The 72,089-nt window shown below is 34.0% G+C and overlaps 1 protein-coding gene across 2 annotated transcripts; it reads right to left on the bottom strand.

Moving 5' to 3' along the window:
* Positions 1–45,692: 45,692 nt before the first annotated feature.
* LOC131039609 (F-box protein At2g02240) lies at positions 45,693–61,473 on the bottom strand. Of its 2 annotated transcripts, none has more exons than XM_057972401.2 (3): positions 61,038–61,473; positions 46,588–46,706; positions 45,693–46,484 (listed from the first exon to the last, which is right to left on the bottom strand). In XM_057972401.2, the coding sequence occupies exons 1-3, from the start codon at positions 61,317–61,319 to the stop codon at positions 46,058–46,060; spliced, it is 828 nt and encodes a 275-aa protein (XP_057828384.2). In that variant the 5' UTR covers positions 61,320–61,473; the 3' UTR covers positions 45,693–46,057. The 2 variants fall into 2 exon arrangements, with proteins under 2 accessions (XP_057828384.2, XP_057828385.2); XM_057972402.2 differs by having other exon boundaries at positions 45,693–46,481; positions 61,038–61,472.
* Between the last annotated feature and the right edge of the window lie 10,616 nt (positions 61,474–72,089).

Here is a 72,089-nt window from a genome sequence, read left to right as displayed (position 1 = left end):
TTACGACACTACAATGCATAATTGCTTCAATATCCATACATTTACCTTAATTTCAGCATCTTTAATTAAATCAATTCAATTTAAAGGGAAGGAAGAGGCACACCTAAAACCCCTGGAATCATATTAGAATCTAGATCTATCAGATTCCATCTTTTCCTAATATATTAGTCCCTAATAAAAAATTAGTGGTTTTACTAAATTAAGGGTGAAACCCTAGTTTTTCACCAAAACAATTCCATCTATCATATACCTACCTATTAGGGAACCACTCTATTCTTCCAAAATTATCTTGCTATAATCATTCAATTTTTCTTGTTATAGGTTTAGTTACAATTTTAAAGATTAAGTTGTGCATATAAGTTGGCCAAAAGATATCAAAGTAAGAGATTAGTGAATTTTAGAATAAGCACCAAAGATATGTTGTCCTAACTTTTTAACATCGGTTTCCTTTTCCTACATTCCTTTGTTACCTCCCACACATCCTTAGATACAATATGCCAAAAATTTGAAAAATTATAGCTTGGACACCTTCTTAGTGTATAAGGAGAAATTTGTGATCTTAATTTCTTCCATTGAATATTTTCTCATCAAAACCTCCCTTTCTTAGTCACTAATCAATCTAGGGATATTTTAAAGAATGTTTTCTTTATCTCTGGCTATAATATCTAAACTATCATACAATATATTATTAAAAAGATGTTTCATTTGTTCCGATTGCCCTAACATAATCTATTACATTATCTAATGGTAGTTTTATTTGCACAGTTTTGTTGTATTGACTTCTAACATTAGTCAAGAGATGGTTTTTTTGCGTGTTGTAACCACCTTTCAACCATTTTACCCTTGACGTCTACAACCTAAATATTGCCTCTATTTTTAGCAATGCATTATCTTAGTTAAGTAGGACATATTTTTTGGATCTTGATTTCTCTATTATTCCTTATTTGGCTATATTGTATTCTAAATTTGAGAGGTTTCCCTCCACCTTGATGATCCTTTCAAAAATATTCCCATCCTATCCTTATGTTGGCACCCCATTATGATGTTTCTCTTTCTTTGTTTCTTTTGCTCCCATGTTGTTCATCTGACCCTATTTAGACAATACCAATAATTGACATGAGACGATTCCTAATTATTCTTTCTGTTGGTATTTTGGTTATGTTGATATGGTTTTGTCATTGATGTCAACACCTATTAACACTTATCAACTTTGGCACTTTGGAGAATTGGCAATGTTCACCAGCAAGCAAGTGACTTATGCACAGTCACCGGTATCCGGTTCACCGACAAGATATAATGTTCACCAGCACTTGAAATGACATGGAAAACACTTGGTTATGTTGAAGACATCGTTTGGACACTTTGTCTTGGAGATTTGTTCATTGGTATATTTGTATTCGTATATTTGCTATTACTGACAAATAGGTCCAGAATAAGCACTGATAGGTTTATCTATTCTAGATCAGCACGACACACTTTGGAGATGATTTATCAATGTTGTAAATGCATTAAGATGACATGTTGAATCAGATATTGCATCGGTTATTTATTTACTTGTAATTGATTTTATTGTAATATCTTTTAGAGCCGACCTACTAAAATTGGTCTTAGGTTATGGTATATATGTAAGATCTTATTTGTAAGATCGGTATGCTATTGGGAAAAGGAATTGTAAGAAGGTATATGTAAGAATAAGCAGAGCTATACATGTAGACATCATTTGAAGGTGAAGCAATGTTTTTGTGAAGACATATCAGAACTACACCTATACTGAATCCAACATATGAAGATGCTATTTTGATCAGTACATCATTATTGGATTTAACCATCCAATTATAGTCAGTGTGACTCCTATTTGTGATTGAGTAGTGAGCTCTAGACGCTTGGCCTTTCTACATGTGCAGACCCCATTTGTATACACACACTATCTGCAGTAGTATCATCTGATTGTGGGTAAGGTTTCCCACCGTGGTTTTTCCCCTTACAGGGTTTCTACATACAAACATTGGTGTTATGTGTTGTGGATGTTATTGTCTTTCTGTTTCATGGATTGATCTTTACCGGTACTACAATTAACTGATAAACTGTCTATCGGCATAAAGTTTCAATTACAGGTATTAAGAATTAAGTTTAGCTAAGTTGCTTTTGGTTTGAATTTATTAGACAACTGATTCACCCCCCCTCTTAGTTGTCTCTGGGACCTAACAATTGGTATCAGAGCTTAGTCCTCTTTTTGCAGAAGTTTAACAACTTGAGGAGATCCAATGTCTACTAACTATTTCAGGAAGGACAGTCCTAAACTTGATGGAACCAACTATGGCATATGGAAGATCAGGATAGAGACACATCTGAATTTCATTGGAAAGGACATCTGGGAAGTTACAAAGAATGGCTATACTGCTCCTACTCCCGGTCAGCCTAATCTACCTATGTTAGGAAAAGATGAAGAAAATGATTGCAAAGCAAGGGAAGCACTTTTGAGTGCATTATCAGATCAACAAATCATGGGATTATCAGATAGGTCTACTGATAAAGCTATTTGGGGTCATTTGGAAACATTGAATGAAGGAGATTCCATAGTCAAAATTGCAAAACTTGAAAGCTTCTAGGTCAGGTATGAAAATCTAAAAATGGAAGAAGAAGAAAAGATTTCTGCTTTTATGGAAAGAGTTAATGAAATTGTTTTGGGTATTAAATGTTGTGGAGGAGCCTTAAGTGAAGATGAAATTATTTCAAAAGTTCTAAGAGGATTACTACCGGCATACAAAATGAAAGTTACTGCTATAAATGAGTTAAGAACTATGCCTAATACATCAATAACTAGGGACACATTGATTGGAAAACTTTCAGCTTTTGAAATTGAGGAGTTTGGTCCTATTGCTACTATAAAGACAAATTTAGCTTTTAAGGCATCAACATCATCTGCACCATCATTTGACAAATCTGATTGGAAAGCCTTTTATGCAAGAGAACTTGAAGAAAGCAGGAGAGAAAATGAAGAACTTGAAGAACTTGAAGCACTATTTGCAAGAAAAATGCCTAAAGGTCCAGTTGGAAGTAAGTATGAAGGTAAAGCACCCTTTAAATGTTTTAAATATAATAAGATTGGTCATATGGCTTCAAGATGCCCTGATAGACATGCTAGACTAAGAGAAGAAGCTAGAAGAACATACAAGCCTAACCTTGAATATCAGAGATACAAATTTAAGGAGAATAAAGATAAATCTTGTTATCTTGCTGATGAAGGAGTCACAGATGATTCTGATGAGGATCCGACAAACAATGGATGGGTTTTTGTTACTATAATAGAAGATCAACTGACACCTATTGTTCAACCAGTAGAGTAGGCCATGGTAGCTAAAGTTGAAGTTAAGGATGAATGGATCATTGATTCAAGATGTTCACATCATATGACTGGTGATAAAGGTAAATTCTTGACCTTTCAAGAATATAATGGAGGTCTAGTAAGATTTGGAGATGATAAAGCTTGTTTGATCAAAGGAAAAGGTACTATATCTCTTGATGGTAAGCATAATACTGACAATGTTTACTATGTAGAAGGTTTGAAGCATAATCTTTTGAGTGTTGGTCAATTAGTTGAAAAAGGATTTCAGTTACAATTCAAGAATGGAAAATACAAAATTATGAACAAAACTAGTTTGGAAATTGCAACCGGTAATCAAACTAGAGGTAAAATCTTTCATTTGAATAACAATTAAAAGACATGCTTGATTGCACATATTGATGAAAGTTGGCTATGGCATAAGAGACTTTGTCATGTAAATTTTGATTGCATGGTGAAAATCAGTACTACTAAGGTAGTTAGAGATTTGCCTAAGATTGTCAAACCTCACAATCCGGTATGTAAGGAATGTCAATTTGGAAAACAAGTTAGAGCATCTTTTAAAAGTATTCCAGAAAAATTCAATAATGCTCTTGGCTTAATTCACATTGATTTATGTGGTCCAGCTAGAACTAAAAGCTTACAAGGTGATAGATATTTCATGCTAATCATTGATGACTATTCTAGAATGTGTTGGGTTACTTTTCTCAGAGAAAAATCAGAAGCACTTGGGAAGTTCAAACTATTCAAGATAATGGTAGAAAATGAAACCGGTAAGAAAATCAAATGTCTGAGATCAAATCAAGGGGGTGAATTTACATCTAAGGAATTTAATGCATTCTATGAAGTGAATGGAATCAAAAGACAATTATTAGCACCCCGGACACCACAACAAAATGGAGTTGTAGAAAGGAAAAATAGAACTATCTTGGATGCAGCTAGAAGTATGCTATCAGAAGCAAATCTACCACATGTATATTGGAGAGAAGCAGTGAGTAAAACAATCTATACATTCAACAAATTTCATATCAAAGGTGAAACCGGTAAGACCCCTCATGAACTATGGTTTGGTATTACTCCTACTCTTAAATATTTGAGAATATTTGGAAGTAAATGCTATATTAGAAGAGATGAGTATATTGTCAAATTTGATGCTAGAAGTGATGAAGGAATATTTCTTGGTTATTCATCTAAGAGAAAGGCATATAGATGTTTTAACAAGAGATTGTAGAAAATTGTTGAGAGTACAAATGTGAAGATTGATGAACAGTTTAGAGGAACTTCAAGGGATATAGACTCTGAACCGGCAACAAAGATACTAACAAATGAACCTACATTGAACCCACCGATACAGTATGAAGATCCAGTTACACCAATATCATCTGAAAAATTCCATTGTAACTGAGGAACAATACCAAATGAAGACACCCCGATATGTAAGACTGAATCACTCTGAAAATCAGATAATTGGGAACAAGTATCAAGGAGTTATGACAAGAGGAAGAATGGAAAATGAAGAGGTATGTCTTATTTCTCAAATTGAACCATCATCAATTAATGAGGCGTGTGAAGATAAGCACTGGAATAAAGCTATGGAAGAGGAACTAGAACAAATTGAGAACAACAACACATGGACATTAGTTCCCCGACCTAAAGACAAAAATGTGATTGGAACAAAATGGATATTCAGAAACAAACTTAATGAAGATGGTAAGGTAATAAAAAATAAAGCAAGACTAGTGTGTAAGGGATATTCTCAGAAAGAAGGAATTGATTATAATGAAACCTTTGCATCGGTAGCTAGAATTGAGGCATACAGATTATTCTTGGCTTTTGTAGCACACAAGAACTACAAAGTATATCAAATGGATATTAAATGTGCATTACTGAATGGAGATCTTGAAGAAGAAGTTTACATTGAGCAACCTGATGGATTCTCTTTGACATATAACAAAGATATGTTTGCAGGTTAAGGAAAGCTTTGTATGGGTTGAAGCAAGCTCCAAGAGCTTGGTATGCTAGATTGGATAAATATCTTTTGAAGATTGGTTTTTCTAAAGGTAATGTTGACAACAACTTATACTATAAAGTGACTAATGATGACATCTTGGTTATAGAATTTTTTGTTGACATAATCTTTGGAGGAGAAGATGGATTATGTAAAGAGTTTTCTATTGAAATGCAACAAGAATTTGAAATGTCTATGATTGGAGAGATAAAATTCTTTTTAGGATTGCAGATTTCATAGACTGATAAAGGTATATTCTTGAGTCAATCCAAGTACTTGAAGGAGTTACTAAAGAAATTTGGAATGGAAAACTCTAAACCGATAAGCACACCTATGACTACAAATGACAAATTATCACTAAGGGATGAATCTACACCTATTAAACCAACTAGGTACAAATCTATGATAGGAGGCCTACTGTATTTAACACAAACAACACCTGATATTATGAATGCGGTATGTATTGTTTCAATATTTTAGAGTATTCCTAAAGAAAATCATGAATCAACAATAAAAAGGATTTTCTGGTCCTTGCAAGGCACTACAAATCTTGGTTTATGGTATCCTAGAGATGAAAAGTTTGAATTATGTGCATACACAGATGCAAATTGGGCAGGAGATGTGGATGATAGAAAAAGAACCACCGGTGGAGCATTTTTTCTTGGAAGCAGATTAATTTCTTGGTTGAGTAAGAAACAAAGTTGCACATCTTTATCAACAACAGAATCAGAATATGTTGCAGCAACAACTAACTGTACACAGGTATTATGGCTTAAGCAAATGTTGAAGGACATAAAGATCAAATGGAAGGAACCTATAACTATCTATTGTGATAACACTGCAACAATTGATATATCTAAGAATCCGGTACTACATTCCAAAACTAAACATGTTTCTATCAAATTGAATTTTCTGAAAGAGAATGTTGAAGCAAAAGAAATAAAACTAAAAAGCAGATTGCAGATATTTTCACTAAGCCTTTGCCTAAGGAGACTTTTGAATATCTCAAAGATCAGCTTGGGGTCATACCCCCACTGATAGAGACTTAGACAGTTGATGTTTGTCATCAACCAACAGAATTAACAGAGAAATCTTTTACTCTGGCTTTGATGATGAGAGCTACTTCTCAGGGGGAGTAATTGGTATACTGAATTGGTTGGTATTTTGTATTTGAATTTGGTTTTGTAGTAACTTTGGCATTTGATGTCAAAGGGGGAGAGATTGATATGGAATAAAAAAAGGAAAGACTTGGGGAGTGATTGTTACTTTGGGGAGAGATTGATTCCTCTTTGTATCTAAATTTTAATTTCTGGTTATGATCTCTTTTGGGAGATTGTTGGTTTTTGGTATGTGGCATTTCTGTTTTGGCACTTTGATGGTTTTTCCATCTTGTGTTGCCATCAATGCCAAAGGGGGAGATTATTGGTATTTTGGTTATGTTGATATGGTTTTGTCATTGATGTCAACACCTATTAACATGTATCAACTCAATGTTCACCGGCAAGCAAGTGACTTATGCACAGTCACCGGTATCTGGTTCACTGATAGGATATAATGTTCACCAGCACTTGGAATAACATGGAAAACACTTGGTTATGTTGAATACATCATTTGGACACTTTGTCTTGGATCTTTTTTCATTGGTATATTTGTATTTGCATATTTGTTGTTACCGGCAAATAGGTCCAGAATAAGCATTGACAGGCTTATCTATTCCAAATCAGCACGACACGCTTTGGAGATTATTTATCAATGTTGTAAATGCATTAAGCCGACATGTTGAATTGGATATTGCATCAGTTATTGATTTACTTGTAATTGATTTTATTGTTATATCTTTTAGAGTCGACCTACTAAAATTGGTCTTAGGTTATGATATATATTTAAGATCCTATTTGTAAGATCGGTATGCGATTGGGAAAAGAAATTGTAAGAAGGTATATGCAAGAATAAGCAGATCTATACACATAGACATCATTTGAAGGTGAAGAAAGGTTTTTGTGAAGACATATCAAAACTACACCGGTACTGAATCCAACATATGAAGATGCTATTTTGAGCAGTACATCATTATTGGATTTAACCATCCAATTGTAGTCAATGTGACTCCTATTTGTGATTGAGTAGTGAGCTCTAGGCGCTTGGCCTTTCTGCATGTGGAGACCCCATTTGTATACACATACTATTTGTAGTAGTATCATTTGATTGTGGGTAAGGTTTCCCACCGTGGTTTTTCCCCTTATAGGGTTTCCACATACAAACATTGGTGTTATGTGTTGTGGATGTTATTGTCTTTCTATTTCATGCATTAATCTTTATCGGTACTACAATTAATTGATAAATTGTCTACCGACATAAAGTTTGGTTTACCGGTATTAGGCATTAAGTTTAGTTAAGTTGTTTTTTGTTTGAATTTATTAGACAACTGATTCACCGCCCCCCTCTCAGTTGTCTCCGGGACCTAACACTTTCTTGATCAAAGTTTATATATGTGTTGTTTTTCATCTCCTTACATTCCTACTAATGTGATAAAATTTGCAATAACCCCAAAAAATAATCTAGTGTAAGGGTTTTGTGTTTAAATTACCAGGGAACTTTCTTGTGTCAAATTTTCAAAGTTCGCCATTTTGGTATGTCTTTCCTCCCAAATCTACCTTTCCCCTTATTTCTATTAGGGTTTCAAACTTTCCCATCCCAGTGTACCCTTCACCTATTCTCCATCTTCACCCTTAGTTCATATAGAGATGTCAAAATTCTCCTTCTTGTCATCCCTTTCTATTGACCTATACTTTCCATTACTTTTATTAGGTTGTCAAGTTTTCTCTTACCATCATGTTTCTCATCAAAACCCCCACGATCCTCATATTGAGTTCCCTTCATGCTATATTTTTGGTCATCCCATTACCTGAGTACCATTTCCTTGATCCTCTCGAACTTGATCCTCAATAATTTTCACTATGTTATCTCATCAAGATCATGAGTTTGGATGTGTCTCTATTTGGGTACCTACAAAGAGGTATCTGTAGTGATTGTACTCCATTAATTAATGAGTCCAATGTCACACTCTCATAGAACTCATATTAATTTTACCATTCCTCTAAGCATTTTAGGATTTTTTTGCCTTGAATTAATTCTCAATTCAAGGTTGAGTCCTATTTTACTTTAATAAAAACACTTTCCTATTTGTGCCCTTGTTTTAAGTGTGACCTTTATCTTATATCATTTTAAGCTTATATGAGTCCTATCTCATTTTAAATTGTAATCCACCTTTTTCCTCACTTAAATATTGCCATTTTTTGTATAAATTACATATATGGTATCAAAACCCTTATAGTGTCACAAACTACACCTTGTGCATTTATGACACTTACACATTGAGCATGGTGCATTTAGGACAAAATTCATGATCAGGATTTCATCATTTTGATTTTATGGATTCAACAAATAAAGCATTACTAGCCCATGTACTAAAAAGATTCCATATTCAAATGAGTATATTTTGCATCAAGCCTCTTTTGACGCATGTCCCTTTCACATGAGTGCATTTGAAACAATCATTCTCACCTATTCGAAGAAACAAAACCATCTTTTTCCCTCATTTTAATAATTTTGGCTATACTTCTCTCATTGTGAAGCTTCATCGAAATCTACTCACAATCTCACTATAGCCAAGTCTTCTCTTGCTTACAATCATGCTATCATCTTAAGGGAGGGGTCTTCTCTACATAACGCTCTCTTATCTCTCATCTCATTTAATAAATCTTGCTTATCAATCTCTAAGTGCATTTAATTTATTATCTTTTTGCATTTAATAACGTATCATTTAATCTACAGTAATAGGGGTTTTCTTCCATTAAGTGGGGATTCTTTCTATTACACAATTTATTTATTTATATCCAATCTATCTAATTGGCTATTTGCAGAGATGGAAACATCGAAATGGGGGTTTGACCAAGGAAAAACCTATACAACTCCAACAATTTTCCCTGTCTTAGTGTGTCTGAGTGACAAACATGTCCAAAGAGCATTATGACATTTTTGGCACATTTTCTTATGCTTTTTGTTCTCTTTATATACAAACTACAATGTGGCATGTAGACATCCTTGTAGCACACTGGCATTAGAGGTTAAAGCTTCACCGACTTAGAGGTAAAAAGATCACATCCTCAACTTCTCAAATCTATAGTTAGTATATTTTTACCACTTTGTATGTTCTAGTTATTCAGCTTTTTCTATTTATATACAAACTACAATGTGGCTTTTTGTTCTCTTTATATACAAACTACAATGTGGCATGTAGACATCCTTGTAGCACACTAGCATTAGAGGTTAAAGCTTCACTGACTTAGAGGTAAAAAGATCACATCCTCAACTTCTCAAATCTATAGTTAGTATAATTTTACCACTTTGTATGTTCTAGTTATTCAACTTTTTCTATTTATAATCATAGTTATCATGGTTGAGTTTATTTCTTCTATATCGATCTTCCTATCTCACCGGAGCTCTAGTAAAGTGAGGTAGATGAGGGCTATTTTCTCCTTGAGACCTTGGTGTCTTGAGGGTAGTGAATCCCTTCCTTTACATTTTGATGAACTTGACGTGAATGCCTTATGTCAAATCTCTTCCTTCAAAGTTTTGATGCACTCGATAAGGCGTTCTTGAAGGATGACTTTGATATGTTGAATGATGCCCCAAATAATTTCCCAGAGGTGTCTCCTACTCATAAGTTCACTAAGTACAAATGTACAACCCACATTTAAATTATTCTTCCTTGAGGGATGAAAAGTTTTTGAATGTTTTCACTGTCTCTGCTATCCCTAAATAGCCTAAGAGATCAATCATTTACGTGAATGTGGCTAGTCCTTCTCCAAACAAAGTTAGGTCTATTTGTGGAAGACCTTTTGAAAGTAACTCTCATGACTTGTTCACGAGATTTAATCAGTCTATAAATGCTTTTTACAATGTTTTTGGTCACATATAATACATGAAAAAATGAGAAATATATTGATCAACCTAGCATTCTTTTACCACCTTCTCAATTTGACCTTCCTCAAGCTCCTAAAACTCCAACTAAGCAACTTAGTGAGTATGATCTTATTGAGTAAATTCATTTTACTCTTGAAAAGATACCACTATAAAATTTTCTTCAAACTACTTTGATTTATCAAAGTACTCTTCAAATGATTATGTCACCTTGTTTTGCTAGGCTTGTGGATGTAAATGAGCCGATGGATCATATTCGTGCAGATTTGTCGAATATTACATTATATCCTCATGAATTAGCACCTCCAGAAGTAAAGAACTTGGTATATCCATTAATGACAATAGTTTATATTAATGGTGTTGGTATTAAGTGGACTCTCATTGTGGCCTCTCCAAATAGTCTTCTATATTTCTTTACTTTCTTCTTTGGTTTCATCATTTCAGACCTTCCAAGAATCTCTTCCTTTGTTCAGAACCTCTCTATACTTTGATCCTTCAACATCTTCATATGTTTTTCTGCTAGTCTCATACATTCATCTTCAGATACTTTATAGGGTAATAGAGTTATCCAAGAAACACTTTGAACCATAGCCTCTAAAAACAATTATCTTTATCTACCAAAACATACAATGTCATCCTCATACCATTCTAAAACCTTAGGAGGAATATGGATCCTCAATATCAAAACACTTATGAGCTTCTCAAAGAAATTTCTTCACATTTTAGAGCTATCATGTAATCCATCTAAGTAACCCTTAATCTGTGACCCAACGGTCATATCGTTTCTGCATGCAGTATTTTCAAACCTATGCAAAGTATTTAGAAAAAAAGGAAACTAATCAGAAAATTAAAGAACTATACCGAAATGGATACATTTCACTCTTTGTCATCTTGATATTGTGTAACAACTACCACTGCATAATTTCACACAGGTCATACTTGGAATTTTCCCTAACCATCCTGTAAGCAACATATACTCTAGTAGAGGCACAAGAACCTTCTCTATTCCTATAATAGACTTTGTAAGATATTACCATTGTTGTATACTTGATGTCTACATGTCTGATAGTATCAATTATTAAGGCTCTTCCGTCTGATATTACTCTGGTCAATCAATTAACTTCGACATTATTTATATATTTCAATGTCAACACTTATTAGGTCACGCATAACCCTATCACAATCTGTAGCATTTTTTGAAATCAAGTATGGTTTATCAAGCTAGGTATATTCACCATGAATTCTGATAAGAACGATTCTAATATTTTTTTCATCTTCAAATATCAGAAAACAATTCGGAAAACAATTCCAAGTGTCCAAACCCATGTGCCAAGATTACTAAATTCATTCTTCAACCATTGCGAACTGTCGGCCAAATTATTCTACCTGAAAGCTCTAATCTTCTCATGATCATACTCTTCTAGAACAACATGAATATACTACAAAATATCTTCCTTATGGATATCACAATCATTGTTTCAAGAGAAATCTCCAATAAGGTATATATCCAATGGAATGAAAGATTTCAACTCATACTCAGTTTTGGATTCATCATTGATGCTTACAATTTTTGCCATTTTGCCAAATCACTACTTTACAATCCTTTCACTCACACTTTTGCTTGAATTCACTCCTTCACTCTCCTTTGCTTCACAAATCATAAGTGCATAAATTATTATAATTACCAATATAAATAATCATAAGTTAGGTTTTCAAAAAGTTGATACATTGTTTGTCGAACCTACAAAAAATACACCCAGACGACAAGATATTCTCAAATGGAAAATCATCACAAACATCTACCATGCTAAGAGGAAACTCAACATCAAACCAAGAGGGGACGAAATATTTTCTTATTAAAGCTACCCCACAGGCCCTACAATCTGAGTCAATTACCAGAAGAGGGAATTGCATCCACAACAGATGCCAAACCACCTTCAACATTTCCTTCTTTCTTCTCTTTTGTTTTCTTTTCCCACAATATCTTTCCTTTTCTTTTAGAGTCCACCACATTTTCTAGACCAGCATGCCTTCCTTTACTACTTTTACAAAATTTTGCAATATGTCAAACAACATTACAATTATAGCATATCAGACTGTTTTGCATCATGCTCCCATTTATATTCCTTCTGAAATTCTTATTCATCCCCAACAACTTTGTGCCCGTATCCATTGCAACTATAGAAACATCCATTGAAAGATCTATTGATATTTATTCCACTTCTACATTCACTAGCCTTGAGTCCAAAGTTGTTGCAATAATGACAATTTCTATCGAAAGAATAGTTCCTTATTTGATTTCTACATCCACTTGCTTTGTGTCCTACTTGATTACATGAAAAAAAAAAATCTTTGAAAGATAATTACCTAGAAGAAACAGGAGGAGGTCTTTGGTCCATCATAGACTTCCAAAATCTTTTTATTAGGCATGAAAATCTTGTTATCTTCAATAGAATTCTTCATTCCTTTGTCCTTTTCTTCATTGATCTTCGAGCATTCACCAAACATTCCTTTATTCTAAAACTGCAAGACAAATTCTCATATCTTTTTTCCACCTTCAAACTTAAGCCATTACTAATTTGATCTTTAACATCTTTGAGTTTCTTTTTCAGATTTGTCACTTTTTTTTCTAAGTTTGAACATTTAGTAATCTCATCTAGCTTTGTTTCATATTCATCAATGGCCTTCTTTCCTTTGTCCAATAAACCCCTTAAGAAAGTAATCTTCTCAACTAACTTCTTATACTTGTCTCTACACTCATCCAGATCAGCCAATGCAGATCTCATATCTCCTTCCATATCAACCACTCCTCGAACATCATCCCAATCACCTTGATCTAAAGCATCCATATCATTCAACTCTTCTTCAAACATAGTATTCAAGACTCGGAATCTACCTCAAGCAGTTAAGTTTACTCAAGAGGAACCTTTCTCTAATACAAATTGTTGAACACAATGAATGTTGAGAGGGGGGGGTGAACTAACATAATCTAAATTTCAAACCTCAATATCACAATTAACAACTTTATTCCAGACAAGCATATTATAAAGTATTGAATAATAACAACAACATAAACACTGACACAAAAACACCGATCCATAGTGAGTGCCAACTCATAGAAATGATCCGCTATACTGAAATGATTTACAAAAGATAAAGCTCACTCCTCTAGACTTGTAGACCAAGTCTAACTACTCTTGGGGCAAGATACAAACGAGGACTTCCAAAACCTGAAGCTAACTACAATAGGGCAAGATATAGATTGATGACTTTCAAGAAAAGAACTATATGAATAGAAGCATCTCAATATGTTGATTACAGTCATTGTTAAAGCACAATCTCTGACCTTATTGAAACATCCAAACCACTGGATCTTTCAGATCACTACTTCTACATCAACTATCACTTTTGCATTGCAATTCCTTCATAATAACATCCTTGTATCAAATCACACACTCATTCACCATCAACTTATACTTGCATCTCCATCATATGTTCTTTTCAACAAATCATCATATATTTATATACCAAACCAAAACAAAATATCCTCACTAAGTCAATTAAAAGATAGATTTTAATGTGTACGCACATTTCTGACCCAAGATATACAACTAGACCAAACCTAAAACAACATCCAACATGCAACACCGGATCAAAAGAATATTCCATATGCAATCACTGAACCAAAAAAATATGTTACATCCAACTCTGATCTCATGACCTGACACATGTACCACTCATATTATTACATAAATGAAAGATTCCTAACCAAAACAAGCAATACGCATACCAAATAGGGTGATCCCATAATAGTGGGTTGCACTTTTTGGTCGACTTTGACACTTAGATGAACATTTTGAAAAAAAATCTTCACATTTCGACACTTATAACTTTTAAACCACTAAGAATTTGAAGATGATTTAAACTAGTCGTTTGTAACAACTTGTCTATATATTCGAAATATATTTTTTTCTTTTTTTTTGAATAAATTTGTATTCAATTTTCCATCTCCTTTAAAAAGTAGTTTTTAATAGCAAACAACATTTTTTAAGAGTGATGTGCATCGTGAAATGCATAATTTTTTTCCTACAAATGATAAAAACTTGATTCTTTCGAATTTTGGTTTATAATATCAATACCTAGGGCATGGAGTCGGTTGCATAGTGATATGTTGAATATTTTTCATTTTATCAATTTTTGAAGTCAAACTAATTATAATTTAGACATAGGTGTATGTTTGAACACATAACTTGTTCTTTATATATATATTAATTTTTTTTTTGTGTTAGAAATAAGACATCAATACCTAGGGGATAGATATTTTTCAGAATTTTTTGAATTAGTTTACTATTTTTTCCAATGCGTTGAATAGAGAAGGTCATGTTCGGTGAAAAACTTATATTTGGTAAAATTTTAAAAACAAGATCATAATAAACTCAATATGTAATAAAATTATAGTCGTTGGAAAGCTTGCTTCGAGGACTAGCATCTTACATTTTGAGTTGTCAAGATTGTCTCATTTGAGCCTTCAACCAAAGGTTTGAAGGCCAAAATTTCTCAATTTTTGAAGAGTTTGGGGGAGAGATGCATAGGAAGGGGGTTTGAATTAACACCCCTTCAAGTGAAGGAGGTTCGAACGAAGGTCCCCCAAGGTTCATTTGAACCCCTGTTCATATGAATATGCAAATCACAAACAACTATGTAACGAACATGGCTTTTTTTAACTGCCAATGTTTGTACGAACATGGGCTGACATAAATTTTTTTATTTAATAATTTCATATAAATATAGATGTTTTCTTTCATTTTTAAGAATAGAAAATAACAAAGCAATTTGCATTTTTTGTGAAAGAAGGCATTTGAAGGTCATTTTAAGGGCGATAATTTTAAAGGAAGAACATGGGGAATAAGAAAACAAGGGTAAATAAGACTTCAAGGAATTATTTACCCAACACAGAACAAAGATATCAAGAACTAAGAATGCAAAGATATCATGCACATATGTATCTTTACTTAATTCCTATTTAATTTTTTATGTATTATGTACCTAAGATTGTGCTTATTTGATTAAATAAATATTTCTATTTAATAATTTTATCTTAATTATTTTAAATTATCCCAATTTGATTAAATTAATCTTATTTCATATTTTTATCTTAATTATTTCAAAATTATCTTATTTTGATTAAATAAAAGTGTGTTTGTGCTATTTTAAATTATCAAACATTTTGAATAAATGCACATTAAAAATAATATAATTTGAAATTAGTCTATCATACTCTACTTAAATCTTTTTAGAATCCCTCTCTCTCTACTTAAGTCTTTTTAGAATCTCTCTCTTTCCTTTTTTTACTAGGACCTTCCTCTCTCTCTCTTTAGAACCTCTCTTTTTCTAGGATCTCTTTAAATTCGGACCTCTAGATCTAGAGTAACAAACTTTCGGAAATGATTGGATTATAAATAATCTTGTTTTAATTTAGTCTCTCTCTCCCCCCTTAAGTTCTTTTAGGATCTTAGTTTAGGACCCCCTCTCTCTCTCCTTACTTTAAGACCTCTCTCTCTCTCTCTCTCAAATTTTTTTATGACCTCTCTTTTTTAGGCTCTCTTTTTAGGACCTCTCTCTAGATTAGGAAACTATACTTGGAATTGGTGCATTAAAAATAATCTCATTTTAATATAACAAGAATCTTTCACTCTCTCTCTTTCTCCATCCCCTTAAGTCTTTTTAGAACCTCTCTCTCTCTCTTCATTCTTTTTAGGACCCCTCTCTCTCCCCTTAAGACTTATCTCTATTGACATATGTGCAGAGTTTGATGACATGATGATAATGTATGTTGTCATTGATGTCAATATGCTGAAGTGTGAACCGGTATGATGGTGTAAACCTGTATGATGTTGTGAACCGGTATGTTGAAGTAAGTAAATTGACAAGTGAACCAGTATGATGAAGTGTGAACTGGTATGTTGAAGGAAGTAGACTGGCAAGTGAACCGGTATATGTAAAGTTTGTATCAAGGTTTCATTTGATATGACTACCAGCTGGTAGTCTCAGCTTCAGGGTTTCCGGCTGATGCATTCCAAGTCTATGCGATTCGATCGACGACATCCTGTGATGAGTTAACATAGAAATGAAGATTAGATCGCATTACCACAATAGCCTTGTGCACGTGAAGGATTTTCTTGAGGATATTGCATGAGAAGATTGATTCTATCTACCTTGGGAATGTGTAAAATATTAGTAAACGGTGGAGAGCACGTGACGGGTTATCAGCTTCTAGAAGCGGTGAAGAACGAATGATGCAAAACATCTTGAGATTTGTTCAAGATTGTTTTACCCTATGCAATGTGATTAAATGGTCAGGATTGGACCGACTATATTGTTAACCTAGATGCTTAGGGTTTTAGGTTTTGGCCACCGACCTAATTGTTGTCTATAAGGTCAATGATGATTTTCATTTGAAGTTGTTGGCAAATGAATGTATGTGAGGTGATTCTTGCCAGACCGGAGAAGTGAGTAGAGAACTGTTGAGTGTGATTGCAGATGAAGAGGAACTAAAGTTGATCTGCCTTGGCATTGAGTGTTGTTATCAGATCAGTGTATTACCTATTGACTTCTAACCATTTCAGCAGTTGGAAAATCCCTTTACCAGGTAGCTTTAACAGGCTTTTTGTAAATCCTTTAACAAGGTGACTCAAAATCATTGAGTTCTTCAAATCCTCTTGTGAGGTAACCTTTAACCGGGTTTTAACCTCTAACTGGGTATTTAGCCATCCCTTAACCGGGTGATCCCTGGCAGGATCGGTTCCTAGCAAAACCTGTTATAAAGTCTTTAACCAGACTAGGCTCCTAATAAAGCAAACTTCAGAAGAGTTCAAGAACAACTTGTGGGTATTCATCCCCACCGTGGTTTTTCCCATATGGGTTTCCACATGAAAAATCAGTGTGTTATGTGTGTTGATTTTTCATGTGATGATTTAGTGTTTTATGTTAAGTGGTAATGCATGTTGATCTAATGGTCATTGTATTTCTGATGCATTACTTGCTTAAGCATATGGGTGAAGTTGAGATGAGATATTAGGTTTTGAGAAGTTCTAAGTGTTACCGGTTTGTCTTTTACAGTCTTACCGTATTTTACCGATAGTGTCTTGGTTTAGGTTGATGATGTTGTTTGCCAGTTAGTGCATTCTTTGAAGTTTAAGTTGTCAGAGAAACTTTTTATTTATACTGATTCACCCTTTCCCCCCTTCTCAATACCTGTTGGGTATGTATTGTTCATCATTGTTCATCAATTGGTATCAGAGTGTCCTCTAGGTCCTCGGTGCTATAAGATTAACCGCTTGAGGAAAAGATCCTATTCCAATGATGAAGAGGGAAGGTCCTAAGTTCAACAGAGATAACTTTAAGATATGGAAGAACATAATGAATATCTACATTAAAAGAATGGGTGCTCAACACTGGAACCATGTTGAGAATACTTGTTGTCCCTATCGGTACTCTCACTGATGATCAAAGAAGAGAGATTCAGGAGAATGGGCAAGTCATGGAAGCTCTTATCAGCAGTCTATCTGATATTGAGTTTATAGATGTCCAGGATAAAGACAATCCCAAAGATGTATGGGATACTCTGGAGACTATCTATGGCAGTGATGAGCATGTGAAGCAAGCTAAGGAAGAGGGTCGTAGGGGAAAATTTGAATACATGTGGATGGTTGAAGGAGAGACCATTCAACAATATGGGATAAGAATTAAAACTATTGTTGGAGATATCAAGAGTACAGGAGGTACAATGGATGATCCCACCGTTGTTATCAAATTTTGACATCCTTGTTATCGGTCTATGCAATAAGGGTTGCCGCTATTCAGGAGTTGAGATCTATTGACAAGACAAAGGTATCCCTAGACTCCATCATTGCTAAGTTGACCGTATATGAGCTAAATAGTTATGATGGCAGTGTTCAGAACACTGAATCAGCCTTTAGAGCATCTGATGCACTATCTAGAAAGGGAAAAGAACTTGGTACCTTCTATGAACCTAGATAAAGTGAAGATGTGGATGATGAGGAGATCCTAATGGAGTTTGAAGCTCTTCTTGCCAAGAGACTTCCTAAGGGAACTAGAAAATACAAAGGTAAGCTCCCTTTGAAATGTTTTTCTTGCAATAGGATAGGACACATTGTTGTCAACTGTCCTAATACTGATAATAAGGACAAACCAGAGAAGTTTAAAAAGTTCAAAGGAGGAAATAGGAGAAATTGTCTTGTTGCAATTGATGAAGGTGTCACTGATGATGAATCAAAAGATGAAGAAAGAGAAGACATGGTGTTTGTATTCGTTAAGGAAGATGTGTTAGATAAGAAGGGCTCTTGTCTCCCTGTTTGATAATTATAATGAGTGAATTATTGATAGTGGATGTTCTCACCACATGATTGGTGACCGAAAAAAGTTTCTTTCTCTGGAAGAGTACGATGGAGGTGTAGTCCGATTTAGTAATGATGCACCATGTATGGTAAAAGGAAAAGGGTCCATCTCTCTAAATGGAAAAAGGAGTGTTGATAATGTGTATTGGGTAGAAGGTCTCAGGCATAACCTTTTGAGTGTTGCCTAGCTGAATGATAAAGGACTCACTCTGGAATTCAAAGGTGGAGTTTGCAAAATAAAAGGAAAGAGTGGTAAACTGATGGCCACCGGTATGCAGACAAGAGGTAACTTATTTCAGTTAAATACAAATATCAGTTAATGTCTAATGGCTAAGTTTCATGACAGTTGGATATAGCATAAGAGACTCTGCCATGTAAATTTTGATAATACTGTGAAGGCTAGTAAGATCAAGGTAGTTAGAGAATTGTTTGTGCTGAACAAACTGGAGAATCCTTTGTGCAGAGAATGTCAACTAAGGAAAATGTCTTCCTCATCCTTCAAAGGTAAATCTTTCACAACAGATAATTTACTTGATCTTGTGCATACTAATTTGTGTGGTCCTATGAAAACTAGGAGTGTTCAGGGAGATAGGTACTTTATGATTCTCACTGATGATTTCTCAAGAATGATGTGGGTCACATTCTTGAAAGACGAGTCTGAAGCTTTTGGAAAGTTTAAAGACTTCAGAGCACTAGTTAAAAAGGAAAGTGGTAAGAGGATTAAATGCCTTAGAATCGACCAAGGAGGTGAGTTCACTTCTGGTGAATTCAATAAGTACTGTGAAGAGAATGGCATCAAGAGACAACTGTCTACCCGCCGAACTCCATAGCAGAATAACCTAGCAGAAAGGAACAGTCGGACTGTAGTTGAAGCAACCAGAATGATGTTGAGTCAAGGGAAGGATGCTCACACTTTTTGGAGAGAAGCAGTGAGCACTACAGTCTACACTATGAACCGGGTACTCATCAAGAGAGGTAAGGATAAAATTCCTTATCAGTATTGGACCGGTAAGACTCCAGTAGTAAGCTACTTTAGAGTATTTGGTAGCAAGTGTTATATCAAGAGAAGTGAACACAAGAGAAAGTTTGATGCAAAATGTGATGAGGGAATATTCCTAGGGTATTCCACTAAGAGAAAAGCTCTCAAGTGTTTTAACAATAGGACTCAAAGAATTGTTGAAAGTATCAATGTTAGAGTTGATGAAACCTCTGAGAAAGCCGAGGAAACCAGCTACGAGCGAGCGGTAGATGAACCGGGTGTAACCTTCTGGGAACCGGTTGCAAAACAACCAAGCACAATTAACAATGCTCCTACACTGGTAGATGTAGATGAAGAGGAAAAGAAAGAGGAATCAACTAAGATCATTCCTAGGTATGTAAAGTTGCATCATGATCTAAAGCAAATCATAGGGGATAAGGATGCAGGAATACTTACAAGAAGAAAGGTCGCAAAATTTTTTTGCATAATTTATGAATTTGAGCACAAAACATTTAAAGAGGCACACAAAGATGAAGATTGGATTAAGGCTATGGAAGAGGAACTTGAAAAGATAGAAAAGAATGGTACATGGTCTTTGGTACCCAGAGCTGAGCACAAAATTGTTATTGGCACCAAATGGGTTTTTAGAAACAAGTTGAATAAAGATGGTACAGTGGCAAGAAACAAAGCAAGATTGGTATGTAAGGGATATGCTCAAGAAGAAGGAGAAGACTATAGAGAAACCTTTGCTCTAGTAGCTAGATTGGAAGGAGTTCGAATGCTACTTGCATATGCAGCCTTCAAGAGATTTAAAGTGTATCAGATGGATGCAAAATCTGCATTCCTAAATGGAACACTTGAAGAAGAAGTGTATATAGAGCAACCAGATGGGTTTGCCCTATCAAAAGACAGTGATATGGTGTGTAGGCTACATAAAGCCTTGTATGGATTGAAGCAAGCACCTAGAGAATGGTATGAACATTTACACTCCCATCTTGTGAAGATTGGATTTGAAAGAACAAGTGAAGATAGAAATATCTATCTCAAGTCAGAAGGAGATCAGATTCTGATCTGTGAAGTGTTTATTGATGACATAATTTTTGGTGGAGATGATAAGATGGGCCATGCATTTGCAGATGAAATGAAGAAGGAATTCGAGATGTCACTAATCGGAGAGATTAAGTTCTTCATTGGACTACAGATTCAACAAATGAAAGATGGTATCTTTATCACTCAGTCCAAGTATGTCAAAGAGGTGTTGAAGGCCTTTGGCATGGAAGACAGCAAACCGGTTGGTACACCGATGATGACCGGTTGTAAATTGTCAAAATAAGATGATTCAACGTTGGTGAATGAGAAGGAATATCGGTCAATGATTGGTAAATTGCACTATGTATTACACAGCAAACCGGGCATTGCACATGTAGTGAGCATTGTTGCACATTTTTAGAAAAGTCCAAGAGAATCCCACTTGGTAGCAGTCAAGTGGATTCTTAGATATCCGAAGGGAACTATAGATTATGGATTGTGGTATCCATACAATAATGATTCCAATCTCAAAGTGTTTACCGATGCTGATTGGGCTAGTAATGTGGACGACCGGAAGAGCACAACCGGTGGTGCATTCTTTCTCGGTGGTAGACTAGTTTCATGGATGAGCAAGAAGTGGAGTTGTATCTCTTAGTCCACAACAGAAGCAGAATATGTAGCAGCATTTATGAATAGTACTCAGACAATTTGGATGAAGCATGTATTAAGTGGTTTCAAAGTCCTTGTATCTAAACCAGTGAATATATTTTGTGATAACACAAGTGCAATCAATATTTTCAAGAATCTAGTATTGCATGCTAGAACCAAGCACTTTGAACTCAAGTATCATTTCTTGAGGGAGAAAGTTCAAAACAAAGAGGTTGTATTGGAACATGTTTCTAGTAAGGAGCATTTAGTAGATATATTCACCAAGCTTCTACCGAAGGCTACACTTACCTATTTAAGAGATGAATTAGGGGTGTTGCCCCTTCACGAGGTGAACTAAAGGTATGTGCTCCACATCAGTCAGGTATTGTATTGTCAAATCTTTTCAGGATTGATGTGTTGAAGGATGCTACTCCTTAGGGGGAGCAACATAGTGGAACATGGAAGCTTGTGCCTCCACTTTGGCATTATTGTCAAATGGGGAGAAGATGTGAAGCAGAGAAGATATCTGCAGTATTGAAAACATATAATATGGAAGAAGATGTAGATATATCTTTGTGTATTGACATCAATGCCAAAGGGGGAGAGTGTTGGCATATGTGCAGAGTTTGATGACATGATGATAATGTATGTTGTCATTGATGTCAATATGTTGAAGTGTGAACCGGTATGATGGTGTGAAACGGTATGTTGAAGTAAGTAAACTGGAAAGTGAACCAGTATGATGAAGTGTGAACTGGTATGTTGAAGGAAGTAAACTAGCAAGTGAACCGGTATATGCAAAGTTTGTATTGAGGTTTCATTTGATATGACTACCGGTTGGTAGTCTCAGCTTCAGGGTTTTCAGCTGATGCATTCCAAGTCTGTTTGATTCGACCAACGACATCCTGTGATGAGTTAGCATTGAAATGAAGATCAGATCATGTTGCCACAATAGCCTTGTGTGCGTGAAGGATTTTCTTGAGGATCTTGCATGAGAAGATTGATTTTATCTACCTCGAGAATGTGCAAAATCTTAGTAAACAGTGGAGAGTGCGTGATGGGTTATCAACGTCCAGAAGCGGTGAAGAACGGACGATGCAGAATGTCTTGAGATTTGTTCAAGATAGTTTTACCCTATGTAATGTGATTAAACGGTCAAGATTGGACCGACTGTATTATTAACCTAGATGCTTAGGGTTTTAGGTTTTGGCCACCGACCTAATTGTTGTCTATAAGGTCGATGATGATTTTCATTTGAAGTTGTTGGCAAATAAATGTATGTGAGGTGATTATTGCCAAATCAGAGCAGTGAGTAGAGATCTGTTGAGTGTGATTGCATATGTAGAGGAACTGAAGTGGATCTGCCTTGGCATTGAGTGATGTTATCAGATCAGTGTATTACCTATTGACTTCTAACCATTTCAGCAGTTGGAAAATCCCTTTACCGGGTAGCTTTAACAGGATTTTTGTAAATCCTTTAACAGGGTGACTCAAAATCATTGAGTTCTTCAAATCCTCTTGCGAGGTAACCTTTAACAAGGTTTTAACCTCTAACAGGGTATTTAGCCATCCCTTAACCAGGTGATCCCTAGCAGGATCGGTTCCTAGCAGAACCTGTTGTAAAGTCTTTAACTAGACTAGGCTCCTGACAAAGCGAACTTCAGAAGAGTTCAAGAACAATTTGTGGGTATTCATCCCCACCATTGTTTTTCACAGTTGGGTTTCCATGTGAAAAATCAGTGTGTTATGTGTGTTGATTTTTCATGTGATGATTTAGTGTTTTATGTTAAGTGGTAATGCATGTTGATTTTTCATGTTGTAATGGTCATTGTATTTCTGATCCATTACTTGCTTAAGCATATGGTTGAAGTTGAGATTAGATATTAGGTTTTGAAAAGTTCTAAGTGTTACCAATTTATGTCTTTTACAATCTTACTATGTTTTACTGGTAGTGTCTTGGTTTAAATTGATGATGTTGTTTGCTAGTTAGTGCATTCTTTGCAGTTTAAGTTGTCGGAGAAAGTTTTTGTCTGTATTGATTTACCCCCCCCTCTCAGTACCTGTTGGGTATGTATTGTTCATCATTGTTCATCATTGTTCATCATTGTTCATCATTTTTCATCAATCTCTCTCTCTCTCTCTCTCTCACTCTTTCCCCTTAAACTTGTCTTTGAATAGGACCTCTCTCTCTAGAGTAGTAAATATTTGGAAAATTGGTGCATTTAAAATAGTGTTGCTTTAATTTAGGACCTCTCTCTCTCTCTCTAGATATCTTTCTCTTACTATACACACACACACTCACACGCACAAAGTGTGTGTGTGTGTGTGTGTGTGTGTGTGTAGAACGAGCTCAACAAGAAGGAAGTTCTCAAGCAGGAGTTGGGGCAAAGGAGGCTGAAGAACACATAGTTCAAGAACTTAGGGAGGAGGCCCAAGTTGAATCAATGGAAGTTGAAGAGGGGTTAGGCTCATTACCTTCTATCAGTATGGATGATCATATTGTGGATCTAGCTAAAAAGGTGAAGATAAATATTTCATATTAAAATTTAGATCATTTACTTGAAATGGAGGTCGTTGAATTGAAACATCTCAGGGAACAACCTAGACATACTAAAAGGAGGTCAATGAATAAAAGTGCAAAACAAATAATTTCTCATTTTGCTAATCTTGATACACTGTAGAAAGCTCAATTGTCATCAATTGTACTTACTCGTAATGAGTTAATAGATGCATTAAAATTGTTGGGTATGCAAGCTATAGATACAAAAAGTAAAAAGAAGAAAATTTCTCAACTACAAAAAGCTATGGTTGAAAATGTTAAGAAAGGTTAGGTGAACAATGTTAAAAATTCTCGATCAACAAATAAGACCATGTCAAGAAGAGTGATGTTGACATCTATACTAAATGAAAAAATACCCAAAAAAACACAAATCTCTTCACTGTAATCTGAGTTTAGTTTTAGTAGAAGGACAATATCAAAATATGTGAAAAGGAGAAAGAATTTGGATGACACTACCTTGGAAGGGAATTGGGCAATTATGTGTAGGGCTCATGTTCTGATAGGATTGAAGATGTTGGCTAAATAGATTGTATAAAAAGAATTTGTAAAACATGTGGAGATTTGGTTAAATTTCCTTTGAGAAATGAAGATATTGACATGATGAAGATGGTAAATTGCAAGAGTTTCAAGTACAAAAAGTTTGAAACAAAATTTGGTAAGGAATCCACAAGGTTAGATTATGTAGAAGAGGAGATACCTATTGGAACATTTATGAAAAACTTTCATAATTTGATACAACCATACATACACCATGATTTTTTTGCCAAGTGACAAGAACAACAGTTTCAAACATTAATATACACTTTCCCACCTAGAACTATTTTATTAGTGGTAGACTTCACATAAAATTACTCTTTTGTACATCAAAAAGAGATTCAATTAGAGTATTACTTTTCAAAGTAGATCACTATTATGGTGCATGTGTGTTATCAACATGCACAACTCAATTTGGATGGTGTGGATAGTACATTTGGAGAACCTGTCATCAAGAAAGAATAACACTTCTATATTAGTGATGATAAGGAGCACGACACACATTTTGTAGAACATTTTTTTAAATTTTTTTTGAATATTTGACAAACAGAGGCATAAAAATAGATAAGCATTTTGTTTTGTCTGATGGATGTGTGTCACAATTTAAATCATCAAGGCTATCTTATACATTATGTAGATATCATCGAAATGACAAAATACCACATGTTTGGAGTTTCTTTGAGAATGGGCATGGAAAGGGTGGACATGATGGTGTAGGAGCTTGTATCAAACGTGGTCTAAGAAAGAATCAAATAAATTATACAGGGGATTGTATGGATGATGCACATGATGTTGTTGAATGGTGTAAGAAAAAATTTGCACAACCAAATGATATTGGTTCATCATCAGGAACAAATAGGCCCATTCCATATAGAGTGTTTTGGGAGATATCAGGACGTGATCTTTTCAAAGATTTTTTCAAGTTGAGTTAAATCAAAATATGAATAAAAAGGGAATTTTAGTATTAAATTAAATATGTTTAGTTCATTTGTTTAGCACATGTACATGTACATTTTGTAGGTGTGGATACAAGAACAATGCATGGATGCAAGAGGGTGGAGAAGACAAGATCTTTGCATTATGTCATGAGTATAGATAATTGCACATGGACATTCTACACTAGGGATTACTCATGTTTTTGTTGTGACTACAATTTGGAAAACTATGATAATTGCAACAACCAAGAACTTGGATATGTCAATGAATGGAATTTGGTGCCAGTAGTTGTTACTAACACATACGATCTAGATGAGGACGAAAGCTTTGAAGACATTCCTTTGATTTCTAGTGATTATGACCATATTTTAGGATTGATTAAAAAAGATACATGAACAAGTGTATAAATTTATATATATATTAAAAATGTTGCAAATTTTTAACAAGTACATTTTATTTATGTTTTAATTTTTCATGTAAATTTTTTGTGCAAAAGATATTTTTGCAATCATAGCATAGGTTGGAAATGTAGAAGGTGTTAGTTTTTATTTATTGTGTTTCACATAAGAGAGGAAGAAGTTAACAAAAGCTGAAATAAGCGATGGAATCGCATTTCCCACAAGTTTGAACTAAGTTGCGTGGTTTAATTAATTGATTTTATGCATGTATTTTGAATTTTTATACTTTTTCAAATTTTGAACCTAAAGAAATGTGTTGTTTCTTATGCAGGCTCAGTTGTAGTGCAGCCAAAAATTATTTCAAACAAGTCAAAATTGTTCATCATGGGATTTATTTTACTAAATATCAAATTGACAACAAGGTATATTGGTATAGCCACCCAGTCACTGCTCTCGGCCTAATTCTTCATACATTTCCATATTCATGCGGGCGGTCTCAGAGGTGAAGACTAGATAATGAAGATAATAAGAAAATATTAAGTGCTATTGAAGATCGAGTTGAACCACTTGATGTGGTATGAGTATTTAGTAGTCATCGTACTAGTACATTTGAACTCATAAATTGAATTTATAAGATTTTAGAACTTAACTTGTTTGAACTCATAGATCATTATGTAGTGTTTGAACTTTTCACATGTGATATATGGGTTCTATGTTATATTGTTTAGTTAAATATGAAATTTAAAATTTTGATATTAATTAAACACATGTGTATGATATTTAGATTAGGATGTATGTAAATTAAATGCCCACGTGTGTATCATATTTAAATTCGGATCATGTATGTAAAGTAAATTAGGATGTATATGCATTTAATTAAATGCATGTGTATGATATTTAAATTAGGATGCATGTAAATTAAATTAGGACATGTATGTGTAAATTTGAAAATGCCTTAAGGGGATGTACAATTAGGATGTATGTAAATTAATTGCACATGTGTGTATGATATTTAAATTGGAATCATGCATGTAAAGTAAATTAGGATGTATGCATTAAATTAAATATATGTGTGTGATATTTAAATTAGGATGTATTTAAATTAAATTAGGACATGTATGTGTAAATTTGAAAATATTTTAAGGGGATGTACAATTATGATGTATGTAAATTAAATGCACATGTGTGTATGATATTTAAATTAATTAATTGAGTTTATAAATCAACACACACACACACACACACACACACACACACACACACACACATATAAACATGGACCTAATCTCTAAGAGATATTTAAACATCTAATTTGTATTTAACTAAACAACTTTTGACATTTATATAAACATCTAACATATTTTTAATTTACATGTTTGTCTTTAAATGATGATCTATTTATTTAAACATCTAACATGTATATATAAACTTGTCTAATTTGTACATATGTATATACATGCATAAATATCTAGTCTATATACAAACATGATATTTAAAGTAAACATCTAATCTATATATAAACATGATATCAAAGTAAACATCTAATCTACATTACCTCTCTCTATATAAATAGATCTAGATATATATAAACATCATGAAATAAACATGTCAATAGTTCTAAATCTCATAAAATGTATGTATGATGTCTCGTCAAACATGTATAAATGTCAAACATAGAATATATCAAATGTATTTATAAAGGTAAATCGTAAACATGTCTAAGAAAGTCCAAATATATAAATGTAAACATGTGTACTCCATGGGCATGTTCTCTAAAGTGGCAGATTGGTCATCATGTCAACTACAAACAAAGCGACCCTCTAAGTGAGAGTCTTGGTCTGATGGATGTCCAATAGATCCCTATAAAACTAGAACAAATTATTAAATATCTTGACATGGATATGTTGGACACAATGGATCACTAAGAGGGGGGTGAATTTGTGATTTAACACTTTTCTCTTCAAAGGGGATATACCGGTAATCTAAGGGACAGACATAGTGCTGATCGGTAAGACAAATTATGCAAATAAAGAGTGTGAAAGGATTTGCTATAACATCAAAATAACTCATACACAAGAATGCATCACATAACAGATATATGAGGAAACCCAATGTGGGAAAAACCCCAATGAGAATAGATGTTGGAGATCTTCTACTCCAATCCAGCCTCACAATATAACTAATCTGATTACAATTTTAGGGCACCAACCCAAGGAGCACAAACCCCTAATTTATGAGCACCAACTCAAAGGAGCACCAACCCCTGAACAATTTATAGGCTACAACCTAAAGGAGCTACAACCCTTGAACTAAGAAACTACTTAGTGTAGACAATATCAAGATTCAAATACAAAAATAAATTCCCTATTGCAAATGAAGTTTTGCAACCCTTCTATACTCTGCTCTACCAGTTTCAATCTTACCGGTTTGTGAAATCTACACACACTGCAATACTGCCTTTATACTTGTCCTTACTCTATTGAAACTTCTCTTCCTCTGTTTGTTGGATTCACTTCACACCTGCTCACACTTTTCCAAGTTCTGTCTCTATCGGTTTGTTCTCTGTCGATTCACACACCTTACTGATTTCTCCTTCTACCCACAATCACTTTAAATTTCTTTTTTTTCACTTAAACAATCTTTTCTATCTCTCTTTCATTCACAAGCATAATCTCAAATCATTCCACAGCTGCAGCCTCATTGATTTAGACTTGTATATTTAAAAACAAGTTTCCCGCCAAAAACAAATTCAAAGTTCAAGCGGTTAGGGTTTCTTTCCTTTGACCAAATCTGAATAAAATCTTATTTGATCTGCCTTGGATCATTCACCTGCTAAGGGGAGATGCATCTGTACACGTTTTTCATTCATCCAATGCATGTTTTCTAAAAATAGAAAACTTTTACCCTACTTTACGGCCTTGATCTTTGTCGACCTCATTTCATCCAGCTGTTTCTAATTGGAGGTCAATCTGCAATCAGATTTCGTGCCCCGATCACCATGCCAACAACTACCTAATCATTCTATATCCTCCATTCTTCCTCGAGCCACAATAGTCAAATAATATCCCGCGATTTTTGGATTTATCATTTAATGGCCACCAACTGCACAGACAACCATGTCGATGAAAATTTTATCAACCTCTGCATGTTTTCCACGTCAACTCCCATGGCACACATCGACATACATTCAACTCACTGACAAAGAGTCGGTTCAACCCTGAACATCCCTGACGGTACAAAACTTTCTACTGGTACAGACCTTTACTGATATGCCAAGTACACAAGACAACCACTGTTATCGGCATTACATAATACTAACAGTTCATTTTGCCTTCTGGTATGTCTTCATGCCATTCGTTCAGTTCAACTCACTGGGTGTTGTTGTGATTCATCTAACATTCTACCTCTTCATCATAAACAAACAGCCAACCATCATACTGGTTTATGCCTTACCGTTTAATGCTCAGGCATGCCAACTTACTCCTACATCTCACCTCATACTCGTGGTATCATATGTCAACACATAATCATACCTCTCTTCTTTATGTCGGGTTGACACACATTACCGATAGCCTGCAATACCAATTGACATCAATGCCAACTCAATGCCAGCAGGATATTATCAAATAGATAATTAAATGTACATAAAAAAAAAGAATACATACATATAGAATCCAAAACCCACCTATCTATGCTAGCAGGTGTCGCATAAAAATAATCTTGCCTACACATGTTCTCTGAGCTCAAGATAAGAGTAATTTGAGGAATCTGTTACATGTGTACATTTTAGGATTAGTTCAATAATTGATACTAGTTATAGAAATTATAGATTAAATATAAGCATAGATATTTTTATTTATCATTTATTACACATGTACCTGGGTATCAGGAGCTATAGTCTGATCATCTACTACAATCATATTTACCACATAAATTGCATCTACATCTCTCTCTAGCAAACTCAATGAATGAGGAGTGTAAGGGGCTATGTAGATGAGAGGGAATCGATGAAGTGTTTGATCCTTGTAACATAACCACAAAACTAGTCTGGCACAAATCTTGTAGTTGTTGCTCAAATGAATCTAGATCCTCTAGTGTGATATGAACCTGATCAACTTGTATCTCCTCCTCTACAACAACAAAGTGATTTGTAGGTAGGTCATCTAGAGCATACATAGAGTGATGAGAATATTGTGAATGTTCTAGTGTATGAGTTGATGCTCCAGCCTGTGAGTCTCCAAGCACCTCCTGTTTGACCTCACATAATGGTATCTAAAGTCGAGATGAAATGAAATAGTACGCATTTAAGAGGTCCTTGGCTAAATATTGAGACATCTGTATATGTCAAGCACCTCCTGATATAGCTACTATGTCCTTTGGTGAGGGGATGTCAGCAACAAAATAGTGATCATCGGTCATCCCATGGCTAGATGATCCACTTGTGGATGGTCTTGAACGTGGTATCATATATCTACCCAACCTATCAAAAGAAATGGTGGATGTTGCAATTGCAATATATCAAATGGTTTCAATTTATTCTCTTTGAGAAGCAATCACTACTTGATCTATTGTGAGGGCGAGGGTTGGGGATATCATTGGAAATTCGTGACCAATAAACCACCTGTGTGTTGGCACCTATCTGTCAGCTCTACAATATAGATCTCGATCAACCACTCTACCTTTCCCGTGTCCCAAACATCCTGGAAGGTCAAGGTAGTTGACCTTGAAACCCAAACGGACCTCAACGTACACCTGCTAAGCAAAGTATAATGGTATCTAGTCGTTATTAGGATAATGACCATGAGCAGGTAAGAAACGAGGGTATATTTTCTTAGCCACTCACTCATCTATGCATTGTGCCACCTGATATCCTCTAACCTTGTTCTTCTCCTAATATTGAGGAAATAATTATTCTTTAATAATTTCCTTGGGGACTCTCCTTTGGTCTTCCTCCAAGGAAACATTACCAATGATATCAAATCTCAACTTCCTAAATATGGCATCAACTACATGTGGGGCATATGATGTATGGTTCCTAGACTCTCTCTAAGGATTTGCAAACTCATCAAAATGGATTGACATCTACTCTTGTACACACCATCAATTCAAGGATCATCTAAAATGCCTCTCAACTTTTATATTTCATGATCACTATGATGAAAATTCACATCAATATTAGGAATTCATCCTGATGTGTAGGTTGTGCATCTGGAGTCTGATCCTCATGTGCAGGTTGTGCATCTAGAGTCTGATCCTCATGTGTAGGTTGTGCATATGGAGTCTGATCCTCATGTGCAAGCTGTGCATCTGGAGTGTGATCCTCATATGCAGGTTGTGCATCTTGAGTCTGATCCTCATGTGCAGGTTGTGCATCTAGAGCCTGATCCTCCATCTATCTAGGTGTCATAAAGTTAAAATTTATGTAAGTGTACATGTACACACACATGTGAAAAGCATGGAAATTTACTTAATGTGTAGTTAAATTCAAATAATATACTAAACAAATGATATTAAAACATTAAAAATATTAAACAAATTATTTATTTAAAAACACTAAATTTGAAATAACTACTAAACAAGTACTAAAGTTTTTAAATTTAAACATTAAATATGAAATAATTACTAAACATTAAATATTAAAGTTGTACATTAAATTTAAGCACATGCAAAGATAAACATTAAGTTTAAATATTAAGACTTTACATTAAATTTAAATACTAAGTTACTTTAAAATCTAAATACTAAAAATACTTAAGGGGAGAGAGATCTAGAGAGAGAGGTCCTAAAACCTTAATTAAGGGAGAGAGAGAGAGAGAGAGAGAGAGAGAGAGAGAGAGAGAGAGAGAGAGAGAGAGAGAGAGAGAGAGAGAGAGAGAGAGAGAGAGAGAGAGAGAGAGAGAGAGAGAGAGATCTTAAAATTTGACTCAAGGGGAGAGATATAGAAAGAGAGAGATAGAGAGATGGAGAGAGGTACTAAAACTTGAATTAATTAAGGGGAGGGAGGGAGAGTGAGAGAGATCTTAAAATTTGACTCAAGGGGAGAGATATAGAAAGAGAGAGATAGAGAGATGGAGAGAGGTACTAAAACTTGAATTAAAGGGAGGAAGTAAGAGAGAGAGAGAGGAGTCCTAAAACTTCAATTAATTAAGGGGCTGGAGAGAAAGAAAGAGAGAGGTCCTAAAGATTGACGAGAGAGAGAGGTCCTAAAAATTAAGTTAGAGAGAGAGAGAGAGAAATATATCATAACTTGAATTAAAAGAGAGAAAGAGAGAGGTCCTAAAACTTGACTTAAGGGGAGAGAGAGAAAAAGAGAGATCGAGAGAGAGATCCTAAAACTGTAAGTTTTAGGACCAAAGGATATATATATATATATATATATATATGTATATATATATATATATATATGTATATACATATATATATATACATATATACATATATATATATACATATATATATATATATACATATATATATATATATATGTATATATATATATATATATGTATATACATATATATATGTATATACATATATATATATATATATGTATATACATATATATATATATATGTATATACATATATATATATATATGTATATACATATATATATATATGTATATACATATATATATATATATGTATATACATATATATATATATATGTATATACATATATATATATATATGTATATATATATATATATATATATATATATATATATATATATATATATATACTACTACTACTACTACTAAGAATCGAAAGGGGAGAAAGGGGTTTTAATGAAAATAATTTAAGGTTTTTTAATATTTTTCTATGGTTTTCTAATGTTATACAAAAAAAATCTAAAGTTTTCTATAAATTTTGAAAGATCTTATAAGAATTTTGTAAGGTTTTCTAAAAAAATTTAGTGTTATCTAAGTTTTTTTTTTTAAATTCTAAGATTTTTTTAAAGTGTTCAGTGTAAATATTAAATATACAATTATTTAATTGAAAATACAAAAAAAAAAAAGAGAACATTTTTACCTGTGAATTTTTAAAATAAATCTTACAATAGATTTAAAAAATACAAAAAAACAACAACATAACTAAGCAATTTTAAACAAGAAAAAAGGTTTGGTGCACCTAATATAATGTAGCTTGAATAGTGGGTGGTGTCAAGTGCTAAGGAACGCTACTGGCCAGAAGTGGAAGGGGGGTTTTCTCTAATTCCATGTGGAGCCCAATCTGATAGTTGAAAATGAGTACCCAACAATCATTTTTGGGCACATATAATGCTAGTTAAAAAAACGGTTGCAATAAGGTTCACTCGAAGTGGGGGTTCGAGCAAACCCTATCAAATATTTTTAAAAAGGGTTCGAGCAAACCCCCATGAGGTCACCTATATGAGTGGACTAGGGGGTTTGCTCGAACCCCCAAGGGTATTTCGTTCGAACCTCCCAGTATGAATGAACACCCCTTAAAACATTTTCCCCATCCCCGCGTTTTTCCTTCGCAGGTGATAGTGGTGTTAAGTGAATAGCTTCCATCGGACTGAATAAAATCAATATATATATATATATATATACACATTGACATATATAATAATGTGTATGTTTAATAAAACATAGATGTCAATATAACATGGTCGACATAATCTCGATAACTATCGGGTTGCATTAGTTAGTCAACTGATGCCTTGGAAGGGAGACGAGTCATGTCCCTGTAGGGTCATGACTCTATGTGGCATGTCACATAGAAGTCATGTCCCTACATGGGCATGGCTCTTTGTCTCAATATACATATTCAAGGATATCGATAGTATGGGATGTTGATCAATTACCGTGGAAATCAAACAGCCCAAAAACTGTCGATATTAACAGAGATTTAATATTACAGATTTATATTTAGATATAAATAAAGAAGAACATTATTCATTGCAGTTTTTTCAGTTAAAGTCTATCCCTGTTAAAATATAGTAAGTTTGTTATTTTCTCTACCTCTGATCTAATTCCTTAACATGGTATTAGAGCCAAGTTGGTAGAGAAATAAATTAAAAAAACAATAAAGACAATTGTTTTCATACTTGCATTCAAAATCAAAGGAAAGCAATCATGGTGAACAACGTTAGAGGATAGACTTGAAGGCACATCCAACTTTGTCTCTTGGAGAATTCGAATAACAACAATTCTTCAAGAACTCAAATTAGATGCATACATAGAAGAAGACACTAAGATGCCTGAAGACGAGCCAGAGAAAACAACCTGGAAAAGACACAACAACAAGGCTAAGAAAATCATAATTGATGTTGTTAAAGATCACATTCTTCCCACCATCTCAAAACTTACTACAGCTTATGATATGTTCAAGGCCATTTCAAACTCATATGAAATAAATAATGCAAGCAGGTTGCTCACCTTAAAACAACAATTAATGCATATCTACATGAACAAAGGAGAATCAATTACATCCTATTTCATAAGGATTTCAGAGTTAAAAGACCAATTATCAACTATTGGAAATAATGTAGATGACTTGGATCTATCTCTAACAGCACTTAAGGGATTACCATCCAGTTGGGAATCCTTTATTCAAGGCATTAGTGTTTGTCCACCACTACCAAAATTCGATCAACTCAAGCATGATTGCACTCAAGAAGAATCTCGGCTAATCACAAGAGAATTGGGTTCAAACAAAGAGGGAGAAATTCAAGCACTACATGCTAACACAAACAACAAAGGGAAGAAAAGGAAGTTCAAAAGGAAGAGAGGAAATAACCACAAAAGAAGAGACTTCTCCAAGATTCAATGCTACAAGTATGATAAATTTCGACACACTCACATATTCTGTCCAGAAAGAAAGAAAGCTCAAGCAACCATAGCTGAAGTCAAGGAAGTAGAGAATCCTCTATTTTTCCTAGCCTTATCAAGTGAACTAAACTCAAACAAACATATGTGGATAATTGATAGTGGAGCCTCTCGACACATAACCGGATTCAAAGATCAATTTGAAACCTCTGAAGGCTACTCAACTGAAGAAGATACAATAGGAGACAATTCTACCTATCCAGTGAAAGGAATTGGGAACTGCTCAATTCAATTAAGAACAGGAGCTACCCTACAATTGAAAGATGTTCTTTTTGTACTAGGTATCAAAAGGAATTTGGTCTTCATTTCAGGACTAGCTGATCAAGGATATCGTATTACCTTCCATGAAGATAAAGTACTCTAGCCTAAAAATTCTAACATAAAGAATGCTATTACTATAGGATCTAGAGATGGTAGTTTATACAAATTATGTAATATTCAAAAACAAGCACTAAATCTTGAAGTATCAAACTCTAATGAAATTTGGCATAGAAGATTAGGACATCTTCAATTTAGTGCCCTACCTTCTATAGGAAAGATTACCACATGATTACCAAATCTAAAATCCGATCATGTTGGAACTTGTAAAGGATGTGCTCTAGGGAAGAACTCAAAAGGGTCCTTTCCCTCAAGTGAGCACAAGTCAAAAGTTGTACTCGAACTTGGCCACACTGATTTGTATGGTTCAATGTCATTACCATCACTAGGAGGTTTCTTGTATTGTGTGATATTTGTTGATGAGTACTCTAGAAAAACTTGGATTTATTTCATAAAACTCAAGGAATCAAATGAAGTGTTATCAAAATTCAAAGAATTTAAAGCCTTAGTGGAAAATCAAACTGGGAAGAAAATAAAGACTCTAAGATCAGATAATGGAGGTGAATACATCTCTGAAAATTTTAATTTAAGAGGGAGTGTATTGTACCTTATAATCCTCAATAGAATGGAGTCGCAGAAAGAAAAAACAGAACCATCATCGAAGCCGCTAAATCAATGATGCCTGATCAAAATATGCATATCTCAATTTGGGCTGAACCCTCAAATATTGTTGTATATATTCAAAACAGATGCCCTCATTCAATCCTAGAGAATGGAACACCTGAAGAAGCCTTTACAAAAAATAAACCTGATTTAAGTCATCTAATAATCTTTTGTTGTCACGTGTATATTCACATTCCTAAAGAAAAGAGAACCAAACTAGAACCCTTCGGGAAGAAAGGCATATTTGTTGGCTACAGTGAAACCACCAAAGGATACAGAGTTTATATTCTAGGATGAAGATCTATTGAAATCAGAAGAGATGTCAAATTTGAAGAAGATGTTGCTTATAAATTATCTCTAAGTGTAGAAGATGACCTAATCGCAGAATTAGATGAAAATTCTACAATTGAAAATCAGAGGGAGAATAGCATAGAAAATCATGAACTTCAATCGTCTAATTTCGAGAATGCTAGAAATCCTAACAACAAGAAAAGACCACTATGGGCAAGGAATATGATTGAAGAAAATAATGTGGAACCCGATGAAATCTTCAAAGAGAATAAGAAAACAAGAAGTCAATCATGCTATGTTGCACTCATGACTGAACTCACAAAATCTGAACCATGAAATGTTGAAGAAGCCTTAACCTGTTAACCTTGGAAAGATGCAATGATTGAGGAATACCAATCTATCTTAAAAAATGATGTCTGGGACATTGTACCTAGACCAACAGACAAATCAGTTGTCTCATCAAGGTGGTTATTCAAAATCAAATATGCACCAAATGGTAGTATTGAAAAACATAAAGCCAGATTCGTTGCCAGGGGATTCTCTCAAAAGGCTGGAATTGATTACAAAGATACTTTTGCTCCAGTTGCCCGATATACTTCTGTAAGAACCATCATTGCAATTGCAACTTCCAAAGGGTGGAAGATACACCAAATGGACGTGAAGACTGCTTTTTTGAATAGAGTTCTTGAGGAAGAAGTTCATATAGAACAACCTGAAGGCTTTGCTACACATGATAGAAATCTTTGTGTGTGTAGACTAAAAAAGGCTCTCTACGGCCTTAAGCAAGCTCCTAGGGCATGATACGGAAGGGTAGATAGTTATCTATCCAAACTAGGGTATTCCAAAAATGAAGCAGACTCCAACATATACTTCAAAATATCATATGGTGACATGTTAATACTTGTTCTTTATGTTGATGACTTATTGATAACAGGAGAAGATCACCTCATTGCAAAATGCAAACAAGATCTTGTGGCAAAATTCGATATGAAGGATCTAGGTCTACTACACTATTTTTTGGGCTTAGAAGTATGGAAAAAAGAGAACTACATTTTCCTAAATCAAGGAAAATACACCATTGATATCCTGACTAGATTTAGTATGATAGATTGTAAGCCTCTATCCATCCCAATGGAAACAAATCTTCATAAGCTCAAAAGTGAAGCACTAGACTCAGAACCTACGGATCCTACATACTATAGGAAAATTATTGGATCTCTTATGTACCTGGTAAATACTCACCCTGATATTTGCTACGCTACCAATGTGTTGAGTCAATTCATGTGCGAACCTAAGAAAATTCACCTAATGGCTGCTAAACATATTTTGAGATGCTTGTGTGGCACTATTGGACTTGGCCTGAAGTATAAAAATGTTGAGCTACAACTCCAAGGGTATTCTGATTCCGACTAGGCAAGAAGTTCTATTGATCGTAAAAGTACAACAGGGTGTTGCTTTAGTCTTGGATTAGCTATGATATCTTGGTTTAGCAGAAAACAATCAGCGGTTGCTCAAAGTTCCACCGAAGCCGAATATATAGCTGCCTCCATGAGAGCACGTGAGATAGTATGGTTAAGGAAATTACTAGTTGGACTATTTGGGAAACCCCTAAAACCCACTGTGATTCACTATGATAATCAAAGTTGCATCAAACTTTCTGTAAATCCAGTTTTTCACAATCGATCCAAGCTTATAGAAATCCCATACCATTACATAAGAGATATGGTAGATAGAGATGTCATCAAATTGACCTACATTAGCACTAAAGAGCAAAGTGTCGACATATTCACCAAACCTCTTGCAAAATTGAAAGTGGAATACCTTAGAGGTAAACTTGGTATGACTAAATTATAATGGAAATTTATAATATTAATGTTGTTTATATATTCATGAATATCTTGGACGCAATATTGCATGTATGTGTAGTTTCATGAAAGGTGAAGATCTTTCATGTGAGTGTAAGATCACTATTGTAAGGTGACGACTTTAACAATAGCCTGATTTGTTATCAAGATTGACTACATTAAGTTGATGTCCTGGAATGTGTCGAAAATCTTGATACTAAATTCCCTATGATGAGTTACTGAGTTGTTATCATTAAATGTTGTTCCAAAATATGTCGGAAATTAAGATAACAACTATATCATGATTGACTATATTAATTTGATGTCCCAGAATGTGTCGAATATCACGATACTAAAATTGTTTCACCTATGATAATAACATGTTATAATTGTCAAGGTGGTGATCTGATAAGACTTCAAACAGTTGTTGTCCCAGAGTGTTGGATATTAGATTATCTATATCTCTCTGAGATATGAAGTATTTCACTAGTAAATATTCTGAATGAATAGTATGGGATGTTGATCAATTACTGTGGAAATCAAACAGCCTAGAAACTGTCGATATTAACATAGATTTAATATTACAGATTTATATTTAGATATAAATAAAGAAGAACATTATTCATTGCAGTAATTTCAGTTAAAGTCTATCCTTGTTAAAATATAGTAAGTTTGTTATTTTCTCTAGCTCTGATCTAATTCCTTAACAATTGGGAACCATTATTATGAGTTCACCCAACAGATAAATCTTCCAACTGTCCTCACCATAAAAAACACGTTGATATCATCTGGATCAACTGCCAACGCAACCTGTTTACATCCAAACCACAACACCAATCATAGCGACCTTTGGTCCAAAACATGACTGCAAACATTATATCCAACACAGTTGATGTCTGGACCAAAACATATATAAACCACATTGTTTGACATCAATGACAACAAAACACACTTTTGTAACACTATATTGCGTTACATTTTCCTTACAACCTACTTAGACTTAGTAATCTTGCATCCAATCCATACCTACAATGATGTCATAATACCCAAAAGGTACTAAAATATTTGGAGACTAAATCTACAAGAATATATTGATGAGATGCAATAATTATTTCAGTACATAACATCATGTTCTACTCCAGCCCCTTTTCTACAGTCAGTGAGTATAACAATCTTGTTGCAGGATGAAAAGTTGCATCCTTCTTACCTACATTTCGATGCCAAAATATAATCACTTGGAGAAGGTTCATTTGTCTATCAATAATCTGTGTATATTGGACAAATAGATAGACGAGATAACACAAGTAAATAACATCACTCTTAAATAATAGTCATTATGAAATTTCAATTTAAAGAACAACTAATTAAACAAATTTTAGAAATGCAAACCTTGCTAAACAATACAAATACTACAACCTTAATATAACATTACTTTTACACGTCAAAAACAATTTATAAATGCAAAGCACGTGAATAATTATTATTTTTTAGTTTTTGTAAGTATCTATGTTCCAACTGAAGAGTGGCTTTCCATATCAAAGCATATAAACTAGCAAACCTATATATTAAAAAATCAATGAAAAGTATGTTGAGAGATATCAAATTTAGAAATATTTAATATTCATAAATAATAGTAAAAAATTAATTGTAATGAGATTGACATGAAATGGTCCAATAAGTCAACATTGATAATAATGTTAATTCATCCCTAATTTTAATCCTATCTTTAATTCCAATTCTAAACCTAACCTCAACCATAAATACATTGAATCTAACCTTAATTGACCCCTAATGCTAAACTTGTTGAAACCCTAATCTAACATTAACCCTAACCATAATTAATCTCTAACTTTCACCCTCTATAAACCCTAACCATAATTTAACCCTAACTCAAATATTTTTTTAATAACCATAATTTTACCCTAGCCCTAACTCTAATTGAACCATATTCTAACGCTACCCTAACCCTAACCATACTAATCCAATACTAGCCCTAATAAAATTCAATCAAAAATCATAATTAATCCATAATCCTAACTTCAATATTTCTCTTAAAACCCTAATTAAACCCTAACCCTATTTGAACTCTTATCTCTAATTTTAATTCTAACCTTAACCCTAATTGAACTATAACATTAACTCTATTTAACCTTAACTAAATGATAACTTAATTGAATTATAGCCTAACTCTAACATTAATCAAACCCTAATCTTAATTAAACTCTATCAATAACATTAATTGAATGTTAATCCTAATGTAAATGAACCCTAACTTTAACACTTATTAAGCTACAACTCAAGTTGAACAGTAACCTTAATCTTAGCCATAACCCTTATTGAATCCTCCACCTAATTAGACCCTAATCCTAATCCTATCTCTAATTCTAATTCTAACCCTAACCCTAACTTTAACCCTAGTCTAACATTGAATCTAACCCAAACTAAACCCTAATGTTATCTTTGTTTACACCCTATCCTAACATTAATCCTAACCCCAATTTAACCCTAACTCCAATTGTAGCTATAACTCTAATTTAACCCTAACCATAACCCTAATTCATTCCCAATTGTAATTGAAATATTTTTCACGAATTGAACCCTAATCTAACATTAACCCTATTCCTAATTGAATCCTAATGTTAACCTTAACCCTAATGCTATTGAAACTTTATTCGTAACAAACCCTAACCATAACCTTCCACTTCCACTTCATGCATATTTGGGTTAGGCTCCCTAACCTTCCACTTCATCTTTGGGTGGATTCTCTTCTGGAGGAAGTGGGTGAGGCTCTTGGGGACTTTCTGATGTTTGACGCTGATTCTTTTAATATTCGTCATTCTACCTATGCTCACATTTTGGTGGACATTGATGTGTCTAAGGGTTTTCCTACATAGATCAAGCTTATGTCTTCTAAGGACCATTGGATTCATCCTTTGGAATATGAAGGGATTCCCTCCAGGTGCAAGTGCTTTAAAATGGGTCATGTGGCTGCTAAATGTGGCCTTGGTGTTACAAAGAAGTGTTATGTGTCTTGGTGGAACGTTGCTTCAGATCAACATTATGTTGTTGTGAAGAACTCTTCATCGCGAAGTTTCTCCAAGGTGGTTGCTCGAGCTAGCTTGGCTACCACCATGGCTCCTCTGGCGGACAGGGTAGCTTCCTCTAGGGAGGGTGGCTCTGATTCTTCACAGCCTTTGGTGGTTGTTGGGGCTTGTGGTTTGTAGGTCGGTGGTTCTTCTGATGATGTTGTCCTTCCCATTGTTGATAGGGAGGAAGTTGATAGTGTTGGCTCTTTGGATGCTGGTTCTTTGGGCTTGGAAGAATCGGTCACTTCCTCCACACCTTGTCCAACACCCCAACAACCTCCGTCGTTTGCCTAATAACATCCTCCAATTCCATAATTTGAACATAAATTATCAATCCTTCCCACCCCCTCTTTGCATCATCGCAGGATCTGACTTTAACCTCTTCACGACGACGCAGGAAAGGAATCCTCATATGTCTACCCCGAAGCTCTGCCTGCTCCTCTAGAATGCCTTCAGAGACATTGAAACCCCAACCCAGAATCACCCACTCCAACAAAGAATCCATGTTGAGAAGATACTCACTTGGCACTATCTTCACCATCACCTTTGTGACCTCCTCATATGAATAGCCAAGATCAAGGCCCCACGCTATAATTAGGGAGTATATGTCCACCCTCGATCGATATTTGTGGCCAATGACAACTACCTCCTCACTGAGAACCAGTTGAATAGCCCTCAGAAACAAAGGGTCCCTCGCTAAGAACACGTTTTCCATCCGTTTAATAGGAACCGGACCCCAAAAAGCAAGCATTAGCTTAGAAGATTTGAGGGTGAAATTAGCTTCCATACTGAAAACCCCACAAAATCAAAAAACTCTGCACAATAATCGTTATCACCACCATCCAAAACACTTATATGCCACATTAAATGAGCTTTAATTCCTTTTATGACTGATAAAAAGGCTTGCACATCATCTGTCGCCATTGCAAAAACATGCGACATTAAATGCCCATAATGCTCGAGCCAGCCTCAGCACATTCTCAAAGGTGAACACCGCATATCTCACATTTCAAGTTGCAAAAATATTGTACTTAGTAGGCCGACTTAACTCCACTGTACATTGATGTCGTTACCATCCCACCACCTCACCTCACCCTTGGCTAGCTCACATGCTACATTAGACAAACTGTCAAGAATAACGTTCCCACTTCTCCCAACATGAGAAAAGCAAAAATCTTGAAAAGATTTTAATTTTGCGCAAATTAGGTTGATGAACTTATTAATTCTTATTAATTCTCCAACTCGAGGTTGCACCTTTCATAATAGCATTGACCACAACCTGGGAGTCTCCATCCAAATGGACTTTTGAAGCCTTCATATTCACTGCCAAATCAGTTGTTAACAAAGCCGCTTGCACCTCTACATCGTTGTTGGTACCATCTTGAAATCTTTTAGCGCCTTTGAAAAGAACCTTTCCTTCATCGTCACAAGCCACACATCCTGCTCCAGAGATACCCGGGTTACCCCTCAAGGCCCCATCGAAATTAATCTTAATCTAACCCTGCTCAGTTTTTGACCAAGTCTCCTCCTTGGTACCAAGATCAATGCAAATAGGATTAACCCTCTGGAAACCATGAACGGGTATTATTATATTTAATTTAGTTTAAGTTAAAATACTTTATTTAATTTTTTAATTCTTAAATAAACTAAAATTTATATTAACTTATTTTTCTCTTAATTCTATATTTAAAATAAAATTATGATATTCCTTTATATGTATCAAACTATAAAATCAACAAACTTAGAATCTTGATATTTCAACTTGAATTTAAATGACCAATATTTTCATTTTTCATTTAATTTGATTTTAGTTATTTAATTTCACTTATTTAATTTGATTTAAGTTATTTAATTTAATTTAAATTATTTAATTTAATTTGTTAATATTTAAATAATTCATGAATTTTAATTAACTTATTTTTTCTCTTAATTTTATATTAAAGATAAAATTAAGATATTCATTTTAATATAATGAAATAACAAACTTAGAATCCTAATATTTCAACTCAAATTTTAAATGACCAATATTTTAGTTATTTAATTTAATTCATTTAAATTGTTTATTTTATTTTAATTATTTAATTTTATTTCATTAACATTCACAAACACGTCAAATTAAATAACCTTAATTTTTATTAACACAAATATTCTAACATCATATGTGAGTGTAATACCTCCTTAACAAAAATGATTCCCCTCCAAATCTTATGATTTGTTTCCACAAATGATGGGACAAAAGTTTCATCACTAGTAAATCAAACTAAAGATCTTGAATAGAAACAAAATGAAGCTATACAAACTGAACAATCTTAAATTTATATAAATGAGAAACATGTGACTTTTACTCACAGCATACTCATCAACATGAGCTCAATACCATTCTTCTGCTGGAGGTTATGGTATCATTAGTCGATAGGCTATTTAACGTGGGCAAAACCTATCGGAATCAAGATGAAAATGACTACCGCTTGCCGATCATTCATTCTAAAATAACCAGCTGTACATAAATTTCTCGTTCTCGCGCTCCACATTTGTAGACTGAAATCACTTAAGAATCTGCTGACGTTAATAAAATGAGAGAAAGGGTGCGAAAGCATTCATCTTTATGATAATAAAATTATTATATCATATCTAAATTAACATTTTTTATTACTACAACACAACTCAGCGATATAATTTGACACAGAAGACACAAAAATTAGCAGCTTTCATTAAATCACGCGGAAGGGCAAAACCTCTTACTTAAAATTCCTTAGCAAGGAAGACACCTTTGTGATGATAATGATAAAAATAATAACAGCAGCATTTGAATAGCAGGTATAAGAAGGCCCTTGCGTATACCAACTCAACCCTCTCTAGACATTTAGAATTGGGTCTCCCAAATTTGTCCAGTTGCTCTTTAAACTTTAATTGATCTTTATAGCAGATGAGAAATTAGTAGGGCCATAACACCCTTTTCATTACTTTTTCCCCTCCCACTGCGCACTCGCAAATGCTGAAAAGACAATCATCCGTTAAACTTTATTCAGTTGGTTTTTGTGTATGGTGAGGACAAAAGTTTTAGCAGAAAACAGTCACTTTTATCTTTTTCTTATTATAGTATAACATATACGCTTATTAAATAACTGATAAACATAAGATAGTGAAGATGATATAAACACAGAGAATGTAATGGAAATGCAAGAGTCATGTCGACTTAGATGAAAATGAAATGTTCGGCTTTCAAATGAAGCATTATATATGATTATCCAGGGAACAATAGGGACATGGAAATCTTACTAGATTAGCTGTATAAGGAATTTACTTCAAGGAGACACTCCCCAAAGCCACCAAATCCTTATACTGGCCCCAATAAGAATTGTTGCATTTAACATAAACGCAACAACAATACATTCAACACTCAAAATCCCTATTAAAGATATGCACCCATTACAAGGCCAGTCACTGACCACGTTCCAAGAAGACATGAAGTGTATACGATACATTCTCATTGATGGGATGAGCTTTATAGGACCAAAACTACTTATGCGAATAGACATGAGGTTACATGAAGCTTTCCCAAATAGACAACATTTACCATTCAAAGGGATGTCCATAATTCTGATTGGAGAGCTTGCACAATTACCACATGTAATGGACAAGCCCATCTACACTTCACACTCAAGTGCCATAGCACTTGGAACCTATTTACGACAACCGTAACCTTACAAACATTGTTTTGCAAACAAGGTGGAGACCCAGCACAAGCTCGATTTAGACAGATTCTTACCAACATACGAAATGCACAGCTAGAACAGGATGATTGGCATTAACAAATCAATACACCTATTCCTAAAAATGACTTGGTAAGGAGCCATGACAAAAAAGATGCTACGAAAAATGAATCGTTCAGTTGCAATTAGCAATGTGGCAAACATTCAAAGTCAACCAAATGCTGAATCTGATGATGAACAACTCAAAAAACAAGTTCTATCATGTAAAGGCCAACAAATAATGCTAACAGCAAACACATGGACCAAAGTAGGCCTCGTAAATGGAGCTCTAGTTGAAGTACTCGACATTGTGTATCAATATGGGTCCAAGCCACCAGATATTCCAACATATGTTATAACCAGAATTGATAACTACACTAGGCCACCATGGAATCCAACAGATCCAAAAGTTGTACCAATAAATCCAATATCACCGGAAAACAAAAGATGGGTCCCACTTAAGATGGCATGGGCTATAACAGTCCACAAATCCCAGGGCTTAAACACTCCAGAGGGCAATAATTGATATAGGAGCAATTGAAAGGCAAGGCTTGACATTTACAGCCATATCTAAAGTTAAATCATTAGACAGTCTTCATATAGAACTTGGATTCTCCTTCGAGGGATACTTTAAAATATAAAACAATCTATATACAATCATTAGGAAGCAAGAAGAAGCAAGACTACGACAATGACCTCTAAGATAATAAGAACAACTAAAAAAAAAAAAAAAGCTATGTCATAACTATTGGATATTGGTTATATTGTTATGTATTTCAATAATGATATTTGTTCAAAATTTGGGACGTTTAAATCTTTACAAATATTGGATAGTGGTTATATTATTACGTATTTCAATAATGATATTTGTTCAAAAATTGATATGTTTAGATCTTTACAAATTTATTTAGTACTGTTTTTTGAAAGCTGGCATTTGATTTCACAAAAAAATCACACAATTACTAGAAATGTTAAATAATTTGGATAAATAAAAATTATTTCACTAAAATTATGATTAACATCAATAATACATGATGTAAATTACTTCATGTCAATTGAATCTGAAATTTATTTTTCAACTTCTGAATATGTACTGATAATTATCACTAATAAATACAGTTTTCAGAACCTAATTTTATACCCTCCAACACAATGATTAAAGTATATTTTACTATCAGCTAATCATTACACCTTTGTTTTGGTGCAAGAGCTAGTATAAATTTAAAAACCAGAATTTAAAGGGGCCATTAACCATGTCTAGACAGCTTGATAGTTCGTCCAAACATATATAAGCATACTCGGAACCATAAAAAACTGGAAAAGATACATAGACCAAGAGCATCTTCATAAAAATCCATCCTTACGAAAATAAATACTGGAAAACTGAGATCACATCCAAAGGCTTCCAACCCAATACTATTCTTCCCGAACCTCGCGTTTATCTGTAACCAGAAAACTAGGTTGAATCTTAACCCCGTCTAAAATAAGTCCATCTTTCCAATCTCCGCCAACCACTTCATTCATTTTAAACTTCACTTCCTTTGGACCATCGTCATTTTCTTCCACAACAAATTCTCCTGCATCAAACTCTATCCAATCCTCCCCAACATGTTCAACAGGTTCCTCAGTGTTTTGAAAAAACCGAGCAGATTGCTGTTGATGTCCCCAAGAAGTTGTAACTGAAAATTTGACTGGTGTAATATCCCATCCATCCAGTAATCCATTAAGTTTCAGTCTAAATGAGACAGTATACGCTATACCAGGTGACAAAAGTCTGCAGTCAAAACTGCCTTCCACTTCAAACCAGCATACTTTAATTAGTTTAGCTACTTCATCAAAACTGCTGTCGAAACAAGAAACATTTTTTTAGCTTAGCTTGACCATAATTTTCATGTTCACCTAAACGGAAAACACTTACAAAACTCAACAGCTATAGATTAGGTTACCTGGCACCATCTCCAGAAATCCAACGCCAGTAACGAGTATCATTTCCCCAAACTATACCCAAATCTCTTGCAGAAAACATAAAGCAAATTTTTCCAGTAGCTTTGTCTAGCCAAAACTTCTGAATTGATCAAAGATTCGAAACATATTAATTGTCAAGTTGAAACTTTCATTTAAGATTTGAAAAGATAAGAAATTCTGAAAAAGAATAATTTTCCTGTAGCTTATAGATAGAACATCCAAATTCATTAAAGCACGGGCCATTGCCAAAGTGAAATATTTCTTTTGCATTTTTAAAATAAGATGTTCTGAATGAGAATTCCCTGAATTGGACAACCACAAAATGCAGTTAAGGCAAGCAAAGACCCTAAGGGATTGCAGTCAAAGCTCCCCGATTATATAAGGTAAGCAAAGATCCTAAGGGATCATTTAGTACTATCGACTGAATCCATCCAACAAAACCAAGTTTGTGCCTAAACTTACTTTACCACCCACCAACTATAATTGGAGGAAGGGGGTTCCGGGAACGGAATCTATCTATCGATACTGAGATTGCGAACAAACCATGGCCACATCAATCAAAGTCATGGGATCTAGGACTGCTCAAGTTGACACGTTATCCTAGAATTCTTTGCTGGTACACCATTTTAGTGTCAAATATCAGCCAACAATATTGGGTTGCATCACTCGTAGACATATTCCCTTAATCCTCTCAGTCGCAACAAACTTTAACTGATTTATTAAAATGTATGATCGACTCCCAACCTATTATTATAATTCTCAGCTATTGAATGAGACACTCTGCCTCGAAGTAAAGCAGCAAGGAAGAAACTCTAAGCAGTTTTGGGAGGGATCATAAATAGGTGAGCATGTGGTATGATTGATAGAATGTGCAGAACCTTTTGAAAATTGCTTTCAGCCTATGCTACTTCTCCCAGAACCCCACCCCATACCGGTATGGGTTCAGTCTTGTGCCGGGATGTCTCTTGGTCTTTTATAGAAGGACCCATATGGAACTAGTGTCTCAAAGAGGACCCAAGGACTGCCCAAAAGAGAAAACAATAAAAAAGCATTTTTTAAAAGTATTTCTACAGACAGAAAGATACCAAATACCTAATTTTTCTCTTTACTGTAAAATTGTGAAAATAGTGCACACCATGAAGATCTGTGGGGTTTCAAAGGCACTGCCTTGGGCCACTGGGGTCTCCAATCTCATACCTCACTAGTTGCCATCTCCAAAAATAGACTCTTGGATCCCTAAGTCAAGTGCAGCCAATTGGGTGCACAAGAAATTGAGGATTTGATCTTTGTGTTCCAACTTGAATCTCTTATCACATAAGAAACTTGATTACAATGAGGTGGTGACAAGGAATTGTAACTCATTGTGGTTCAAACGAAATTTATCAAATGTTGTCTTTGACGCACTCAATGAAAAGAACTATGAAGATTATTGAATATCGATTGTAATTTTCATTGTGTATTAACATTTGACACATCACTGAATAATGAATTTATAAGTATTTTCCTTTCTTGAAAATTATGAAGTATTTAAATGTTTTATCTATGGACAATTATGACTGTTAATGTTTTTATAGTTACAATAAGTATAAATTTTAAAACTATAAATTTTAGATACACACACATGCACACCTATAGGAAATTACAGTCCCAAAGAGACTTCGAAGAGTGGGTTGCAAGGAGTATGCTGATGGAAATCCAATTCACAAATGGCACCTTCACCTGGACTAATAAACAACTTGGTTTTAGCAACATAGCATGAAAGCTAGATGGGTTTTTTGGAAAGGGGATTTTGAAGACGTCCTTTGGGATGGAAAGTATCATTCAGCCTTGATCAGCATCTGACCACTTTCCAATCCATCTCAACATCACAAGAGACAAAAGGCCTTACAAATGCCCCTTTAAATTCAAGAGCATGTGGATGGAGCATCCGCACTTCTTCAATCTTGTGGAGAAGTGGTGGAAGGACAGTAATGTGAATGGTTCAAAGATGTTTCAGGATGCAGCAAAGCTAAAATTGGTAAAGCGGCACTAAGGAATGGAACAGGCTCCATTTCAAGAATGTTTTTCAGGCCAAGAAAACAATTGAAGGTGTAATGGAGCAAGTGAATAATGAAGTATTAACAGCAAGGATGAACAAGGACAAATTCTTACAAGAAAAAAGATTGTTGGGTGAATATGAGACATCATTGGCTAGAGAGAATACATACTGGAGGCAGAAAACCAGTGAAGTGTGGATTAATGATGGAGACAAAAACACTATATTTCTTCATAAAAACATTTAGGCTCAGAGAAACATAAGTAGGATCTCAAAGATCACTAGGAGGGACGAGATGGTAGTGGAAGACATGGAAGAAATCAAAGTTTACAATTAATTATTTCAGAAATTTACTTCACAATTGAAGTGGTTCACACTTAGTGGCTCAAAGAAGGATCTTGGAAAAGATTCCTTCCTTGGTTTCAAAGGAACAAAATAGAATGCTGATGACTAGCTTCTCAATGGATGAAATCAAGACAGCATTGTTCCAACTTCATCCTGACAAAGTGTAACGTCCCCACTTTGAAATACAATTTAATGGTAAATAATAATAATAAATTAAAATCAAAATATAAAATAATATTATTTAATTTTAATTAGGTTAATGAATGGTCAAAGACATGAAATAAAAAGTTGTGACTCCCTCAAACATGATATATAAAAGGGAGAAGAGAACCTCATTTGAGGGAGATAATTTGGAAATCAGAACTGCAGATCTAATTTAAATAAAAGTGCAGATCTGATTGTGAAAGGTCATATCCCTTTCAAAGGGGCAGAAATAATTAAGAGTTACACTCTTTCAAAGGGTGGTGATGGTGAAAGGGTGTGCCTCTTGCCAAAGGGCATACATAATGAAGAGGTGTGACCCCTCCCTCACATTGAGAGGTATAAAGGGGAGGAATCAAAGCATCCAGTGAGATCGCCATCAATCAGATCAGATCAGAACTGTTATTAAGTTACAGGCAGTAACCTCTTTATTCTTAGTTGGGCATGTGCTTAATATGTATGCTTAATGTATGAAGCCTGATAATGTTCTTATGCAGAATTCAGCAGCAATATTAATATAGACTGCAATATGTATGACAGTCATACTTAATTTTATATATATCCATAACACATGAATCAGTTGGAGAGAGATAGACTGCAGTCAGAATTACATCAACGTCACAGGCGGATCAGACTTAAAGACATAGACCTTCACAAAGCCACGCCAAAACTGACTGATTGCTTATAACAGCATCTGGGTATGATTACCAATGAATTCCTTATGCAGATAGAAAACACATACAAATAGATTAATATGCAGATATATAGAGAAGTTCGATCTATACTCTGATCTGAATGAAAAAGAATCAAAAGGGAGAATACTTTAGCAGAACTAAAAACAATAAAGGGACTGGCAAACTGTTTTCCCTTTAAGAAGATAAAGGCACCCTTTCTCTAACCCTCCCTTATTAATTGAGAATAGTAATCTATGGCAAGATTTAGGACAATCCCAAAAGGGGACATTATAAGTGGTATCAGAGCATGATCTTGCCAGCTTGTAGGGTAAGGGTAAATCGATTGTGCATTCTAATCAATGAGAAGGGATATATTAACTTCATTCAAAATATGGCAACAACTAGATGACAATGGCAAGACAATATGAGAGATTGTTAAACATACGTGTATTTTGCGAAAAAGACAATCAAGTATATAATATATACACTAGATTAAGAGAGAATGTTATGGACATCTAAGGTGAAGTATATGAAGAGTTGGTAACAAGCGTTTGAGAAAAGATTGTGGATACTTTATGACAATCTTATGATCAGATTATGGAAGACTTTATAGCAGATCTGTGGAAGGGATTTATTGTGAATTATGGAATAATAATTGGCCCAAGAGATGGTTTTGGTCCTGGTTGGACGCTCCTGCCTCTTATCAATAAAGTGAATTGGCCCAAGAGATGGTTCTGGTCCTGGTTGGATGCTCCTGCCTCTTGTGGATAAAGTGAATTGGCCCAAGAGATGGTTCTGGTCCTGGTTGGACACTCTTGCCTCTTGTGAATAAAGTGAATTGGCCCAAGAGATGGTTTTGCTCCTGGTTGGACACTCCTGCCTCTTGAAGATAAAGTGAATTGGCCCAAGAGGTGGCTTTGGTCCTAGTTGGATGCTCCTACTTGTGAGGTTTTCACACATCGCCCCATTGCAAATGGGGACCCCCCCACTTTTTGCTTAGATTAGGTATCTTAGTATTCTTAGTTTCTTTAATTGTTAACCTTTGCTAATGATTAAGAGATGTCAGGTTGAGGTGACATTGCAAAATTGCTTGAGGTTGTAAGAAGTTGTCAAAATGTCAATATGTTGCAAGGATCAACCTAGGTTGTCAAGAAGGGTCGATTTAAAAAAAAAATGAAGTTGATCAAATCTAAAGGGTGAAACCATCAAGTTTGACGGATTAATCAAGGTGAAGAGCATTTCGATTTGAACTAATAGTGAATCCCCTGCGCATCAACTTAGGTTGGTAGGAATTCTCTAGGTGAACCCCGTGCGGATCAACTTAGGTTGGTAGGAAGTCTCTAAGTGTGCTTGCGGATCAACTTAGGTTGATAAGAAGTTCTAGAGGATACCCTGTGGAATGACTCAAGTTGATGATGAGTAAAAACTTCTCCGACAAATTATCAAGTTAAAACAATGCTAACTGGTTGTCTTCATTATTGAACTTAACCATGGCAATACCGGTTAAACACAGTAAGACTTCAGACAACTTAAACCTGTAAAACTGAATACTTCAAATATCATTCAATACTTGATAACTACTTCACCCATAAACATATGCATGTGTATCAATAATATCATAACCATTAGCTCTGCATGCATAATCAACTAAACAAAGAATACTTAATCATCACATGAAAAATGCAAAACTCATGACACAGATTTTTCACGTGGAAACCCAAATGGGAAAAACCACGGTGGGGATGAATACCCACAAGCTTGTTTTGAACTCTTTTGAAGCTCGCTCTATTAGGAGCCTAGTCCGGTTAAAGACTTTACAATAAAGTTCTGTTAGGAAACGATCATGTTAAAGATCACCCAGTTAAGGGATGGCTACATATCCTGATAAAGGTTACCTTGCTAGAGGATTTAAAGAACTCAATGAACTTGAGTCACCTGGTTTAGAGGTTTTACAATAACCCTGTTAAAGCTACCCAGTCAAAGGATTTTCTTGCTGTTGAAATGGTTAGAAGACAACAGGTAAAACTCTGATCTGATAACAACGCTATATGCTAAGGCAGATCCTTTTCAGTTCCTCTACTCTACAATCACACTCTGTAGTTTTCACTCACTGGTCTGGCAAGTATCTCCTCACTCGAATACACACACAACTTTTGCCAACACTTACAATAACAAACATCATCGACCTTATAGACAACAATTAGGTCAGTAACATAAACCCTAAACCCTAAGTATTTAGGTTTACTATTACAAGCGGTCCAATCCTGACCGTCCAAACACATTACATAGAATGAAAAAATCTCAAACAGATCACAAGTCATTCTGCATTGTTCATTCTTCACCGCACATAGAAATCAATAACCCATAACACTTTCTTCTCATACCGCTAAGAAGTATGTTCATTCCCGAGGTAGACATTAAATGCAGTCGATCTTCATATGCAAGATCCTCAAGAAAATCCTTCACGTGCACAAAAATGATGTGGCATCTCGATCTCATCCTTATTTCTTAGCTAACTCATTACAGAATATCACTGGTTGCATCACACAAGCTAGATTGCCAAACCGGAAACCCTAGAGCTGAGACTACCAACCGGTAGTCACACTTAGTGAAACCGTGACACCGGTTCACTACATCTCTTCATACTGGTTCTCCAACTTGATCATCAATAACAACTTCTTCCAATCTTCATACCGGTTGACCTAAACTTATTGGCATCAATGACAACATATATTATTATCATATTATCATACTAGTTCATCATATGCCAACAAACTTAAGTTGGAGAGAAGTAAACAAATACTACAATGATACCCACAAATCAACTTAAGTTGGTTGGAAACTAAATGCCTATTCAAACTTAACTCTCAATGATGAGAAGGAGATTCAAGATCAACCTCAAGGCATAGGAAGTCGATCTTCCTTAAAAGGGAAATAAACATTGGAAGGAAAGAGGCCAATTTACATTCAACTCAAGCAAATTCAAAGGGTAAAGACAAATTGACTCCTTAGGAAGATGAGAGATGAAAATCTTAAGTCGCTAGGATGAAGGATGGAGGATGAAAATTATCAAATATCAAAATTGAACCCCCAAGGGTGTAAGTTGGCAAAATTGTATGAGTATAAAACATGCGCATCAAGTTAAGTTGGCAAGAAGGGTGAGACTTCAAATTGCAACGATGAAGGTTGGAAACCATCAAGTATCAAAGTTGAACTTCTAAAGATGTGGGTTGGTGAATTATTAAGTAGAAGAAGATGCAAATTAACCTAAGTTCATGGGAAAAAGCATCCAAGCAAGTAAGATCAAGATGAAACGTCTACACTTGGAGGGTTGAGTAAGGCGAATTTAAGAAGTCAATACGAAGAGGTTAGAAAAATATAAGTTGGATGAAGTTCGCTCGAAAGGAAAGAAGGGTGAATTCGCTAAACAAAGGTGTAGACATGAGACTTTTGAGTTGCAAGGATGAAGGTTGGAAATTATCAAGTCAAAAGTCGAACCTCTAAAGAGATGAGTGGGGACAAATGACAAAGAGAATTTGAACCTAGATGGCTGGAGGTTAAACAAAATCATGAGGAAAGGTGATTTAAAATTTCAACTTAGAAAAATTGCTCAATGAACTTGCTAAAGTCGGCTTCCTAAGGAAGGTTAAATGAGTACGATTTCATTAATGAAAAAACATTAAAATGCTAAGTTGGTTTTCCAAGAACATGAAAGGGTGTGACTTCAAACCCCAAATCGTATAAGTAGAAGGAAGAATACCCCTTCAACAACATAAATGCAAGTGCAGATCATAAATTTGCCCAGCAACAAATTTGCTCAGCAGATAGGAGGAAGAAAATCACTCAAAGTTGGTGACATTGGTTGAAGTTAGAAGTTCGCTGGCCTTAGACACAAAGATTTGCTTTAATCGGCATCACAAATTCATTCATTATAGCTGGAAAGAAAGAGCTTCAAACATCAACTCGTGGAGGAAAGAATCAAAAGGCTGGTCAAAGACCAAAGCCTAAATCGCATGGCATTCTAAGTGCTGGTTAAGGATACATCTATCTCAGAAATTGAATTATAAAGTCTTATCAAGTTTTCCAGAAATAAAGAGAGAAAGATATATCTCTGATTTTCTGAGTGTAATCAGATTTCTAGATCACAAAGCTCAGGTTTTGAACATGAATTGAATGCATTATTACATTAATTTCAGGATTTAATAGATGATTCTAAATTTTACAAATGTGAAAGCATGTATGATCATCAATAAAATCAGAACTTAGTAGTATCATTTAAACATACTTTGATTGTTCTAACTTCTAGCTTCATACATGAACATGTCAGGGGAAGATACCACTACCAATTAAGGCAACTTGGAGAAGGCAAATTGGCATCATAGAGTAAGGTTGAAAGCTCAAAAGTGTAGAGAGATAGAGAGCATTTGAGCTAAGTCAACAAGGAGATCCACACATTGAGGTCTAGCTCAACATTCCAAGGGAAGGACATGCTTCAAATTTCAACATCAAGGTCATCAACATGATAGAAGATACCTCAAAGATGCATGAAGAGGATACACGTCACATGGTTTCCAAAGGATCAAAGTCTACTTTTCAAGACAACAACATGTTCCAAATCCAAGGCAAGGAATTTCATGATCAAATAAGGTTAAGGAAGGAAATACTTTATGATTCAAAGGTTGAGACCGTGAATGAATCACAAGGAGAAAAATTTCCAAGTTGGAGTAAAGAAGAGTGAATGTACCTAACCTATTCTCTCATTGGTTACAAATCAAAATGGACGTGTCTAATTCATTGTAATGATCTTATTGGCCAGAAGGAAGTTTGTTGTAAAAAACTCTAATTAGGGTTTTATTGTAAAATCTCAGCCATTGATCTCAAATCGATTTGAGCCTTTGAATTGTATTGAGAGCATTATATAAGGCTCAGACCTCTCATTTGTAAAGGTTAATAGTTAGTAATTGATCAATAGGTCAACAATATTAGAAGAATAGAAAATAGCTAGCAATTAGAATAGAAGTTAGATTAAAAGGAAAAGATTGTTGCCAAGACTTTTTTTGTAAAGAGCGTATGATTTCATTGAAGCTATGGTGAATTAATATGTCATTTCAACAAGTTACATGGTCTCTACTTCTCAACTCTTTTGCTTTTATGTTGATTAGATGAATGATAGGAATTGTGAAGGATTGATGGTGAAATTCAATTATCCATACCACTAGCACTTTGATGATTGTAAGTTTTCCTTGTGTGGTCAACTAGAATCCTTAAATGAACTTAACTTAAATTGTTATTCACACTTTGCCATGCATCACCTTGATGGTATCCTTGTTGATAGTGATTTGAACATCATTTTTGCCTTCCTTAGAAGATCGCACTAAGCTTTGTGGAGTTGTTGCTTTGCATGTTAAAACAAGGCTTAGTCGAGTTTAACCAGAAATTGTCCATCGTTCTTACATTCTTAGGATTAAAATAGACTCCTCAAACAATATCTCTTTTGCCTTTTTATTCTCCAAGCAAGTAGTTATAATCTAAGTGCTAGCAACATCAAAACATTCAAGCATTCAAGTATTCATTGTAAGTCCACTTGGATTACCAACAATCACATCAACCAATTGAGCTTATCCACGAGTCAAGATTTGACAGTAGAAACCTTGGAGTTGTCTCATTTGATCGCGAAACATAGCATTTGAGAGACTTTATTCAAGAGAGGATAAGATACCTTGGTATTTTATTTTGTGTTTGATTGTGCATAAAAAACGCATCAACATTGCCTCTTGTGGATAAAGTGAATTGGCCCAAGAGATGGTTTTGGTCCTGGTTGGACAATCCTGCCTCTTGTGGATTGGTTACTCCGAGAGATGGTTCTGGTCCTAGTTGGATGCTCCTGCCTCTCGTGGGTAAAATGATAGATTAAATGGTACAAGGGATGGATCTAGTCTCGGTAATCATTTGTTGATAATTATTATATTAATTAATAATAATTACTTCATTTAGGTTATATATAATGCTCAAGGAGGGGACATGACAAGTTCTTACGATTACAATTGATGAAAGAGAACTTGTATTAAGATTACAAATCTTCAAGGGTTAGTTAGGAATCCTTGCATTGGGAAATTCAGTTAAATTGATCATTGCTTGAGGACAAGCAATCTTGAGTGGGGCGGGCTGTAATGTCCTCACTTTGAAATACAATTTAATGGTAAATGGTAATAACAAAATTAAAATCATAATATAGAAGAATATAATTTAATTTTAATTAAGTTAATGAATGGTCAAAGACATGAAATGAAAAGATGTGACTGCCTCAAACATGAAATATAAAAGGAAGAAAAGAACCTCATTTGAGGGGGATAATTTGGGAATCAGAGGAGCAGATCTAATTTAAATAAAGTGCAGATCTGATTGTGAAAGGTTGTGTCCCTTTCAAAGGGGCAGAAATACTCTTTCAAAGGGTGTTGATGGTGAAAGGGTGTGCCTCTTGCCAACAGGCATACATGATGAAGAGGCGTGACCCCTCCCTCACATTGAGAGATGTAAAGGAAAGGAATCAAAGCATCCAGTGAGATCACCATCAATCAGATCAGATCAGAACTGTTATTAAGTTATAGGCAGTAACATCTTTGTTCTTGGTTGGGGATGTGCTTAATATGCATGCTTAATATATGAAGGCTGATAATGTTCTTTTGCAGAATTCAGCATTTAATATTAATATAGATTGCAATATGTATGACTGTCATACTTAATTTTATATATATCCATAATAAATGAATCAGTTGAAGAGACCTAAACTGCACTCAGAATTACATCAACATCACAGGCAAATCAGACTTAAAGACATTGACTTTCATAAAGCCACGCCGAAACTAACTGATTGCTTATAACAACATCTGGGTATGATTACCAGTGAATTCCTTATGCAGATAGAAAACACATACAAATAGATTTATATGCAGATATATACAGAAGTTTGATCTACACTCTGATCTGAATGCAAAAAGAATCAAAAGGGAGAATACTTTAACTGAACGGAAAACAATAAAGGGACTGGCAAACTGTTTTCCCTTTAAGAAGATAAAGGCACCCTCCCTTATCAATTGAAAATAGTAATCTAGGGCAAGATTTAGGGCAATCCCAAAAGGGGACATTATACAAATCCCCTGGTCTGGATGGCTTTCCCGCTTCTTTCTTTCAGAAGTGTCAGGACATGGTTGGCAAAGAAGTTTATGAAGCAATTGAAGATCCAAGAGCCTCTGGTAAGATCCTAAAAGAAATCACTAATACTTTCTTTAGCTCTAATTCCCCAAAAAAGTCATCTCCTCTATGGATATTTTCAGACCTATTTCCCTATGCAATACTGTCTACAAAATTATATGAAAAGCAGTGGAAAATAGGCTCAAAAGGATATTACTAAACATAATATCAAAAGAGCAAATGAGGTTTGTTCAGGGAAGATCCACTATAGATGGGGTAATAATTGCTCAAGAAGTCATTCACTCAATACAAAAGTCACTATAAATGTTGATCAAACTTGATATTAAGAAGGCCAGCCTACGATCATTTTGATTGGAGATTTTAGTTTAAAGTTATGGAGGCTTTGGGTTTTTTTAAATCTTGACTTGATTAGATTTTGAATTGAATTGCTAGTCCCAGGTTTTCAATGTTGGTTAATGGCTCCCTAGAGGAGTTTTTTGAAGATTCTAGAGCTATAAGGCAAGAAGATCCCATGTCACCTTTCCTCTTTATCATTATGGCAAAGGCTTTAGGAAGATCCTTAAACCAAGCTAGACTTAGGGGCACTGTTGACGGGATTAAATTGACCAGAAAACTAGGATATTACTAAACATAATATCAAAAGAGCAAATGAGGTTTGTTCAGGGAAGATCCACTATAGATGGGGTAATAATTGCTCAAGAAGTCATTCACTCAATACAAAAGTCACTAGAAATGTTGATCAAACTTGATATTAAGAGGGCCAGCCTACGATCATTTTGATTGGAGAGTTTAGTTTAAAGTTATGGAGGCTTTGGGTTTTTTTAAATCTTGACTTGATTAGATTTTGAATTGAATTGCTAGTCCCAGGTTTTCAATGTTGGTTAATGGCTCCCTAGAGGAGTTTTTTGAAGATTCTAGAGCTATAAGGCAAGAAGATCCCATGTCACCTTTCCTCTTTATCATTATGGCAAAGGCTTTAGGAAGATCCTTAAACCAAGCTAGACTTAGGGGCACTGTTGACGGGATTAAAGTGACCAGAAAACTCTCTCCCATTTCCCACCAACAATTTGCTGATGACACCCTTCTCTTCAGGGCAGCAAAGAGACAAGTGGCAAGAGCCTTCAAGGTTACTCTTAACTTATACTCTTCTACTTCACGACAAGAGGCAGGGGCTAATAAATCAAAAATTATCTTCTTCTCTACAACTGCAAGGAAAGAGGAAGAAATCATCAGAGTCTTAGGCTTCAAGAGAGGGCTGCTTCTTATCTCAGGATTCCCTTGGATAAAGGTATAAAAACAAACAAATTATGGGATAATAATTGTGTAAAAATCTCTAATAGAGCAGCCTCTTGGAAACGTTGATGGCTGTCTTGGGCAAGACAGATCACAGTGCTGAAGGTTGTTCTCTCTGCCATCCCTATATACCTCACGTCTTGCATTTCATTATCGGCAGGGGCTTACCATAAGATGAATCAGTCACTTTGAAAATTCTTTTGGCAAGGTAATGAGGGCAAGGGCAAGGTTGTGTTGATTGCTTGGGAAAAAGTTTGGAGATCTAAAGCTTCAGGTGGAGTTGGGATCAAACAATTAAAGCTTCAAAATATGGCCCTGGGTGCCAAACTCGTCTGGAGGAAGTTCAAGGAACCACACCTTAAGAGGGCAAGAATCCTTTCAGCATAAATACTTGGAGGATGACACCAACCCAAACATTTTACTCACCTCTAACGCTCCTTGGGGACCAAAAATTGTGGAACTTCATGCAAGAATGTAGACCTCTTATCTCTGACTATCCTACTTGGGACACCCACAATGATCGATCGACCTTGTTCTAGGAAGATTCTTGGTGTGGATATGCAAGCATTGATATAACTTTAAAGTGGATGTTGTTAAGAACTACCTTAAGCAACATCGGGGTCCCTTTGTGGGTGACTACTTGAAAATGGGAAATGAAAGATGGTATAAGGACCTGGTCATGGAAGGACATGGAGTCTTCAGGGCTGCCAAATAAAGAAGTTGAGCCGCTAAAAAAGGTTCTCAAGGAAAGATCGGTGGCTTTGCATGCTGGGCGGTATACTATCACATTGAAAGGATCTAAGTCTAGTCAATATAGTGTTGAGGATGTTTACAGACTTCTTGAAAGGGATCAGAAGTTAGGAGAAGCGATGGTCCCAATAGGACTTTGTTGGCACAAATTATGCTTGCCCAAAGCTGGAACTTTCACATGGGCAGCTCTGTAGAAGAAAGTCTTGACAGCAGAAAAATTCAAAAATATGGGCTTTGAAGGTCCCTCTAGATGTGAGCTATGTAGGAGCAACAAAGAGACAGTGGATGATTCATTTCTTGATTGTCCCTTTGTGCAAGAGTGTTGGATTTGACTTTGTGCAAAGATAGGGTGAAAGAGTGCTCTTCCATGAAATATTTTGAGTTTGTTTAGATCTTGGCCTTTGTTCAGTAAAGCAACAGCCTTCTCATGCCTTTGGATTATTAGTCCGTCCAACCTAATTTGGGAAATCTTGAAGGAGAGAAATAGGAGTATCTTTAAGGATAAAGCAATGAAAATTGTCTCTTTCCTCAATAAAGTTGAAGCCTCAATAGTTGAGGTTGCCAATAGCCGGTAAGGGATCAGACTTCCAATCAAGTAGCTTTTGGTGAGTTGCATGAACAAAAATTGGTTTGGATGGAAAATCCTCTGATTGTAGGTCCTAGAGGGGTGGTCACCTTAAGTCTAAGAGAGGAAGCCAAATGGCAAGTTCCCCAAGTTGGGTGGGTGAAAATGAACTTGGATGGTGCCTCAAGGGGCAACCCTGGAAAATGAGGTGCAAGATGCTTAATTAGAATTGGGAAGGGTCTATTGTCAGCAGGCTGGCCTCTCCTCCCCAAGAGGTACAAATAATGTAGCTGTGTTCAAGGCCCTCATTTTAGGGCTGCGGAAGTGCAGATAACTCAATTGCTCAATGGTTGAGATAGAAAGGAACTTGGTAATCATCATTAATGGACTAAGGGAAAGGTTCAACGCCAAATTAGCAGCTCTAGTCCCTTTTTGAGGAAGCTAGGAAATTGCTAAGTTTTTTGAATTATTTACTGCTAACCATGTGTATAGTGAAGCTATTGTTGAAGCTCGTAAAGTGACAAATCTGGCAGTGGACGGTACTGAGATTAGCTAAAGCATATATTGTTGATTTGGATATGTCTTTGAAGCTGGATTTTTCTGCTACTTTTCATCAGATGGAAGAGATGTGTCTTAATGTCTGGAATAAGGAAGATGGCTCCTTGATTTTGAGCTTTCAGGTGTTTTTGGGGGGTAGTTGTCTGAGGTCTTTACTCCTAACGAAGACCAACCGAAAGCAATAATTTTAACTATGGCGAGACTATTAATGCTGGAACCCGACGCTGTGGTGGAGAGACTTTCTTTCATTCTCGACATTGAAGGCAGAGATCTGGAGTGGCATAGGTACAAAGCGGAGCGTGAATGTGATTTTCTCAAGAAATTGCAATACTTTGAACCAGTGGAAAAATGGGAATGGATGGGGTTTTTGTTTTTTGACATCACGAAGGAGGTGTTCGTATGTTAAGACTAAGGTGAAGGGCTTTTTTGGCAGTCTTCTTGCTTTCGCTGAAGAATCAAACTTGGTGGGACACAACTAATGTCGCAGAAGCAAGGCATGAAGCATCACAGGTATCAATGGCAGAAGGCCCTAGCGCGGGGAAGGTTTTGTATTTGTGGGTTCTGTAGAGTTTCGAGAATCTCTTTATGGGTGATGTAAGGGGATAAACACTGTAATGATTGATGTTCTGAATGGCATCTCTCGAACCTAGAGTTTGGGGAGGCCGGCATAAAAATGGTCGACTGTGATGTTTCTCGAAACATCTCCATCTAATTACTTTTTGAATCAATACAATGTTAAACTTACGTATCAAAAAAAAAACAGTTAGAAACACTGTATTAAAAATAAATCCCCTATACCTTCTTTCTCTGGTCAATGAAAACTGGTTCACAGAGCCTGAAATACAATTCTTTCTTTGAATTAAATTGCAGAGGATTAGAGGCTCTTGCAAGGAGATCTCTGTAACAAGGTGGAAGCATTTTCTCCCATACACAATTTGAATTTCCGGCAGACTTTAATGCACAACAAAGAACTGAAAGCCTGCAGACATCCTTTGGTGTTGTCAATTCGAGAATCTTTGACAGGCAGCTTTCTGGCAAATCTGCCAGAGTCACAAGGGCTTCATTACAATCGTCCGCCATCTTTCTAAACTCAGCAGACCCAATGAGTTGAAAAACGTTGAAGTGAAATGACGATTACGCTTCTTCCCTCTAGATCGAGTTTATCTCATGTCTGCTTTTATTACCATATAGACTGTCAGTTGCTTCGGGTTTAAGGAATTAGTTGGGCAATGGGCTATACCTATTCCAAGCGCCAAAATTTAGGAAATAAATAATATTTTGAAGAGAAATGTTGGATTTACCTACATTACATTTCTTCAATGGGCTTTTCTTTCTAAGTTAATTTTCCATGAAGTTATTTTCACTTTTTATATTAAATTTTTTTAATCAGTTTTTTCTTTAATAAAATTTTGGTTATAAGATATTTATTTGTATTTTATTAGTTCCTGTCAAAGCATGCATTCATGCAATTCTATTATTTAATTAATCTAATCAATCATCACATTTTTAATTCTATGTGATGATTGATTGGATTAATTAAGCAATTCTCTATGTGATGATTGATTGGATTAATTAAATAATAGAATTGCATGTGATGATTGATTGGATTAATTAGAGGAACTAATAAAATACAAAATAAAATGTTATATTCAATGTTTAATTTTTATTTTAAATATTTACTTTTTATCACTTTTCCTTTTTCTTATTGATTAGAGTAGGTGGAAAATTCAAATTTCCAAAAAATAAAACATAAATTTTTTTCTTATTTGTAAATTGTAAAGATAAAAGTAAATCTTTAATAAATAATAATTTATTTTTTCATATTTATATAAGAATTTTAGATATTTATATTATTATATTAAAATATTTAATTTTTTAATGGAATAATTCTAATAATAAATAGGTAAAATATCAATTTTAAATTTGCTTGTTTGAATGTTGTGATTTTTTATTACGCTGAGTTCTTATAAAGTCACAGCAAGGAAAATAAAAGATAGAATAAAATTAGAATATTTGGTGTAAACACTAAAGAAAACTGATAATGTGGAGACAGTTACAAATCTAACAGAAATGGAAAATATGAAACTTATGGAATTGCAAAGAGTTCGTTGGATGCATTTGGTAAGTGTTTCAATTTCTCCACCCCCGGTAGCTTTAAAAAGAAACAAATCCTTTTCAAACTAGAGGACTGCGTTTAATATTGAAAGCTGCCATTTTGTGTTTTGCGTAATTAGGAAACATATCAAGATGGGCTTCTAGAATTGGTAAGTAGTTTTTCATTTTACATTTTTTTATTTAGTTTTATTTTGTACAAAATGATTGCTACATAGAACTCGCTCTCATTTGAATGACTATAGAACTTATGAAATGAAAACATTGTTGCGATTAATTTGTTTGCAATCTAGACGGATATGGAAATATAGGTTGCATTCATAAGTTGGACAATGCATAGATGGAGTATGCGTTTTCTTCTATCATCTATAAAATTTTAGATTTTATGAGTAATATTTTCTTCTCTTTGTGCCCAAACTTTTGTGTCTCTGCAGAAAATTTGGAGTTTCACCCAGCTCAAGTATACTTCATTTTGATTTTTTGTTAGTTTTTTCTATTTCGAAGCTTTTGTTTTGTTTCTAGATTTTAAAGCTCTTTTCTTTATCTTAAGATTTTTTTTTGTATTATCTGAAAATAATGTCTCTACTTGTTTCAAAAAATAATATATTTTTTTAATAATTATAATTCTGCATCTTAGCAGTGTGCAAGTAGGCTATTTTATTAGTTTCCCAGGTCCATTAGATGTTTCAGAAAATAATGTTCATACTTGGAGAAGAGTGGGAGAGGATATATATTCAATATTCAACCAATGCATTCTTAGTAGCATTCTCTTTTATTTAAATCTTTTTATTTTTTCAATAATAAAAATAAAAGGAATATTTTAATAGAAAAATAAGAGCAATATTTTGATAGGAAAAGGAAAGAAAGAATCTTAATTTTCAAAATAATTTTCTATATTTCTAAATCTTAAACATAAACATACAATGTTTCTAAATTCAAAAAATCAAAATTGCATGCTACACAAATATTTCAAAAATAATATATAATTTTTAGTTTTTAGAAAGATCCAAAAAAAAAATTGTTTCTAAATTTTAATCATAAAGTTATAATGTTTATAATTTAACAGAATTATTTCTAATTTATCATGTAGATGTGATTTTTCTATTTATATTTTATTTATCTCTTAGTTGAGTTTTAATTCATAAACAATGTAAAAATTGAAATTTTATTACTTCCAAAATTTGATTAAGCAACCTTCAATTTTCAAATTCATATAAAGAAAATTAATTCTCCTATTCCAGTTGTTTCGTTGTTTGGAGACAACGTTACCATTGACAAAATAAATCTCTTTTAGTTTAGGATTTGTGCCTTCTTCTTTAGAGTAAGCAGTTTGTATGGTTACACAAAACATGCTTTAAGAGGTATATGCTTGAGCCCCTCTCTACAAAAGCAAAAAATAAACTAATTAATCTATAAAAGTATTTCAAATGCATGTAAAAGTGTAGTTTAAATTAAAAACATGCACTTTAAGCATTACAAATTTTGCAAATCAAACAATGAATCAAATATAAGGTTTGTGATTTATGGATTCAAGAATGATCTAGATTTGCTTGATTTACAAGAATGATTGTTTTTATCAACCAAATATGCATTTTGATGGATGGGGGATGTTTATGCATATCATTATCTACATTGAAAATCAAATTTAAATAATATCAATTACTTTTCAATTATACAACATATGATAAGAAGATAACAAGATATTTTAGTTCTACAATCAATTATAAAAAAATTTAGTAGTACAATGAATTTTTTTTTTTTTTTTTAATTTATTAAGTTTTTATGCCCCAATAGAATGTTGTTGTTGTTATTGTTAATTTGTTAAGATATTAAAAGGATTGGAATATTGAAAATAGAAGCAATATTTTTTTTTAAAAAACAAAGAATGAAAGAATTACATATACAAATATTGTAAAATTTAAGATATAAAAATATTTAGTATTAAAAGTTTAGAACTAATTTATCATATATATGTGACTTTTCTATTTTAGTTGAGTTATAAAAATATTTCAAAAAAAACATATCATTATTAATTTAGAAATGTCAAAAAGAATTTTTATGTTAATTATCAAAAAATTAAAAGGTTAAAAGAAAATAATTTTAATTAAAAAAAACTTTAATCTATTTTAAAATGTCTTAGTTTTATTAGAACAATGTTTAAAGGTATTTGTTTTATAGAAGTATTAAAAAAATTTATATAATAATGAAGATTTTCATTAATATTTCATAAGAAATAGATAATAAATTTTATCAATGCATAATCCTACAATATTAACCCTAATTGTAGCATAATATCAATCCTAAACTTAATATTACCATAATTGAAACCTAAACCTAAACCTAAACTTAACTCTAACCTTAGAATTAAACACTACCTAGAACTTGAACCCTAATTGAACCCTAAACTTAACTCTAACCCTAGAATTAAAAGTGACCCTAACTGAACCCTAATCCTAATTAAAATTGATTTCCTAAAACCTGATTGAACCATAAACCAAATTGAGCCATAACCCCAACTCTAAACAAAATTAAACCCTAACCCTAAACCTAATAGTACGGGCCTAACCATGATGTAAACCTTAACCATTATACTATTCCTAACCCTAAATGCTCACCAAAACCATAACATTAACCATGATATAAACCCTAAACCTAACCACAATCTTAAGTCCTGACTCTAAAACCTAACCCTAACCATAAATGTAACCCTAACCCTAAACTTGACATTACATCCAACCATGATGTAAACCCTACCCCTAACCATTATGTAAACCCTACCCCTAACCATTATGTAAACCTTAACCCTTACCATAATCTATAGCCTTAACCCTAACCCTAACCATGATATAAACCCTAACCATAATCCTAACCCTAATAATTAATCTTAACACTAACACTAATAATAATCCTAACTATATCCATAATCCCAATCATAACCCTAATAATTTTAATCCTAATATAACCCTAACCATGATGTAATTCCTAACCCTAACCATGACCTAAACTTGAACCCTAATCCTAACCCTAACCGTAACCATTATATAAATCTTAATCATTCCCATAATCCTAACTATAACCTTAAAACCTAAACCTAACCATGATTCTAACCCTAAACCTAACAATGATTCTAACCATAATCCTAACCGTAATCCTTACCATAACATTAAACCCTAACTATAATCATAATCATAAGCATAATTTACTAATCCTAACCCTAAATGATAACAAAAACCATAATCCTAACCCTTATCCTAATTATGATGTAAACCCCAACCCTAACCATAATCCTAAGCCCTCACTCTAAAACCTAACCCTATCCATAATTGTAAACCTAACCCTAAACCTTAATACTACATTCAACCATGATGTAAACATTAACCCTAGCCATAATGTAAGCACTAACCATAATCCTAACCCTAACCATTAGTCTTAACACTAACACTAATAATAATCTTAACTATAACCATAATCCCAATCATGACCCTAATAATCTTAATCGTAATATAACCCTAACCATGATGTAATTCTAAACCTTAACCATGATGTAAACCTAAACCATAATCCCAACCCTAACCCTAGCCATTATGTAAATCTTAATCCTACCCATAATCCTAACCATAACCCTTAACCCTAAACCTAACCATGATTCTAACCCTAATCCCAACCAAGATTTAAACCATAACCCTAACCATAATCCTTACCATAAGCATAAACCCTAAGTATAATCATAAGCATAACCATAATACTAATCCTAACCCTAAATGCTAACCAAAACCAAAACACTAACCCTAACCCTAACCATAATCCTAAGCCCTGGCCCTAAAACCTAACCCTAAGCCTAACACTACATTCATATGTGATGTAAACCCTCAGCATAACCATAATACTTGTCGTTAAATAAAGTTAAATATATCTTAGAGTTAAGTATTTGCTTTGATCTAGCAACAAATATATATTATTAAAAATAGTCTAAATAGATATATAAAATTTCATATATCTCCATGTAATATATAATATTATAATATAATTAATTTTAATAAAAAGATTTATTAAATAAGTGATTCTAATTGAATTTGAACCCTTACCCAAAGCATTATCCTATAATAATAACTCTAATCGTTAACTAAAACCAATTATAACTATTATTCTATCGATAATACTATAACTCCCTCTAATCTAGATCCTAACCCTAATCCTGACCCAAACCCTAACTCTTATAGCTATCATCACATACTATCTTCCATTGCAATCTTAACCCTAACCCCAACCCTAATCCTAATTATAATTCTAACCCTAATCCTAACCTTAACCCTAACCATGAATATCCTATACCAAAACCAAAACTTGATGCTAACCCTAACCATGATATACACCCTAACTATTATCATATTCCTAACCCTAATCTCTAACCCTAATCATAACCCTAACCATAATATAAACCTTAACCCTGACCATAATACGAACCTTAACCCTAATCCAAAACATAACCATAAACCAAATCATAATCCTAACCATACCCCCAGTTATAATTGTAAGCTTGACACTAAACCGTAACCTTAACCATAAATTTAACCCTAATATTAAACTGTAACCATAACCCTAACCCTAACCATAATCCTAATTGTAACCCTAAACCTTAAAGCTAACCATAATCCTAAACCAAAACCAAACCCTAACATTGATGCTAACCCTAACCATTATCATAACCCTAACCCTAATCATAAATCTAACCTAAACCATGATGTAAACCTTAACCCTAACCATAACACTAACCTTAACCTTAATGCTAACCATAACCATAATACTCGCGATTAAATAAAGTTTTATATTATCATTAAATAAAGTTTTATATTATCTTAAATTTTAGTATTTGCTTTGATCTTGCAACACAAATATATTATATAAAATAGTCTAAATAGATATTTAAAATTTCATATCTCTACATAATAATATAATAATATTATAATATAATTTATTTTAGTACAAACAAATAGAAAATAATAATAATTGCAATAAGAATATTACACATTAATAATATAATATTATATAGTTCTATTTTGAATTTTTTTTATATTATATCTCTCCCCATATTATATATAAAATCAAATATGTGTAAGCTATGGTTACATTCTTTTAGAGAAATAATCTTTTACTTAGATTTTCATCCATCCACTCTAAAATCTATGTTACATTCTTAAAATACAAAAAAATATTTTTATTTTTTTAACAACAATTTTTTAATATATTTAGTTTTGAAAGTTTCACCAATAAAATTTAATAGTATTAAAATTTATTTTCAAAAATTAATATTATTAATAGTACTTATTTTCAAAAAGTTAAAAGTAAATACTAAAGTTGTTTAGGAAAAAAAAATTAAAGTTAGAAATTTTTAAATATTATGTTTATTTTAAAGATTTTAATAATTCGTTGAAATGATCATTTATATTCTTCTATCTATTTTGGCAGGATCATTGTATTTGATCCAGATGGATCTGGCAACATGCCACGTGGCGCCTCGCAGATAGTCCATTTTGTGAACGGTTTATCAAAACGTCGGTTAAGGAAATCGAACCTCTAAACACCTGCCTCCGGAACCGTCGGCCTGCCGTTGCAGCAGTGCCAACATATTTAAGATTAGGTGGCGTTGGTTTTACTTAAACACTACCTACGGTTGGCAATGCTTTAAAATAGGGGTCAGCTGGGATTGAACCACCGAACGCTAAAATGTAATGTCACCGTTGCACCATGAAACGATTTCAAAAATTGGGCGATGCAGTTTTTGTACAATATTTTAAAGTCCAAATCATAACAAAAAAACCCTATATGGTTATTAACAACCTAACAAATGCATAAAGCCAAACAAGGGGGTTGTAAAGGAATTGTAAAGAAGGGTTTTGTTGTGAGGGGGTTAATTTATTAATTATGGTGGTTTTAATTTCATATGGAAAAATAATGTATAAAAGGGGGTGATAGGATTTTTGAAAAGGTATTCGTGGAGATAGAGAATTGAAAGTAGTCTCTTAGAATAATATTGAGATATAAAAACTCAATGATTTCTCTAAGAGGATATCGTATAACTCTTAAGTTGTTTTGTAAGGTCTTGTTGCCTATGTACTCTTGTTGAGAGTGAGAGTTGCAGTTTCATTGCTTAGCACTGTGAATGTGACAGAAGGACTGGGTAGGATGCTAGAAAGTTCTTGTCAAGACAGTGTGGAAGCGGGAAGATCTTGATGGAAACAATATTCCTTGGAAACAAATTGTAACTCAGTGGAAGACCATGGTGATGTAAGAACATTTGCATCATAATAATGACATCGATCACACATGTTTGTGGATCCGGAGACGTAGCCAGAGTTTGGTGAACTTCGTTATCAGATCTTTTCTCTCTCTTCTCCTTGTGCATGTTCTTATCATCTTCTTTGCTTTCCTGCATATTATGTGTTTATTTGCTCAATTCACAAGCAACGTCAGTTACGATCTTTAATTTAAATATGTATTTGGCGAATCTAAAAATTGTTAAGTGATTCATAGTAAGGAGTTTATAGATCAATATTTGTGCAAAAGAAGTGTAGTATATTATTTAAGACATGTTTTCTTTTTGAGAAATATATATTATTACTAGCTTATATTTAATAATATAATATATAGAATAAATCGAGAAATATTCTTCTCCCTATTGTACTTTAATGTGATAAGCTAGCTTATATATATTTAATAATAAGCCGAGAGATATCCTTCCAAGCACATATTTTTTTATTAATTTATAAACATTAAAGTGCAATAGGCGCCTTGAGAAGGATATCTCTTGGCTTATTCTATATATTTTATTTATTAAATATATATAAGCTAGTAGCAGTCGAAGCATGAATTGGAAGACATGCCATAAATTTATTTCAAATTATATATTGTTGTATAGTTATATAATTTGGATTGGTACAGTGTTAGATGTAGGATTCCATTTGGTTCAATTCTAGATTTAGAATTATAGTTAAGATTGGGATCAAAATAGTAGGCTTGATTCAATTAAGGATTAGAGTTTATTTCAGTTTACTATTAGGGTTAGGATTTGATTTGGTTCAAAATAGTAGGCCTAATTCAATAAGGAATAGGGTTCATTTTGGTTTTCTATTAAGGTTATGGTTTGATTTGGTTTAGAGTTAGAATTTAAGATTAGGTTAATTCTAAGATTTAGTGTAGTTTAATTTAGGGATAGGGTTTGATTTGATTTAGTTTAATTTTGTTTTAAGTTAATTTTATTTAGGCGCCTGTCAGTAGTTTATTGTTTAATTAGGTTTTAGGTTTCAGCTTGAATTTTGTTTTATGCTTATGGTATAATTTGCTTTAGTGTTAGGTTTCAATTAATTATAGAATTTAATTAGCTTAAGAGTTTGGATTTGATTTGTAGTTTAGTGTTTAATTTTGTTTGAAGCTATGGTATAATTTGCTTTAGGGTTAGGGTTAAATTAATTATAGAATTTCATTAGCTTAAGAGTTTGGATTTGATTTGTACTTTAGTGTTTAATTTTGTTTGAAGTTAGGGTTCTATATGGTGTTAGTGTTACTTTTTTATGTAATGAATTTAATTAGCTTAATAGTCTGGATAAGATTTGTATTTTAGTTTATAAATTTGTTTCAAGTTAGGGTTGAATATGGTGTTAGTGTTACTTTTTCATTTGGTTTTGTGTTGGGGTTTGACTCATTTAGAGTTGTGTTTAGGTTATGATTTAATTTAGGCTTAGGGTTTGATTTGGTTTTGATAGGGTTAGGGTTCAATGTGTGGCTCAATGTAGTTTAGTGTTTGATTTTGTTTAAAGTGAGGGTGTAGACACCTAAAAATGTCTCATTGATCATGCACTAATTATTTGTCTTATTAATTAAATAATTATTTAATTATTTAAATAAACTAATTAAATTCTTATAAATTAATTTTAATCATCATTTCAACATTACTAATTATTATATTTCTATCTCCTTAATCAATTAATCATTTAATGCCTTCTTTACATTAATTCAATATTTATTATTTAATTAATTGTGATTTACTACTTTAATTAAATAATCTTAATTGTTTAATTAAATTAAATTTATAATGATTAAATAATTTCTGTAAAGTATTTAATTAACTAATTCATTCTTTTCAAATTCCAAATTCCAAATCCAAAAATTTTGATTTCATCAAATTTCAATTAATTACATGTGCATTTCACTTTTTGAAAATCCAAATTCAAATGAAAATGAAAAGTGAATTTCATCTCAAAATCCTACAGTGCATGTTGAAATTCTACTCCCATTGACTTTCAATCTAATTAAACAACCAATTCAGACAATTGAGCAATTTATTTAGTCATCTCCCTAGTTAACTCAGTTAACTCCTCAATCTCCTTTTTCAACTCCAAATCATCCTTTTGGAACAGAGCAATCAATTTATATAGCAGGCCAATCAACTCAGTTCAGTGATCAAACAATCTAGTTGACTCGTCAATTAAATGAGTTAAACTCTCAATCAATTTTGTCTCAAGCAATCTCCACCATTGATTGATTATGTTCTAGAATGAATCTCAACCATCCATTCTTATCCTCTAGAATCTATAAATTCAGTCTATTTCTCCTCAATTTTCTTAATCACAAACTTCGAAACTTTGTGCCATTTTGTAGGTTAATCATAGCAACACTAAGAGCCAACATTACACAAAGAAGAGAAGGACAATGGAAGCGAGACTGCAAATAGGGAGTTTTCTTTAGTTTAATTTATTAATTTTGCAACACTTTTAGTGATTTTCATTAAATTTAGTTAACTAGTTGGGTTTTTGTGGTTTCCCTTAGCTTAGTTAGCTTTATTTATGATGATTTTTTATGTAGAAACAATGGTGAACCTGACGTGAAGCACAATAACTAACCTAATTGCATCTAGAATCTTCTGAAATCATTGTGAAGAATATCATTTACGTTTTGTATATTTTGTACATTGCCTTGTCCAGTTAAATTGACATCAAATTGACTTGCACGATAAGGTGTTTCAAGCACACATTCTATTACCCTTGAATTTTCATTTTGAAGATCCAATTCCATATTAGTTATTATTGGTTGATTACACCTCCCACTTTATTCAAAATCAACTTGATGTCTTCCTTTTGTTTCAAAATGAGAGACTTCTTCAGATGTTCTTTGATGACTATTTCTATTCATATTTCCTTCTCTATTTTCAAATTCTAATTCTTGTACTGTCAATTTTGAACTTCGTCTAGCATATCTCTGACTTTGAGCTTCATTGTTTCTTCTTCTTCTTCTCTCCTCCTCCCTTTGAGCATCTATCATTTGTTCTTGTTGTCGTCTTCAATATTCCCTTTGATATGCTTTTCGATATTGTCTTCTTTCCTCTTATGTCTCAAAGTTTATTCTTGATGGATTCATAGCTACAAAATATTTTTTTATTTTTAATTTGTAGTACCCCTACCATGTTCAGACCTTTTTTGACCTTGTTGACCAAGGTTGACTTTTTAGTGGCTTATGTGGATGGTTGATTTATTTTGATTGTGATGTTTTACTCCGTAATGATGCTTCAGAGTGCGATTTGGTGAATATGAATATACATTATTTCTTATTGATGAGTAGTTATAAACTTTGCTTATGTATTGTATTTTATAAATGATGAAATTTTAAGTTTATTTATGTGTTGCTAATGATGGACTAACACATTTGCTTCATGTGCGAGTTGCTTTATGTATATGCAATCATGTT

The sequence above is a fragment of the Cryptomeria japonica genome, chromosome 5 (assembly GCF_030272615.1).
Source record: "Cryptomeria japonica chromosome 5, Sugi_1.0, whole genome shotgun sequence".
In the NCBI taxonomy this organism is placed as follows: Eukaryota; Viridiplantae; Streptophyta; class Pinopsida; order Cupressales; family Cupressaceae; genus Cryptomeria; species Cryptomeria japonica.
Note: the sequence above shows the minus strand (reverse complement) of the source record. Positions and strands in the feature narration are given on the sequence as shown.

Excerpts from the sequence above, each read along its gene's own strand:
- LOC131039609 (XM_057972401.2), bottom strand. The coding sequence starts at position 61,319 with ATGGCGGACGATTGTAATGAAGCCCTTGTGACTCTGGCAGATTTGCCA. Across the intron at positions 46,707-61,037 it reads TCATTGACCAGAGAAAGAAG|AAGTTTTGGCTAGACAAAGC; the intron begins GTATAGGGGATT and ends TGATCAATTCAG. Across the intron at positions 46,485-46,587 it reads ATTTCTGGAGATGGTGCCAG|CAGTTTTGATGAAGTAGCTA; the intron begins GTAACCTAATCT and ends TTGTTTCGACAG.